The sequence below is a fragment of the Nyctibius grandis genome, assembly GCF_013368605.1.
Source record: "Nyctibius grandis isolate bNycGra1 chromosome W unlocalized genomic scaffold, bNycGra1.pri SUPER_W_unloc_1, whole genome shotgun sequence".
Lineage (NCBI taxonomy): Eukaryota > Metazoa > Chordata > Aves > Nyctibiiformes > Nyctibiidae > Nyctibius > Nyctibius grandis.
The window spans coordinates 6484544-6556632 of NW_027167472.1; the positions used below are offsets into that span (position 1 = coordinate 6484544).

The window sequence follows — 72089 nt, forward strand, 5'->3', positions numbered from 1 at the left end:
ATTCAGTAAAATCAATTTGCCAATATTCTCCAGTCAAATGGCCTTCCTTATTTGTCCCTAATAAGATTTATTGAACACTTATCAATACTTCAATGTATTTTTCTGTAGCCTCTTTTACCGAAATATCAGTTAATCTATTCCCTTTTCCTAAGCATAGGGGAAGAAGGAATCGATTCTCTAATTTGTGGATTTCTAATAATAATTAATTGCCTGAGGCCGAGTTTCTGAGACACAATAACAGTTCTCAGCAGTTTTGTGGCTTTGAATTTGTGGTCTGGAAGGCAAGGCCATATATCCTCCGGTACATCCCGTGCTTTCTCTTATCTTGCTGAACTGTTCTTCAGTCTCACGGCCAAACTGTCTTGTTAGTCATTTAAGTTTCACCGCATGACTATAGTCACCGGAAATCTCAATGATTGATAGATTCTTTAATTTGGACCTAGTCTCCCCTTTCATCCCTCACGTCAGGGACATTTTTCGAATTCAAGAGGTATGCAGAAAAAGGCATCACCATAAACCAGCCCTGTCTGTCAGTGAGAGTAGTTAACAAGGTATAGGGATTTGCCACTACAGGATGGATGTCCTGTACAATTTGATTCACATTCCCCTAACAATTTATATTTTAAGAATTTCTGAATTATGGGTACTAATCCACTCCTAGCTTTCTAATTTTAAAGGATATTGTTTAAATCTTACCGGTGTCGATTCTGGTTTAAGATGCTTAAATCCTTACTAGTTCTGCACGCTTGGATCTCCCTGGCACCTCTCCAGCCCACACAATTGGGATTACCACATCCTCTGTTTCCTGAGGAGTCCTGTTTCTCGGCATTCCTGTGTCCTGTAGTAGTAAAGCTGTAGCCTCCACATATTTGGATTCAGATATTAATATTTCCACATCTCCATTTCTAAATTTGATTTCTGTTTCTAATTTTTCCAATAAATTTCTCCCTAGAAGAGGCCTGTGTGATCCTGGCAGATAAAGAAATTGATGCATCATCCATTATTTATCTAATATAAACTTTATTGCTTTGAAAATGGCCTTTCCTCAGGTTTCCCTGTCACACCAACAATTTTTGACACATTGGTCACTAATATCTCCTTCTAAAGCATTTAAACAGAGTAGGTTGTCCCTGTATTTAACAAGAACTCAATTTCTTCCCCGCCTAGCTAAATATCCTGCTTTTTGAGATGGGCATTCGCGTTGCCAATGCCCATCCTTCTCACAGTATGCACATTGATTTTTTCCCCAAGCACGGTGGGGCTACTCCCCATCCGCAGCCTCGGCCTCGAAATCCTCCCCGAGAATTATCCCTTCCGCTTCCTTTAGGAGTTCCTTCTAATGCAGCCACTAATCTGTCATTTATCCTTTCCTTCTCTTTATCCTGCATCCATGTAACATCGAACAACTTTTCCCCTGCCACTAACATCATCTTCCTCTCCACACTATCACATTCCCTCTGCCACTCAAGGTGATTTCTTAGAGTGAAAAACATGTCTGCATACCTAGCTTCATCCCGTTTTCCTTCCCTTCTTAAAAACAACATTAATTGCAACAATGTGTTATAACCCAAAGTTCCATTCACTGGCCACTTCACTCCACCTTCCACTTTGTACAAGGGCCACCACTGATTACAATATTCATTTATCTTTTGTGACGTTCCCACCTGGGGGTCCGCCTATTTGTTTCCAATGTTTTAAAAAGCAGCCTAATGGGGATTTCTTTAAGATATCATCCTTAATATCACTCCTAAACTGTCTTGCACCCATTCTGAATATATAAAGCCAGAGGTTGAAACTCAAGTCAAAAATCAAAAGCCGTTATTCAAAATCAAAAGTCATTCAAACCAGAAGTCAAGAAAACCATCACCAAAGCTCAAAACATGAATCAAATATCACAATTCAATAAACAAAGCACATAGGTCTAAGCAATGGTCCAAGTGAAGACTTCACAGCCAAACTCAGAAATCAAACAATCCGGACCAAATCCAAATGGGGCCTCTAACCCCTTTAGGTACCTTTAGCTCAATCCTGCAAGGCTTTCGCCACGTGTCCTGGTTTGGCCTAAACCAGGCTGATTTTCCTTTCAGTGATTTTTACTTTCAGCTAAGTCTCCTCTAAGTAACTGCACTTTCTGAAACTAACTGCATGTTTTGCAGACACTGTCTGCTTCCAGGACTGATAACGCTCGAAGTTTGTAGTTATCGCTGAGGCACCGGTAGGGATGTTGTGCAGTAAGGCTCTTGCTGTACTTAGTCTTAGAGAAACCAAGGTCACTGCTGAATTCCTCACTGCTTACGAGTGAAGAGCCGAAGGGGGGTCGCAGCTGCAGGGGGGAGCAGACAGGGCAGGTGACCCAAAATTGACCAACGAGGGTATTCCATCCCATACACGTCATTCTCGGTATAAAGTGGGGGGATCATGAGGGTCTCGCTCTCTTTCTGCTATGGCCGGTGTCCAAGGAGGACTCCGTCTGTTTTCCTGCTGCCCCCGATCCCGATCTGTGCATCCCTGAATCCAGCTCTCGACCGTCACTAGGCCCAGCCTGGGCCTTCCCGGAGCCTGCCCTGCAGTGCCGGTGGTGACGTGGCTGACTTCAGGGGAGCTCAATCTTGGGGATTGAGGGATAACAGGGGGATAAAGGGGGGGGATAACAGAGAGCATCTGCCACAGGTTTAATAGCCAGCCCAGCTTTAAACCGTGACACCACGGTTTACGGGCAGGCAAGCAAGCAACCAAAAAAAAATGCCTTATAACTCACCAGGGGTCTTGCTCTGAACTCTTCGGTCTGGGGATCAGAGGTTCTCCCCGAGAATTCCTTGGTGCCGGCTGGAGGTCCAATGATCCCCAGATCCGTTGATGTCTAGAAGCAGTGTCCCATCTGGGTCGCCAAAACTGATACCGAAAAAGTCGGAAAATAAACTCTCTAAGACTTATTGTTAAGTTTTAGAAAGCAGGCATTCTTTATTGCAGCGCCGGGAGCACGGGGGATATTTCCTCCAATTGTGCTCAACCTCAGTTCCAGCAAGCACTCCTTATATTGTCATATAATCATGCATATGCATCAGATTTCCTGGAAATCTCATACATATTTAAATCATTTATCGGAACTATTTACATAAGTTAACACCCACTGGCGCACATGTAGTCTTGTACCCTGGTGGTCTTTGAGGGTCGTCAGGCCCCTCTGGTGGTCGTCACTCCTGTGTCCTTTTGGTGAACTTTAGTGATGCACGTGCGCCGTTCAGTGTATCATGCTCGGTTGCTTCACTTGTCAGTTCATTTTTCTTTTCAACCGGTTTAGATTGGTATGGTTCCTTAACCGTGGTATAGGTTTCCTCCCTATCCATTGTCTAACATCCTGTTTGTGTAATTTGGCCTTGTTTCAACAATTACAGAAGCTCCTATTCTATAAACGATTTTCTAGGGTCCCACTGTTTAAGCTATCAAACTTCTCCAACGTGAGTCCTTCCCACAGGCTGCAGTTCTTCACGAACTGCTCCAGCGTGGGCTCCCTTCCACGGGGTGCAGTCCTTCAGGAAGAGACTGCTCCAGCGCGGGCTTCCCACGGAGTCACGGCCTTCTTCGAGCGCAGCCACCTGCTCCAGCGTGGGGTCCTCCATGGGCTGCAGAGGGACAGCCTGCTGTCTTACCTCGGGCTGCAGGGGAACCTCTGCTCCGGCGCACCTCCTCCCCCTGCTTCTTCACTGACCTTGGTGTCTGCATAGGTGTTTCTCTCACATCCCACTCCTCTCTCCACTGCAGGTCTTCCAGCAGGTTCTTTTTCCCTTCTTAAATATGTTATCACAGAGGCGCTACCACCATCGCTGATTAGCTTGGCCTTGGACAGAGGCAGGTCCGACTTGGAGCCAGAATAGCAGCTTCTCACAGGAGCCACCCCCGTAGCCCCTCCCCCGCTACCAAAGCCCTGCCACACAAACCCAATACACTCCTTCACTAAGGTAAGTTAGAGCTGCCCCAGTGTGCCAGAGACTCCTGAGAGCCACTCCACCCAGCCTTCCCCTGTAGGTTTGGGAAGGGGGTCAGGGTCTGGTCCGTGGCCAAAATTGTCCCTGTCCCAATTATCATCCTTATTGTCCTGGTAGATAGTGGCCCTAACTTGGGCCATTGTACTGGGACGATCTCTCCAGGCCTCAAGGGCCTGCTGAGCCACAGAGGCTAACTTATGCTTATTCCTCTTGGCCCCTTGCTTAGCTTCTCCTGCCTGTTTGAGGGTGCCATGCAGCCCAGTAACTTCAATCTGGGCAACGTTGAGGACACAACTCAGGAGGCCAATTAAAGCTCCCTTGCCCTTTCCTTGTTTGCAATGACTGGCCTTACACCACAGTTCAAATTCATCCCTCATAGCCTGGGGATCTGTTCAATTATCTTGGACCCAATCCTCCTCCCACTGCAGGGAGCTCCAAACTTGCTCCTGTCCTAAAGCCTCCAGTAGTTGTCGGAAAGACTCTTATCCTGTTTGTGATGCCAATAATGTGGTCCAAACACTAATGGAGTCTGACAACATGTTCTAAAACAAAGCTTTACTGAGGCAGTAGGAAAGATGAGCAACAACGTGCCCATATGGCGACTCACCAATAGCAAACACAGGATCATAAGTGATGCCACGGCTCCGATGGACTGCCAGGGACACTTGGTGTCCAGGTCATCTGGGAGCAACAGCCAACCATGCAAATGCCTTTTGAATGTGGGTGAGAGTCATGCCGCCCCTTGGCTCCACCAATGGCAGACTGATTTGAGAGAATCATACCTTACATGGATAATGTGGGCTGCATCCTGCCTATGCTGCTGATGTTGGTCAGGGGGCAGGGTGTTGGCAGTCTGTCTACTCTGCCGATATTGGTAATGGGGCAGGGTGTCAATCCATTATGTGGATCTAGTTTGGATCTTAAAACCTGTGTTGAAAACTGATGTAGTCTCTGTGCAGGTGGCACAACTGACATTTGTTATCATAATCTAAATTTTTCTGGGAGAAGACACCCGCCCCCCCCCCATATGGAGTTAAACTAAGTGTCTCTAGTTTCATCCAAGTGGTGTTTTAAAAGTGTAGAGAAAGGCATCTTCAGAATCAAGGAGGGCTGAGAGAGCAGTTAAGATTCTTGAGCTTTCAGTAAACAATTAAGTTGAAATGTTACATTTAGAAATTAATGCTGTATTGAGGCAGGCATCATGCTGAGATGTCTATGGTTGCTCTTTCCCTTTGGATGCTTACATGCAGACCTTTAGCTTCACACATCATTTGTGACTTCATTCATGAACAGAGGATTGTTCTGAGACAGGAAAAGCTGGCGATTGAGTTTTCTTTTTTAATGTTGGATCCCCTCCTGCGGGGAAGATGACTAATAGCAAAGACTACCTGAATACCATGAACCCCAAAGGACAGTTTCCTGGGCTGATAATGTGGAAACTGTAAATTCAGATAAACGCTCATTGGTAGCAGCTTATGCTTTTATGCCCTTCTTTTGGCTTTATTGACAGTTCTGTGTGGCAATCAATAGACAATACCCTGCTTTTTCTCCTTCTAAAATCAGTGTTACTACCAAACTAGGTTTCTTCTTTTATATCCCTCTATCTTATCAAACAAGATATCCTGCTCTTGTGAATAGCTAGTTTCTTATATCCAGGTATGTTTTGCTATCTTCCTAAATTCAAGAATGGAATCTAATGACTTCATTTCCAGTTTTCGATTGATGCCTAACAAACATTGTGCTTTCATATAACAGACTAGAAAAGCTTATTTCAGGTCTTTCTAGAGACTGACTCATAAAGGTTATAGTACTGACTTTGAAGCTCAAGTGATAAAGGCATTGGCAAAGAATTAGCAAGCACCAGTGTTCAGCATCACAGTCTGTGAGACTGTTTCACATTCCAATTATAATTATAACAGGAAACACCTTAACTGGCAAGGCACATCAAAATGCAGGAGTTGTAAGCAAGACATACGGTAAGAGACTGAAATATTCAAGTGTGATACTATGACTGAGGTGCATGATAGGGTTGGAGATAAGTGATCTAGAATGTTGCCGCTTGTCTGCGGCAAGCTCCGTTCGGTTGCTGGCTGGCCTGAGGCTATCCGCACCCCAGGGCCATTGAGCACTGACACCAATGTGAGGATGCAACAAATGGCGTTTATTTAACTGCGCAACAGCCTTATATAGTCGTCTTGTCCCGTACGAACTCGCATGATAATGACACATCCTGCTCCTTTCGCCATGCCTACCTTCCGTTACAGCCCGAGATTTTCCGGTCGCCGTACCCTAATCTACCTACATTTCCCCCTCCCCATGCTTCAAGTCATGCGAAGTAAAGCGTATCGCTGATTCTGGAGCCTTGCATCAAAGCGTAAGCGTAGCTGGCGGATACAACAACCCGAGCCCAGGTTCTCCAGTAAGATTCCCCTGCAACTCCTGAGATGCAAAGCAAAAGCAAGCTAATCATGAGCGCATTGTTCAAAGCTTTTGTTTCACTCAGCAACGGTCGCCGTTCCTCATCTTTCTTGGCGCCCCGCCTCTTTACCAGACTCTCTGTACTGTCATGACTCCTCATGTCTGAAGGTCGAGGCTGGTGCTGTTTCGGCTTCCCCCACAGGTACTCCTGCAAAACATAAAGCTCGGACAGCGTACGTATTACTTCGGGTTAGGATTTTGTTTTAAATCAGGGCGCAAACAGCGTGTAGGGACCCACTGTATAACATCATCCCGTTTGATGGCAGCATACCCCCTCCCGTGATGTAGCAGCTCCCAACCTGTTTCCCACTCCGCTGTCCCAGGGAACCGAACCTTGACTGGGGGGCCCACTTCTGGCACCCCTGGACCCCAATGTTGCTCAATTGGGGCACGCTCTTGGTCTCCCCGGGCAAAATGATTTAAAGAATAAAGAGGGCGATGTAAAATGTGAGATTGGTAGTTGACAGGAATTACGTCTGGGAATCCTTCCCCCTCCCCAAGAATCTTAATTCTGTGTTTTTGTTTCTTACTCAAACCTGGTTCCTTGTGTCTCACAGAGCCCAGTCAGAGAATCCCAGCCTTGGTTACCCATAAATCCTGCTCTCTGTTGTTGTGCCACAAAGGTTGTATTGACCATTTGTTGCACAGTTTTCTGCAAACATGCAAACAAACAGGGTAACACAAGTAGGATAATGCCTATTATAAACATTCCCATAAGCAGACTCTATCTACAAAACATGTAGTTTACTTTAGAACATACTGTTATTCTCTATTATTCTAGCTGAAAGGAAAATTACTGAAAGGAAAGCTGATTCTGTTTAAAGGTAACACAGAGCAGGCCTTTTAGAGCCTACTCTGAGGCCTACTCTTGCTAAACCGTTGCTAAACCATCCGGTATCAATTTCCCCCTTTGGAAGTAGTTAGATTTATTATCTCACTACTTCCATATACTATTCTCAATGATTGTCTTAACACAACCCACGCAGATCCCTATGATAACTATAATCACAACTACATAAACTATTCCCTCTAATAATGTGGCTAACCATCCTTTTAGAGACAATCCACCTAATTCTTGCAGGATTTTGTTGAGCCAATTATTTCCTGCTGCATCCCTGATTGCCCTGCTGTCTTCTGCTACTCTCTGTCGGATCTCCGGATCTAAATCCCACCTCCACATATGGTTTAATACACTTGATCGGAAACCACCGTACTCCTGTGCCTGTAGAGACAGAAGCATAACCTCGACCCATTAGTAATAGGTCCCCTGGTCCCAACCACTCGTTAGTACCTGGTTCCCTATACCACACTTCGCCTTTGTTTTGCACATAGCTTGCTCCCTGTCAAACTGCCTCCCAGTGTATTACAATTGGGGGTCGCTCCTTATCTCCTGCTAAAGTTAAATGGTTAAGTACATAAACAGCTTTTGCAAGTCTCTCAGAAGGTTCAGTTTCCTCTCCCCCTTTTTGTTTTTGCAGAAGCTGTTTCAATGTACTATGAGCACGTTCCACAATCGCCTGACCCGTAGGCGAATGAGGAATCCCAGTGACATGTGTAATATCCCATAGTTGACAAAAACTGACGAAAAATCTGTGAACAGTATGCTGGTCCATTATCAGTCTTAAGTTGTTGTGGAACCCCAAGACTTGCAAAGCAAGCAAGTAAATGTCATTTGACATGACGACCTGTTTCCCCAGTTTGTGCTGTTGCCCATATTACATGTGAAAACATATCAACAGATACATGAACATATTTGAGCCTTCCAAATTCTGCAATGTGAGTAACATCCATTTGCCACAGTTGCAACGCACTCAATCCTCGAGGATTTACCCCTATTCCAATTCCCATGCCAATTTTCTGACAACTAGGACAAGCACTAACTAATTCACGTGCTTGTGCCATGGTGAGGTGAAATTGTTTCGCTAGCATTTTCGCTGATTGATGAAAGAATTGATGGGATAGGTGTATTTGTTCAAATAAATTTGGTAATATTTGAGTATAGGACACAAGTGTGTCTGTTTTATTATTTCCAATGCTCAAACCTTGATCAAATTGATGACTACGAATGTGAGTAACAAAATAAGGTACCTCTCTGAGGTTTATTGTCTGATGCAACTGTAGCAAAATGGTGTAAAGTCGCATATTCTTCACTGGTCATATAAAAGTTCTTTCAATTCGATTTACAATGCCTGCTGCATAAAGAGAGTCTGTTACAATATTTACAGGTAAGTCCTTCCATTTTACAAAGACCTGGTATATTGCAAAAAGTTCAAATGTCTGCAATGAGTCCTCAGTTTGCCCTGAGAATTTACAATGTTTCCATTGTCCATCCTCTTGCCAGGTAATAACTACTGAATGTGATCGCTTTCCTGCATCAGTAAAAACAGTTAGTCCAGTCACAGGTATCTCTGATCTGATAGGTTTTTCTTCCCAATCCTGTTTGCAAATAAACTGTAGCTTTTTATCTTTTGGTAAATGTGTTAACAATTGTCCAGTAAAGTCCTGTAAGGCTATTTGAAAAAGAGTTGACTGATTTGTTAACCACTGTAGATATTCCTTCTTGATAGGTAAATAGATAACATCTGAGTCTAATCCAGTAATGTCTAGTCCGGTAATGTCTAGTCTGGTCGAGCATTGCCTTCTGCAATAAACCCAGGCAAATTAGTATGATTTCTTACATGTAAAACATAAAACAATGCAGTTCAGATTTGAATTTCTTGCCACAGAGCTCGCAGCAATTCAAAAACACACTGATTACATGTATGCTCTATAACAGATCTATCCAATTGCTTTATAATGCCAGTTACATATGCTGAATCAGTAATCAAATTAAAGGGAATGGGAAAATTCTGAAATACTTCTAATACAGCTCGTAATTCTACCACCTGAGGTGAACCCTTTTGTTGTACTACCATAGATTCCCACTTGCCGTCAGAATACCAGACAAGGCCCGCCTTGCCTGTGTTCCCAGATCCATCCGTAAAAATGGTAATTCCATCCACGGGAGTGTCTGTACACCACACTCCCGTGGCAATTGGAAGTTCCACACTCAACAACCTGTCCTGAGAAATTCTCCATGGCTGTTTGCAAAGCAAAGCTATTAGCCATACACCACTCAAAATATTGAGCTGCAATAGGAACGGTTAGTGATGCAGGGATCTCTGGCCACAAGCTCCCGACATCGCATCCGTCCTTTGATGAATAATCTGTGCCAATAGCTCTGTAACGAATCTGACCATTCTGAATTCCATTGACCAATTATTGCATACGGAATTTGCCTATCAAACAAAGTGATAATTTGTATTTCCTGATTCAAATCAATACGATGTACAAATTTGGAATGTAGCCTGCTTTCTACTTCTGTAATCAGTTGCTGTACCTCTGCAGTAGTCTGTCATGGTGTTGTTAATTTTGTGTCCTCTGCTAATAATTGGAATAGAGACTGCAATTGTGACGACGTAAGCCCCAAGTACGGCCGCAGCCATAACTTGAGCCTTATGTTCCACAGTACCCACTTTTGCACATGCCTTTATCATAACATTCAAATCTGTTTTTCCAGGTAAAGCTTCAATGATCTTTTGACAATCAGCATTAGCATTATCCCTGTTTGCCAGAGGTCCAAGGCTTGGCAGCCGCACAGGTTAACTCCGCGTGGAAACACCAGCCCTGCGCTCTGCAGCTGGTTGTTATCAGCTGACCTTGAGCATTATACTTAGACCTGCACAGCTTCACAAAATGCCCTAGCTTCCCACAGCAATGACACATCAAAACAGAGTTATCTCTCCCACTCAGCTTCAACTTCTTAAGGCAGTTTTTCTTAAAGTGACCTTCCTGTTCGCATGTATAACAACGATGAACTACCTTAACTGCCGCCGCAAAAGTTTTTGCTAAATGCTCCATCTGAAATGTGGTGGTTCCTACTTTCTCACAAGCATCCATTAGCTCAGTTAAGGTGGCATTACTATTTGCCATCCCTGCAACAACTTTTCTGCAGTCCTCACCTGTGTTGTCCTTCGCTAACTGTAGTGGCAATGCTTCTTTTACAATTTTCCAATCTAACAGTTGCCAAATATTTCTTCCCTCAGGACCCGCACCCACAATCACCGGATATGCTTGTGGAATTATAACTCCTTCTAATAACGCATCTCGAATGACCCCTTTCCATTTCACTCCTCCCTCACCTCCCCCCTCTTCCCCTGTATACGCGGGCGGACGCTGACCCTCTCCCTCACCTCCCACATTACCAGATGGATGCAAACCTCCCCCGCCGCCCTGATCTAAAGGTGGAGTAGGGAGTTGTAAAGGAGGTTGAGGTGGCCCTAATACTTGTCCCGAACACAGAGGGGGGTTTTGGGGGAGACATAGTCACGTGTCCCGAGGCGTTGGCTGAACGATGCTGCTGCAATTCCGTCTTTAATTCTTCCAGTCGTCTACCAAGCTCTGTCATGTCAAGTTCGTGTCCATTTCGTGATGGTAACAGTCCTTTAAGTCCTTGTGATTCTGGTACTGCTGACTCCGTAAATGGCGAATCCGGTAAAGGTGGGTACAAAGCATGTTTACCCTCCTTCTTGTCCTCCTGCTCAGCCTCATCCGTAGAGAGATCAATGAGAGGGAGGGGGTTTCGGAGGGGGTTTCTGCCAAGTCTCCTGTTCAGCGTCTGAATCAATTAGTCCAAACTGAGTTCGTGTTTTAGGGCGCACTACCGGTTCTGATGGATCTGTATCTATTTTTCTCGCTCCCCGCTCCTCAGCTTTTTTCAGAGCCGTCTGTACCCACGGTGATAAAGGAGCTGCCACCGGTACAGCCACCAGGGCCGTGGGAGGTGTTGGTCCTGCAAACAGTGAGGGGGTAGTGGGCGCCTGTGGTTCTAAAGCCATAAAAGCTGTATGTGTGACTTCTCTCTCTGCTTTTATTCCTTTTAACGCTTCACTAACCAGCCTCCATGTAGCAGACAATTTAAAGGCTTCCTTATCACCACTTGACACCGCATTCCAGAGAGAGTCACCAATCTTCTCCCATAAAGGCACTTCAAAGACATCATTAAAGGTTGTAAAATGTCCTTTATCTTTTGCCCAGAACAGTAACTGCTTTAACGCAGCTTCGTCATATTTAATTCCTCTCTCAGAGAGTATATGTTGGAGGAGTTTCACCACTGCCACTTCTGTCTTGGTCAGGGTAGACCCCATGTAAACACGTCCGAGCCGCATCCCATGTCGCCCAGTCCTCCCGCGCAGCCCGTAGCAGCCACAAGATAACTCCCCATGTTTTTAATTCTTTGGCAGAACCCGCTGCCATAGCTCGCTCAGCGAGCTGCATCGAGCACCGCTCCCAGGTATTCGGCTGTAAACAATCAGCCGGTCCTGCCACCGCCCCCCCTTTAACGAGACAGTCCACACACTGGGCTACGTCTTTCGATTTCACAGAAATCTTAAATTCCCCGCCCAGTAACGAAATCACCTTTATCAAGGTTTCCATGGTTCGCGAACCCACTCCGACCGCCTGCGGTCCGCCAGTCCAGCAATCACGTCGGGGTCACCACTTGTTGCTGCTTGTCTGCGGCAAGCTCCGTTCGGTTGCTGGCTGCCCTGAAACTATCCGCACCCCAGGGCCATTGAGCACTGACACCAATGTGAGGATGCAACAAATGGCGTTTATTTAACTGCGCAACAGCCTTATATAGTTGTCTTGTCCCGTACGAACTCGCACGATAATGACACATCCTGCTCCTTTCGCCACGCCTACCTTCCGTTACAGCCCGAGATTTTCCGGTCACCGTACCCTAATCTACCTACACTAGAAGACAAAGAACATAAGTAGATGGGCATGCACCCTGCCATCACAGATGGCTTTGGTTGCTTCAGACAGCCAAGTGTGTCCTTTTTTTAAAAAAAAGCTTTTTATGAATACCCTCTCAACATGCTTTCTGTGGCTAGCAGACTGTACTGTTGTTTTTTACTAGCAAGTTGGTCTCACAGCAGGTTGGAGTATCTATTTGCAGTACTTTTCAGATGGCGATAAAACATTGGATGCTTTCTGAGCCACATGGAAAACTCTTGTCCTTCATTGGAGGGTTGCTGCAACCAGGAGCAGATTCAGCAGTGCAGTTTATTTCCTCTGATTCTTAGGCAAGTGGTAACTCATCCTCTCCAACACAGGAGAAAACTTGCACATGTTGAACTATGCATCAAATGAAACTAAGCAAACACTGCAAGTGTACTGTGCAAACTTGAATGTCAGGCACTAAAGCCACTAGCTGTTGCTTTGCTATATTTCTCAGATATGAAATAAAAGTCCTGTAATGCCTGTCACTTAGTATTGTAGGCAAAATGAAGGTGGCACATTCATGCATTGAGGTTTTGGTTGGATGGAGCAAATCAGTTAAATGGTGGTTAAAATTATTTCTAGAATTTCTGGTTCATGTTCAATCTGAGTACACCCTTAGAGCTGTTGATATATCTAGCTCCTTATTTTGAAGTGATGTAACTTACTGAAAATGCCAAAAAAAAACCCAACAAACCCAAATCACAAACCTTAAGGATCACTCTCCTCTCCCACCTGCTTGCTTATTAAAAAAAAAGAAATCCCCCAAACAATTGGAAGGATATTTTTAAATAGTGCTTTTATCACTGACTATTATCTGGATTTAACCATCCACTTCAGACTTAATGGGAACTTTTTTTTGAGCTGTGTTATTTCTAGCACAATCATTAAGGGCAGTAGAAGACTGTTCTAATATTTTTGTAAAATGTAACTTAAGCTAATAGGTCAAAAGTTAATATTGACATGTATCCAAGTACTGGCTATTTGCCAGGGATGTCTGTGGTGGGTTGACCTGCGGCGGGCGGCAAGGAAGGCACAGACTCTGAGATCGAGGATGCAAGGGCCTGAAGCCGAAAGGCCTAAGGCTTTTTATTGTTATGCTACTACCCTATTTTACTGCTACAATGCAGGAGCCAGACTAGGCAGTTCAAGATAACATCAACATTCACACGCTAAGCACTCATCACCCATTCTGGGAAGAGCCAGTGTTCTGGACTCAAAACATCAACAACCATTCCTTGTTTTCAGCTCTGTGTTCAGAACTGACCTTCCACACATGTTTACTTCTTTCATGCCTCAAAAAGCCCTGTGAACTGGTCTTGGCTCCTTTATCTTAGAAGCAAGCAAAAACTATTCTCAGTGCAGTGTTCCCAAGCAAATCTTATGCTCCCCAAGTAAAGCACAGCTGTTTGCAGACTGAGGGTCTTCCACATTGACCTTTGCTGGCTGCAAGGTGCCCACCAAGCTGTTCTATCACTCTCTCTCCATCAACAGGATGGGGAGAAAATATGACGAAAAGCTTGTGGGTACAGATAAGGACAGGGAGATCACTTCATATCACTCACCCCAGAGTTCCTTCTGGGGTGCCAAAACTGTCGCAGGATTCTTTATTGCTGACCAAGGAAGGAGATGCAGGCAGCCTTAAGTATAGAATTCCAAAGGGATTTACTGCAGTGCTCATGGGGTGCCCCAGCCTAGTTCTGAGGGACCCTAATCATAAGTAACACACAGGTTATATAGAATATACAGGTGGGCTACCGCCCAATTGCAGTCCTAGGCTTATCTGTAGTTGGCCGATACTTCACGTGGCTGTGTGATCAGAGACAGTGGTCTGGGATGTTTTTCATCCTTTGTCTGCTACGTGCTCAGAACCAGTTTCCACGGGTTTGTTATGAGGCATGGTTGTCGTAACTAGCTGAGCTTTCGTGCTTCAGTGTCTTCCCTCCTTGAGTTCTTGGAAAGCTCACTAAAACTAGGGTAAGGTTAATCCTATTAAGTGACCGAAGTTTGTACTTTTCTTCACAGTGGGCCCATTGCTCAGTGGGGCAGGGGACCTAGTGATCAAGGACATCACAAAAGTCAAGTTACTCAATGCTTTTTTTGCTTCAGTTGTGTTACAACCTGGTCGCAACTAGTTCATAAATCCCTTGGAGTAAATTAAGGTGAAACGACACCAAATAACTGGTATGAAATTAAGAACAATTTATTAATACAGGGAAAGTTGCACGGTTGTAAGTGTCTTGGGTTTCTAAAGGCATTGAGAAAAGAGAGAAAAGGGAAAAGGAAAAGAGAAAGAGGATAGAGACTATGAGAGAGAGGAAAAGAGAGATAACCACCCTTGGATCCAGCGATGTAAGTTGTCTGTAGAGTTGGTAAGTTGCTTGCAGAGTTGCTCCTCCAGTAAATCGCTTGCAGGATCGGTCCTCAGGTGGCGGGCGGGAGCGCACGCCAGCATCCCAAGTGAGAAGGTCTAAATACTTTAGGTCATTTGCATGCGAGATAGGAGAGGGTGGTAACATCCCTCTTGTCTGCCCCCCTCTGCTCGCTTCCCATGCTAATTGGGACGCCTGCGCTTTGTAGTCTTAGATTGTTCTCGAAATGAGTCGGTGGTCCCCCAAGGGGTGTCTGGTGGTCGTGATCCCCTAGTTGTGGTGTCCGCTGTATGACCCCGCTTCTGCACAAGCGTGGCTGAGGCCTTGCAAAGTTGTTGCACATGTAGGCTGGCCCCAAGGAAAAGATACCATCCCGCCTCCGCAGGACTTATCTCTTCCTCCAGCCAGAGTTGTAAATCACAACAATTAAGGCACAGCAGGGCTATTGTTCTGTTCCCAAGACCCTTATCTCTTGCCAGACTTGCAGGCCTCTGTAGCACACATACCCTCCTCCAGCCAGAGTTGTCAAACAAGTTGTTTAAGGCATACAAACTCTGTCCGTCACAAGTTGTTACTGGTAAGGTCTGTTCTCAGGTCCCTGAACCAGCTAGCACAGTTTAGGGGAGTGAAACAGTAGCACAGTACAGGAAGAAAGAGTTAGGGAACACTTAAGCCAATTGGACATATACAATATACTTTACTTACCTTCCGTCTGGGCATCCGGTGTTAGTTCACTCCAAAGTTTGGACCCTAGGTTTCCCGAAGCAGACTCTCAGGCATCGGATTTTATAAAAATAAATAATTTAACAGAGTGGTACAGCAGCAGGGTCAGATCGAGCTGGGTGCCTCTGGAGAGGGGTTGACGAGACCAATGGGGCCAACCCGAACAAAGAAATCCCTGGGCAATTATACCCTTACAGACTATTCACCCACCCCTCACACGATGGTTTGGTCCAGTAGTAATATTTGGGTCTGGGGGTCTTCTTGTTCCTCATTGGATTCCTTCACTGTCTTCAGACAAACCATTATCTCATCTAGTTGCAGCTGCTGTTGATGTTTTGTAGCCTTGAAGCCTCTGTATCTTCTGATTTATGCTGTCTCTGGAGGCCCTGTTTTGCCTAAGTAGGTACACGTTCAGTAAACCTAAGTAGAAATTTACAGCTTGTGGCCTAAGGCTTCAGCAAATCTAGCTACTCGTGCTAAGTAAGTAAAGCTGAGCAAACAGCATACTAAATCACACAACGTTATAACTCTAAGTGATTCATTCTATTGAAAACTTACTTATTTAAGCTAAACAACTAATTTCTCTCAACATTGAGAGGCGTCCCTGCTAAAGGGGAGAGTTGCCTGGTGTTCAGTCCAGTTGTCATCCAGGGAGAATTCAAATTGGGCTCATCCAGCGATCTGTCATTGGTAAAAGATCTCGTTGCTTCGAGGAGCAACCTTGAGAGGTGTCCTAGCTCAAGGGGAGATCATCGCCATGCAGCCACGCTGACTAGCAGGGCGAGCTCAAAGAAGGCTCACTTAGGCTGTCATATTTATGGGATAAAGTGGTTGGCTTGTAGTCAAATTGCATACAGTGAAAGAGGTATGCACGAGACGCCTTGTACCCACAACTTATCTGTGTTCACTGTGTCGCTCTGCTTCTTTGTGGGTTTTCTAGAGGAGTTCTTGGCCCAGCTATGGCTCAGGCCTTTACCTCCTTTGGAGCCTGTACCAAACTGCTGCTGGTTTGGTTAAGGGGGGTCGAGTGCATCCGTCACACCAACATGGCTTTAGCAAGGGCAAATCATACCTGACCAATCTCATTGCTTTCTGTAATGAGGTGACTGGCTCTGTGGAGGAGTGGAAGGCAGTGGATGTTGTATACCTTGACTTTAGCAAGGCCTTTGACACAGTCTCCTATAGTCTTTTTATCTCCAAATTGTTGGGATATGGGCTCGATAAGTGGATTATAAGGTGGATGGAAAATTAGCTGGACTGCTGAGATCAAAGAGTTGTGATCAGGGGTACAAAGCCCAGCTGGGGGCCAGTAACTAGTGGGGTCCCTCAGGGATCAGTACTGGGACCAATACTGGTATTTAATGTCTTCGTTAATGATCTGGACGGTGGGATGGAGTGCACTCTCAGCAAGTTTGTGGATGACACCAAATTGGGGGGAGTGGTCAGTATGCTGGAGGTCAGGGCTGCCATTCAGAGGGACCTGGACAGGCTGGAGAAACAGGATGACCAGAACCTCGTGAAGCTCAATACAAGCAGATCCAAAGTCCTGCATCTGGAATGAAATAACCCTATGCAACAGTACAAGCCAGAGGCCGACTGTCTGGGAAGCAGCTCCACAGAAAAGGATCTGGGGGTCCTGGTGGACAAGAAGTTGACGATGAGTCAGTAGCATGCCCTTGCAGCAAAGATGACCAACTGCATCTTGAGCTATATTAGCAAAAGTGCAGCCAGCAGGTCGCTGGGAAGTGAGCCTTCCCCTTTATTTGGTTTGGCACTCGTGAGACTGCATGTGCAGTACTGTGTCCAGTTTTGGGCCCCCCAGTACAAGAAGGGTAGTGACACACTGGAACAAGTCTAGTGGGGGGCCCCCAAGCTGGTCGGGAGCTGGAGAACATGACATCCAAGGAGAGGCTGAGAAAACTGGAGAAGAAGTTCAGCCTGGAGAAAAGAGATAAGGACAGGGAGATTACTTGCCAATTACCACCACGGGCAAAAAAGACTCAACTTGGGGAAATTTAATTTAATTTACTGTCAATTAATTGTAACAGAGAAGGATAATGAGAAATAAGAACAAATCTAAAAACACCTTCCCCCCACCCCTCCCTTCTTCCCAGGCTCAGCTTCACTCCCGACTCTTCTACCCCTTCCCCCTTGCAAGCGGCACAGGGTGATGGGGAATGGGGGTTGCAGTCAGTTCATAACATTTCGTCTCTGTGGCTCCTTCCTCCTCACGCTCTTCCCCTGCTCCAATGTGGGTCCTTCCCACGGACTGCATTTCTTCACAAACTGCTTCAACATGAGTCCTTTCCACAAGGTACAGTCCATCAGGAACAGACTGCTCCAGCATGGGTCACCCACGGGGTCACAGGTCCTACCAGAAAACCTGCTCCAGCGTGGGCTCCTCTCCACGGGCCACAGTTCCTGCCAGGAGCCTGCTCCTGCGTGGGCTCTACACGGGCTGCGGCTTCCTTCAGGGCACATCCACCTGCTCATGCATGGGGCCCTCCACGGGCTGCAGGGTGGATATCTGCTCCACCGTGGACCTCCATGGGCTGCAGGGGGACAACCTGCCTCACCATGGTCTTCACCCCGGGCTGCAGGGGAATCTCTGCTTTGGTGCCTGGAGCACCTCCTCCCCTTCCTTCTTCCCCGACCTTGGTATCTGCAGGGTTGTTTCTCTCACATTTTCTCACTCCTCTCTCTCCCAGCTGCTGTTGCGCAGTGTATTTTACCCTGATATGTATCCTTCCACAAGCACAGCTCACCAAGCATGAGGAGTATTGTGACACCCACAAAGCCCTTCTGGAGCAAGGCCGTACCCAGGCAGCTCTGTGATTAGCTGAGGAAAGGGGAGACGGGGTGGGGCTTAGTCCTCCCAGCTGCTCTTTCTCTTGGTCACGTGTAGTTGACGCGAGTCGGGTTTCTGTGCTGCACTTCCTACGTCGTCGAGAATGTGAGGTGGTGGATGCAGCGTCCAGTTTGGTCGGCGGCAGTGGCAACTTTTATCTCCAAATTGCATTTTCAGGTGGCATGGAAGACGCAACAGGTGAGTCACTGGGGAGAGGGTGTGCTGCTGCTCGCATCTCTCTCCATTGCGGCGGGGACACCCTGTGCGGCCTCTCTCTCTCGTCCCTCATTCCTGTCTCATAAGGATTTTCACCGGTGGTGAAGGTCGCGCCGGGCTGGACCGCTGCTGCCCCTGAAGCATGAGCGTCCTAGACTGTCACGGCAGCGCGGAGGGGGGCGGGGAGCACCCGGAAGCGGCAGGGGGGTGGTGGTGTACGGTAGCCGGGCTGCATCAATTCGTCCCCGCACTCTAGACTGGGGGTGGCGTCTTGGGACACGCTTCTCAGTGGAAACCGCAGGAGAGACGTTCCGCCGTGCTGCGGAGTAGGTGACGACTAGACAGGAGTAGGGAGAATAACAATAGCACGCGGCAGTCTTCTGCAAGCCGCCTGGAATCCTAGCTGCTGATCCCTTGGTCACTTTCTCTCATCCACGCAGGCGGTGAGCTCTGCGGTACCTGCTGCCGAGGAGCTGGTGGCAGTCTACACAGCAGAGCTTGAAAGTCTGATCCTGCTCAGGACGCAAACACACTCCGGATGCTTCTCTAAATCCCTGCGTTGTTCCTGATGCAGGCACCGGGAAAAGGCTGAACAAGAGAATGCAATGGCTGCCTTCCAAACTCAACAATGTGTTTAGGTGTCTTTTCTTTTGGCAGTTCCACTTCTTTACAGAGAATCTCTTCTCAGGCTAGAAGAAAGAAAAAAAAAAAAAAGAGAACCATTCGTGTTGGAAGGGACTTCTGGAGGTCTCTAGTCCAACCCCCTGCTTAAAGCAGGGTCAACACTGAATTCAGACCAGCTTGCTCAGGGTTTTCTCTAGTCAGGGCTTGAAAACCTCCAAGACTGGAGACTGCACAACTTCTCAGGGCCCCTGTTCCACTGCTTGACTGTCCTCATGGTGAAAAACAGTTTCCTTATAGCCAGCGTGAACCTTGCTTGTTTTAATTTGTGCCCATTGTGTCATCTTGCTATGCAACACTGAGAGGAGCCTGGTTCTGTCTTCTTGATAGCCTCCTCATAGGTACTGGGGGGCTGCTATTAGGTGCCCCTGCAGCCTTCCTTCCTCCAGGCTGAACAAGCACAGTTCCCTCAGCCTCTCCTCATAGTGCAAGTACTCCAGCCCCCTGACATCTTGGTGGCCCTCTGCTGAATTTGATCCACTTTATCAATTACTTTCTTGTATTGGGGTGCCCAAAATTTGACACAGCATTCTAGATGTGATCTAATGAGCACCAAGTAAAGGAGGATAATCACTTCCCTCAATCTCCTAGCTATGCTCCTGGTAATATAGCCCAGGATACTGCTAACCACCTTTGCTGCCAGGGCACACCTCTGGCTCATATTCAATTGCTGTTTTCCAAGATCCTCGGGTCCTTTTCAGCAGAGCTGCTCCCCAGCCAGTCCCCAGATGGTACTGATGCCAGGGGTTCTTCTTTCCTAGGTGCAGGGCTTGGCATTTGTCCTTGTTGAATTAAATTAAGTTCCTGTCAGCCCATTCCTCCAACCTGTCTAGGTCTCTCTGAATGGCAGCCCTGCCCTTGAGTGTATTTACTTCATCCTCCCAACTCCTGCAAACTTCACAAGAGCAAGATGCATCACCTTCTCCAGGTATTTGATAAAGATTTTAAACAGGACAGGTCCCAGGATAGACCCCTGCAGTACCCCACTTGTCACAGGCATCCCAGTAGAGTACAACCCATTAACCACCACTCTGTGAGCTCAGTCACCCAACTAGTTTTTGAATCCATCTAGTTGTCCACCCATCCAGACTATAATATCCCAACTTGGATACAATAATATTGTGGGATACAGCATTGAAAGCCCTGCTAAAGTCAAGGTAAATGATATCCAGTGCTCTCCCTTCGTCCACAAATCCTGCCACTTTATCACAGAAGGCAATTAGGTTGGTCAGGCGTGATAGCCCCTTGGTAAATGCATGCTGACTGTTCCAAATCACCTTCTCCTTCATGTGCCCAAAAATATGTTCCAAGAGGACTTTCTCTATGATTTTCTGAGGAACTGAAGTTCCCTGGGTTGAACTTTTGAGGGTTGGGTTTTTGTTTGGTTTTTTGTTTGTTTGTTTGTTTGTTTGTTTTTTAAGATGAATGCAACATTTGTCCTTCTCTAGTCACAGAATCACAGAATGGTAAGGGTTGGAAGGGACCTCTGGAGATCATCCAGTCCAACCCCCTGCCAAAGCAGGGTCACCCAGAGCACGTTGCACAGGGTCGCGTCCAGGTGGGTTTTGAATATCTCCAGAGAAGGAGACTCCCCACCCTCCCTGGCCAGCCTGTTCCAGTGCTCTGGCACCCTCAAAGCAAAGAAGTTCCTCCTCGTATTCAGATGGAACTTCCCATGTTTCAGCTTGTGCCCATTGCCCCTTGCCCTGTCGCTGGGCACCACTGAGAAGACTCTGGCCCCATCCCCTTGACACCCGCCCCTAAGGTATTTGTAAGCGTTGATAAGATCCCCCCTCAGTCTGCTCTTCTCCAGGCTAAACAGACCCAGCTCTCTCAGCCTCTCCTCGTAACAGAGATGCTCCAGTCCTCTGATCATCTTTGTAGCCCTCCGCTGGACTCTCTCCAGTAGTTCCTTGTCTTTCTTGAACTGGGGGGCCCAGAACTGGACACAGTACTCCAGGTGTGGCCTCACTAGGGCAGTGTAGAGGGGGAGGATAACCTCCCTTGACCTGCTGGCCTAATGCACCCCAGGACACCATTGGCCGCCTTGGCCCCAAGGGCACGTTGCTGTCTCATGGGGAACTTGTCCACCAGGACTCCCAGATCCTTCTCTGCAGAGCTGCTTTCCAGCAGGTCAACCCCCAACCTGTACTGGTGCATGGAGTTATTCCTCCCTAAGTGCAGGATCCTACACTTGCCCTTGTTGAACTTCATTAGGTACCTTTCTGCCTGTCTAGGTCTCGCTGAATGGCAGCACAGCCTTCTGGTGTATCGGCCACTCCTCCCAGTTTTGTATCATCAGCAAACTTGCTGAGGGTACACTCTATCCCTTCATCCAGGTCATTGATGAATAAGTTGAACAGGACTGGACCCAGTACTGATCCCTGGGGAACACCGCTAGCTACAGGCCTCCAACTAGACTGAGCACCGCTGATCACAACCCTCTGGGCTCTGCCATTCAGCCAGTTCTCGATCCACCTCACTGTCCACTCCTCTAACCCACACTTCCTGAGTCATCAGGGAATTCCCCTGATCTTCGTGACTTTTCAAAGCTGATAAGAGAATGGCCTCACTATGAGACCAGCCAGTTCTCTCAGCACCCTTGGATGCAGCCCATCTGGTCCCATGGATTTGTACAGATTAAGTTATCTGAAATAATCCCTGATTCAGTCCTCATCCACTGTTGGTAGTTTCCCTTGAACCCTGTCTCTAAGCACAGAGGCCTGGGAGACTTTGTCGGTGCAGATTGAGGCCAAGAAGGCATTGAGTACCTCATCTATATCCACTGTCACTAGATCACCCATCCCATTCAGCAATAGGCCCACCTTCTCCTTGTTCAGTCTTTTACTATTAAAGTGGTAGTAGAAGCTCTTGTTGCCCTTGATCTGTAAGAGTTCCTCAAGTTGCTTAAAGAAGGCTTTGCTTCCTCACCCTGTCTGTAACAAACTCCTGCCACAATATCATGCTTATTGGCCTCTGCTTTGATCTTGTTCAGTTCCTGTTAGTTGTAAGGGTAATCTTTGGAAATTGAGACCAATGTAAGCAAAGATATAGCTGTATCTGGGATGGAATCACTTCTTGGAAAATAAAAACAAACTGGGTAACCAAATTCATTTCCTTTACGATATTTATCTTCTGATTAAATTATATAATGAAGAAGGCAGTCAAATATCATAAACCTGTCAGCTCATGGTAACTATTAGTTGTATGAGGAGCTATCTGTGGAGAAACAAGTTAAAGAATAGTACATAATATTGCTATTTATTTTCCCCCAGATGGATATGCAGAGTTACTGGGGGGGGGAATGGGGAAGTTCACTTCAAGTTTTAGTGCCTTTTTAGTTCAAAGTAAACAGTAACTAAGCAACCATTTTGGAACTAGCAAGCCACTCATCCACTTCTGCTTTTATTTGGCCCAACTTTTTGTTTTAACACCAAAATAATTATAATGATTCTTCAGTGCATTGACTACTTGTGCAAAATACTATAGTGCAACTAATAGGTCTTACTTGACAGGCCTTCACCGGTATCTGTTAGAAGTATTAAGGGTTCCTCTATTATAATGAGCTACCAAGATTGAAGAATTTCTTACATGCATAGCTACGTCTTGAAAAGTGTCAGACTTAGAGGTTAATGCAGATAGTTAGGAACCATCTGTAGTCAAGTTTTGAAAAATATTGTATTGTTCCTGTTTTAAATTGATTGATATTAAGAATTGTCAACTCAAGAGCCAGCAGGCAGTAATTAGACACTATCCTCATGGTAAGTTATCAAATCTGAAAAATAAACAAAACCCATAAAACCTTCTACTTTAACTGTCATGCTTGTGCTTGGCATTAGGATGGGGATAAAAACTAAATAGATAGGGCCAGTGTTTCCCATATTTGGTGGTACAGGAGTACCAGTTTGCAGTACTATTCTGGTTAACTAGTTGAATAACCTGTGACCTGAAAGCCATCAGGCCTTTTTAAGCAGTACACACTCTACAGTGCTCAGTAGTTCAATCAAGATGGGAAACATCCTGATCTCTTGTTAGGGAATTGCTGAATCTGGCAGCACCACAGAGGCAAGTCTGCCACTTTTTTCTCACTCCTCTCTCTCCCAGCTGCTGTTGTGCAGCTTTTTTACCCTTTCTTAAATATGTTATCACGGAGGTGCCACCTGCATCGCTGATTGGCTCAGCTTTGGCCAGAGGTGTGTCCATCTTGAAGGTGTCTGGAACTGACTCTTTCTGACATAGGAGCAGCCCCTGGTTTCTTCTCTCAGAGGCCACCCCTGCAGCCCCCCCTTCCCACCCCTGCTACCAAAACCTTGTCACGTAAACCCAATACATGCAATAATTTAATCTGGTTTAGATGATGTGATAAAACTCATCTGCACACCCTCAAAGGAGCTGAGAGACACAATGGCAGGAGGGGGAGCCCAAATAATACTCTGCCCTGCTGTTGTGGTTTAACCCCTGTAGGCAGCTAAGCACCACACAGCTGCTAGCTCACACCCCCACCCAGTGGGATGGGGGAGTGTTAAAGAAAATTGGCAGAGTCCGGGTCTCTAGGTTTGCTGGTTTTATTAAACAACTCAGAGTTGGACCACCACCGCAGTGAATGGTACCTGACTCAAATTCACTATTGGTTTATATAGAAACTAATAAGCAATTACATCATAAACATTTCATAAGCTTCTGTTAAAATTCTACTAGCTATTTCAATTCTTCTTTTCTTCAGTTTTTAGATGTCCACAAAAGTCCATTATTCTTCATCAGTCAGCCGATTCCCCCATCTGGTTCCACTTAGGTCCAAGTCGACACCCCATCCTTGATGTTCTTGCTGTGATCAGCGTCCCGTCTTGATCCAGGTTGACCAGAGTCCGGTTCCCGCTGCCAGTGTCTCCTAAACATTCAACCTTAAAAACAACTAAAGTTATATTTAAAACCTTATCTATACTAATTTTTATTTCTAAGTGTTTTATATTATTTCAGAGTAAAAAAGGGTTGATCATATATCCCCTTTATTAAATCATCAGTAATTTAATTTTTCTGGGTCTACTCCTGTTAGCTACTCATTAACCTATGACTGATGATTTGTCCAGTCATGGGTCAGGGTTACACAAAGGGGGCTCTGAGAACATTATTCATGGGGAATGAAATCCACCTGTGTTTATTCAGATAGACTTATATTAATTATTCTATTCTCCATTCTATTTCACCCCTATTGATCCTTGTCTCCCTAACTCATAAGAACTTTTACATTAATCATGTGAAAATTTCTATAACAGGGAGAGAATCAAAAGGGTAAAAGGGAGAAAACTCATGGGTTGAGATAAGGACAGTTTAATTGGTAAAAAAGCTGAGCGCACGAGCAAAGCAAAACAAGGAATTCATTCACACTTCCCATCAGCAGGCAGGTGTTCAGCCATCTCCAGGAAAGCAGGGCTCCATCACACGTAACGGTTACTTGGGAAGACAAACACCATCACTCCAATTATCCCCCACTTCCTTCTTCTTCCCCCAGCTTTTTATTGCTGAGCATGACGTCATATGGTATGGAATATCCCTTTAGTCAGTTGGGGTCAGCTGTCCCAGCTGTGTCCCCTCCCTGCCTACTTGCTGGTGGGTTAGTGTGAGAAGCAGAAAAGGCTTTGATGCTGTGTAAGCACTGTTCAGTAATAACTAAAACATCAGTGTGTAATCAACACTATTTTCATCACAAATCCAAAACACAGCCCCGTACAAAATACTACGAAGAAAATTATCTCTATCCCAGCCAAAACCAATACACCTGGCTACTCCCAGGCCCATCACAGGGGCCATCAGCCTATCAAGAAGATAATTATCTCTATCCCAGCCAAAACCAATACACCTGGCTACTCCCAGGCCCGTCACAGGGGCCATCAGCCTATCAAAGGCCCATCTCCACAAGCCCAGAGGAGCACAGGGGCGCACTATGGCAGGCAGGAACCCAAATTAAGGACTCATGAGGAAGGGAACAACTTCTCCCAGCCCCTCACAGGGCTGTCCCAGCAGAGCCATCAGCCCCATTGTCCAGGCATGAAACCCATCACATGAATCATGATGAATCATCAGGAGCAGCTCTCCAGATCCCTTTTCAGTCTAAGTTGGTTGCTGCCTAAGGGTGGGACATATTATGGGATGCAGGGGTAAAGCAGTATGGGATCAGACAGGATTTATTATGGGATGTTTAGGGGAGGTACCAAAGGCGGGACAAGGGAGGGGTTTTGGTGATTTGGGGAAAACAAGAATAGAAAAATAGAGGGGTAAGGGGATAAAAAGGGCCAGTCTCATGTAAATAGTTTACTGGTTAGTACGCTTGTCTGGCTATGCCCTGTGCCTAATCAGCGCAGTCTGTTCTACCTGTTCTTTGCCAAGATAATACTGCGTTGAATTCACCAGTTTGATTTGTGTTTCTTCCCTTAGGGTCTCATTATATTTAAATTCTAATCTTAGATTGTTTGGAGTGTGCTTATAAATACTCATGAATTGAGTAGACTCAATTAAGTCTAGTCATCACACTGGTGAGAAATCCTTTATGTCCACTAATATATCCTGCATACTCAGCTCTGTTTTTACCTGCTCTGCTCTGGGTGCTATTCCAAGCCAAAGTTAACTGGGTTGATTTATCTTTTAGGACTATTACCCAGCACATGCTTGCCCCATATATGGTAACACATTTCCTTTCAATTTCCCAACATACCGCTACTTCAATTTTGACAGCCTTGTCTACTTGTTCATTGTTTTGATGTTCTTCAGTGGCATGGCTTTTGGGCATGTGAGCATCTACATGATGTACCTTTAGAGCCATGTTTTCTACCCAGGCAGTGATGTCCTGCCGCAATGCAGCAGCCCAGATGGGTTTACCCCTGTGCTGCCAATTGGTCTTCTTCCACTGCTGTGGCCACCCCCACAGGGCATTAGCCACCATCCAGGAATCAGTATAGGGATAGAGTACTGGCCACTTTTCTTGTTTATCAATATCTAGGGCTCGTTGGATGGCTTTCACTTCTGCAGACTGAGTTGACTCACCTTCTCCTTCAATGGCTTCAACGACTTGTCGTGTGGGACTCCACACAGCAGCTTTCCACCTTTGATGGTTTCCTACAACACGACAGGATCCATCAGTAAACAAAGCATAACACCTTTCATCTTCTGATAACTCATTATATGATGGTGCCTCTTGGGTATGAGCCACCTCCTCAGGCAATGCTCCAAAATCTCTGCCTTCTGGTCACTCCATGATCTCTTCCAGGATTCCTGGGCGGTTGGGGTTCCCCAGTCTCGTTGGGTGATCAACGCTACCCACTTACTCGATGTAGCGCTGGTCACGTGATGTGTAGAGGGGATGTTTCCTTTGACCATCCAGTGTAGCACGGGCAATCATGGTGCCAAGAGAAGCTGTGCTTCTGTACCAACAACTTCTGAAGTGGCTCAAACCCCCTCATATGCTGCTAGTATCTCTTTTTCAGTTGGGGTGTAGTGGGCTTCTGATCCTCGAAAGCCCCAGCTCCAAATCCCTAGAGGTTGACCTCAGGTTTCTCCTGATGCTTTCTGCCAAAGGCTCCAGGTGAGACCATGCTCCCTGGCTGCAGTGTAGAGCACGTTTTGCACAGCTGGTCATGTACGGACAGGCCCAAGGGCGACTGCATGAGCTACCTCCTGTTTGATCTGCTCAAAGGCCTGTTGTTGCTCGTGGCCCCACTCAAAATAGTTCTTCTTACGGGTTACTCGATAGAGAGGGCTCACAAGCTGACTATAACCTGGAATATGCATTCTCCAGAATCCCACAAGGCCTAGGAAAGCTTGTGCTTCTTTCTTGTTCACTGGTGGAGACACAGTTGCTATCTTGTTGATCACATCCATAGGGACACGACAGCATCCATCCTGCCATTTTACTCCCAAGAACTGAATCGCCTGTGCAGGTCCCTTGACCTTGCTTCTTTTTGTGGCAAAACCAGCTTTCAGAAGAACCTGAATTACTCTTTTTCCTTTCTCAAATACTTCTTCTGCCTTGTTGTCCCACACACTGATGTCATCGATGTATTGTAGATGTTGAGGGGCATCACCCTTTTCCAGTACAGTTTGGATTAGTCCATGACTGTCCTGGTTTCGGGTGGAATAAAGTTAATTTTCTTCCTAGTAGCTGGTATAGTGTTTTGGATTTAGGATGAGAATAATGTTGATAACACACTGATGTTTTGGCTGTTGCCAAACAGTCTAAACTCTTTTAGTTGTTGCTAAGCAGTGTTTATAGTAAGTCAACGACTTTTCAGCTTCTCATGCTGCCCTGCCAGTGGAGGCTGGGAGAGCAGGAGAAGCTGGGAGGGGACACAGCAAGGACAGCTAACCCAAATGAGCCAAAGTGGTATTCCATACCATATGACGTCATGCCCAGTATATAAACTGAGGGGAGTTGGCTGGGGGGTACCGTGGCTTGGGGATTGGCTGGGCATTGGTCAGCGGGTGGTGAGCAATTGTATTGTGCATCATTTGTTTTGTATATTCTATTATTATTATTGTTGTTATTATTATTATTTCCCCTTCCTTTTCTGTCTTCTTAAACTGTCTTTATCTCAACCCACCAGTTTTACTTTTTTTTTTCCAATTCTCTCCCCCATCCCACTGGAAGAGGGGAGTGAGCGAGCAGCTATGTGGTGCTTAATTGCTGGCTGGGGTTAAACCACAACAATGACAAATGGTAGGGCTGTGCTTCTACTCCTGGGGCAGTCAATTCCAGGTGTATTGGACACCATGTGAAAGCAAACTGTGGCCTGCACTCTGCTGCCAAAGGAATTGAGAAAAACACAATGGCAATATCAGCTGTAGCATACCACTTGGCTGCCTTTGACTCCAGTTCATATTGGAGCTCTAACATGTCTGGTACAGCAGCACTCAGTGGTGGCGTGACTTCATTCAGGCCATGATAGTCTACTGTTAACCTCCACCCTCCGTCAGACTTTGGCACTGGCCATATGGGACTATTTAAGGGTGAGTGAGTCTTGCTGATCACTCCTTGGCTCTCCAATTGATGAATCAGCTCATGGATGGGAACCAGGGAGTCTTGGTTGGTGCGATATTGCCGCCGGTGCACCATCCTGGTAGCAATTGGCACCTGCTGTTCTTTGATTTGCAGCAATCTCACAATGGAGGGATCTTCCAAGAGGCCAGACAAGGTAGACAGTTGTTTGATCTTCTCTGTGTTCATGGTGGCTACACCAAAAGCCCATCGGTACCCTTTTGGGTCCTTGAAGTACTTTCTCCTGAGGTAGTCTGTGCCAAGGATACAAGGGGCCTCTGGGCCAGTCACAGTGGTGTGCTTTTGCCACTTGTTCCCTGTTAAGCTCACCTCAGCCTCCAATACAGACAATTCTTGACATCCCCCCTGTCACTCCAGAGATCCAGATGGGTTCTGTGCCCCTATACACTGATGGCACCAGTGTACACTATGCACCCATGTCTAACAAAGCCTTATACTTCTGTGGGTCTGATGTGCCAGGCCATCGAATCCACACAGTCCAGTAAACCCAGTCATCCCTTTCCTCCTCCTGGTTGAAGGCAGGGACCCTCTCTATTCCTGTTCCTGGTTGGAGTATTCACTGTCTGACCCTTGCAGTGCCAAACCAGAAGTCCTCTCACCAGAATCAAGGGAGGTGATCTCAGTCCTTCTTCTATGTCTGGGAGATCGCTGACTGTCTTCTTGTGTCTCTACAGCAACTAAGCTGACAGCCTTCTTGGGTGGCCCCTTCTTAACAGCTGTCTTCCCTCTCAGTTCGCATACACAGGATTCTAGCTTAAAGGTGGGCTCACCATCCCACTTCCTCACATCCTCCCCCGGTCACGCAGGAAGAACCAGAGCGCGCCACGCAGCATGTGCCTGGGGCTTCCTTTCCCTCTGACCGGGGCAAGAGGGGACTGACTTCTTGGGGCACCCTGACAGCCAAGGTGCCGACCCATGGGGATGAGGAGGGACAGAGATTTTCTTCAAAATTTTGGAGCCAAGAAGACACTCTCTCCACAGCTGGTGTATCTATATCCAGACAATACATCACTGTCAAGCTGTTAGAATATGACAGTGGGGCACTTTGAATCACCTTCCTCCACATGGCCCGTGTGCACATGACATCCTCTGGATCTTTGAAGACTTCATTATTGTCTAGATCACTGTAGATGACTTTCAGCACCTCTAATTCTCTCAGGTACAGGATGCCTTCATCTGCGGTAGTCCACTTTCCTGGGTAGTTCACAAGATCTTCCTTGAATGAATATCTTGCCCTCACACTGGAGAGGAGCCATCTCCAGAGACTGCAAATTGCTGCCTCTTTTCCAATTCCTCTCTCAATTTCCCTGTTTCTAGCAAGAGTTCCTAGCTGTTGGGCTTCCTTACCTTCCAATTGCTGACTGTTGTCCCTGTTATCCCAGCATCGGAGCAGCCAGGCAGAAATTCACTCACCTGGCTGGTGGCTGTAATCTTTCCACGTCTCGAAGTTCTTTCAAGGTCAGGGACTGTGTAGTTTCCACTTCCTGTCTGAATTCTCTCACTCCTTCCTCCAATTTATTTGCTGAAGGACCAGCTTCTTGATCAAAACCTTCCTCTTCTTCCTCCTCCCTTACTAATCGATTATATGGAACCATTGACCTCCTTGTCCATTGTTTCTTTTTCACTACTGGGGCAATTACTGTTGTTGTTGTTGTTTGGGTCCCTACCTCAACCATGGTGTCCTCAGATGCAGTTTGGGTCCCTATCTCTACTATCATGTCCTCAGATGTAGTTTGCACCCTGGTCTCGGTCAAGGTATTCTCAGAGGTGGTTTGGGTCCCTGCCTTAACCACAGTCCTCTGATAGTACTGAACTGTGGCTCAGTAGGCACAGGCCAAGCCCCAGTACAGTGTTAGAAGCTGCTGGTTTTCATTGGGGTAGGCAAGGCACCCTTCTATGAGGTGGCACATCAGTTTGCCAGGGTTACTTTTACCTGTTTTAGGGTAAAGCCTTAGACTATGGGAGGTGATAACCACCCTAGGCACCTGCCCAAATCCTTCCACATACCCTACCACCCAGGGACTGTCCACCTCAGGGCACATTTCAGTATTGCCTCACCCAAAGGTTGTCTCCCCTTACACCAGGATGACACCAGATTCCACAAACCCCATAATATGCCAACAGTGTTAATTAGTATCTTTAAACAGCTCATGTAAGGGTGAACAAGGACCTCAGGAACCTGCATAATAAAATCACCCACATCGATCCCGGGTAGGAAGAGTGAGGTGTATTCCCTCATCCTCTCCACAAGATAGCTCCCCCAGGACAGTAAGGGCATCAATGCCAGGGCAATGCACATAGCCATTGTTTGTACTAACAAGTTCCTAAGCTCAGCAAAATAAAGAGAAAATGCAGCCATCAAACTCCATGACCCGCACAGAAGCTTGCCACTTAATAACTACTATAGCTATAGCATGCTTAATACAAAACTGCCATAGCCTTGTGCCCCATGTTGGCAACCAAAAAAGGACTGTAGTGGGTTGACCTGGCACACGCCAGGTGCCCACCAAGCTGCTCTATCACTCCCCCTCCTCAGCAGGACAGGGAGGGGAGAAAATAAGATGGAAAAGAACTTGCGGGTCAAGATAAAGACAGTTTAATAAAGCAAAAGCAAAGGCCACACAGGGAAGCAAAGGAAAACAAAAGATTTATTCTCTACTTCCCATCAGCAGATCATGTCCAGCCACTTCCTGGGAAGTAAGGCTTCAGTATGCATAGTGGTTGCTCCGGAAGACAAATGTCGTGATAACCAATGCCCCCACTTCCTCTTCCTTTATCTTAGCTTTTATTGCTGAGCATGATATTATCTGGTATGGAATATCCCTTTGGTCAGTTTGGGTCAGCAGTCCAGGCTATGTCCCCTCCCAAGATCTTACCTACCACCAGCCTACTGGCCATTGGGGGTGAGGGGGAAAATGTTGGAGAGACAGCCTTTATGCTGCATGAGCACTGCTCAGCAATAGCCAAAACATTGGTGTGTTTTCAACACTGTTCTAGCTACAAATACAAAGCACAGCACTATGAGGGCTCCTATGGGGAAAATTAACTCCATCTCAGCCAGACCCAATACAATCTGTCACAACAGGAACTTTTTAACCTTTTCTCCATCTAGTATTCTAAGAGGTCTAGCCTGGGCCAGGCCTTGTCCAGATGATGCCTGTCCTGGTTTGGACTAGGACAGACTTTTTCAGTTAAGTTTCTTTTAAGTGACTTTACTTTCTGAAGGTGACTACACATGCCTGTTGCCATGGAAACTAGGGGCCCTGTTGGGTCTCTTTGTTCCACAAAGGAAAGGACCATAAAAATGTCGCACCTGCAGGGAGGAGTGGACAGGACAGGTGACCCAAAACTGACCAATGGGGTATTCCATCCCACCCATGTGATACTCAGTTTAAAGCTGGGGAACCACGAGAGTCATGCTCTCTTTCCCTATGGCTGACATCCAGGGAGGACTCTGCCCGCACTTCTGCCTTCACTCCTGAACCTGGTTCCCGCCTGCTGCCGCATCTGGTTCGGGACTGCCCAGCGCCTGCCCTGCAGCATCAGCGGTGACGTGACCGTCATCGGGGGGAACTCAGTAGTGGTTTTGTATACAGTTCATTATTTATTATACTATTTTTCATTGTTATTGTTTATTAAACTGTTTTAACTTTCCAACCCATAAATCTCTCTCCCTTTTCTCTTTTCCCCTCTGGGGAAATAAAGGGTTAATAGAGAGCATCTGTCCCTTGCTTAACTGTCCGCCCAGTGTTAAACGGCAGCGACAGATCTATTGGCACCCAAAGTCAAAGAAATCAGCAGGTTGCAAGCTGGGTAAAAAAATGGATGGGTGGCCGGGTCCAAAGAGTTGTCGTGAATGGAGTTAAATCCAGTTGGCAGCCGGTCACAAGTGATGTTCCCCAGGGCTCAGTACTGGGGGGCCAGTTCTGTTCAATATCTTTATCAATGGTCTGAATGAGGGGATCGAGTGCACCCTCATCAAGTTCACAGACGACACCAAGTTCGTCGGGAGTGTTGATCTGCTTGAGGGTAGGAAGGCTCTGCAGAGGGATCTGGACAGGCTGAATCAATGGGCCAAGGCCAATTGTATGAGGTTCAACAAGGCCAAGTGTCGGGTCCTGCACTTGGGGCACAACAACCCCACGCACCGCTACAAGCTGGGGAAGAGTGGCTGGAAAGCTGCCTGGCGGAAAAGGACCTGGGGGTGTTGGTCGATGCCCGGCTGAATGTAAGCCAGCAGTGTGCCCAGGTGGCCAAGGCCAACAGCATCCTGGCTTGTGTCAGAAATAGTGTGGCCAGCAGGGCAAGGGAAGTGATCGTCGCTCTGTCCTCGGCACTGGTGAGGCCGCACCTCGAATCCTGTGTTCAGTTTTGGGCCCCTTATTACAAGAAAGACATTGAGGTGCTGGAGCGAATCCAGAGAAGGGCAACGAAGCTGGTGAAGGGTCTGGAGCACAAGTGTGATGAGGAGCGGCTGAAGGAACTGGGGTGTTTAGTCTGGAGAAAAGGAGGCTGAGGGGATGTCGCAGAACCTCACAAAATCGAGTCAAACTGAATAACAAACTAGAAACAGGATTTATTTTACAAAATGATAACAAAATCAAACTAAGTTTTACTCTAACCAAAACTGCTTGAGACTCCAGCAGACATTAACAATCCACAGGTTCAGAATGTTGGTTGGGAATTAATACTACACGACTGACTTAAGAATTCTTAAGGTTTTTGCAGCCGATAATCCAAAACGCACAATCACTCACCTAATAAAGGGAGGGCTCTCAACCTCGAGGAGTTTCCTTAGGCGGCGTCCTGACCTAAGGGGAGAGTCCCCGACTGCAGGCCCGCTGCTCTGAGGAGGACTGACTCAAAATGGCTCCCTTCTCCCTCTTCCTCATTGTGATTCCTGGAGCAACTTGCCAGTTGTTAGATAAGTATAGTTTTGTTTTGTCATTTATATTGACTTCTTTATTTCATTAAATCTGTTTAACTTCAACCTACAGGTCTCCCTCCTTTTCCCAATTCCCTTCCTCATTTGGGGAAGGGACACTGGGGGAGAGAAAAACTGCTATTGTTTAGCCCCGGGTGCGGGCTAAAGGAGGACAGTTTATTTGGTGCCCAACATAAATAGATCCCCTGGGAGAATCATAGACTTTTGGTTTAAGAGTCTTGGAGGGTTGAAGTTTTCACAGATTTGACTGGTTTCGGTACAAGCATTCATCATGTTGGTGGCGGTAGCAGGGCCACTGGGTGGCATTCTCTGGTGTTTGGTTTTACAGTCACTTTTGGGACGGCTAATCAAATGTGGGGTTTGGCCGTTGTTTGTTACTGGTTTTGTGCGGTTTGTCACTCCTGGGCATGGACTTAAAGGTATCAGTCTGCTATGTGGTTTGGCATTGGTTTATGGTATTATAAATTCTGTTGGAACTGGGACCGTTTCTGATTTCTATGGAATGGGAATGAGTGACCTGTATGGTCTTTTTCCCTTGAAGCGGATCTCACTGGCTTTTGAAAATTTTGAATACCCGTGGGATGTTTCGACCACCATGCTCGTATTGTCAGGCCTTTTGAGCAGTTCTTGCTCTCGCTTCAACATCGGTATAAGGGTGGATACATCACAGCTGCTGCTACCACTGTAACAGACACCGCAGCTGCCCCGGTCCCCACAACTGGAATCGCAGATACTCAGACCCTGCCAGTCCCTACAGCAGGCACCCCAGCTACCCCAGAGGCTATTCAGATTTCTGCACTGGGCACTGTGATTACTCAGCTCCAGGCAGCACTTGCTGTGATGACCCAGACCTTGGCAACAAGGGCTGTAGCTAATCAGCCCCCAGTGATGGGTGATGCAGCTGACCTAGGGACTCAACCAGTGCTGGTATCAGTCGCCCCTGTACAGAAGAGGAAAACCCCAAAAAGAGCAGGTCATGATGGGCTACCAGGGACATCACAGGAGGATGAGCCAGAGGTAACCACTTGATCCCTATCCCTGAGTGAGCTGTGAGATATACATAAAGATTACAGCCATCATGAAGGCGAGCAGCTTGTTACTTGGCTGCTCTGCTGCTGGGATAACAGAGCCGATGGTCTCAACTTAGATAGTAGCAAAGCCAAGCAGCTGGGACCGATGGCTAGAGAGGTGGGTATTGATAGGGGTCTTGCAAGTGGTGCACAGCCCCTCGCTCTCCGGCGGTGACTCCTGCAAAGCGTAAGGAGCAGGTATCCCTTTAGGGATGATGTCATATACCACCCAGGCAAGTGGACAACCATTTAGAGAGAAGTTAAGAATCTGAGGGAAATAGCTGTGCGGGAGCTGATTTTTGAGGACCTGGATGACCCACGGACACCAGTAGATCCAGATGAACTCGAAGTTACCGGATCCATGTGGCACAAGTGGGTACTGAGTGTGCCACAGTCATATGTCAACACATATGGCAACTCATTAGCGTTATTTAGCTGGGCGGATGCCGATGCACCAACAGTGGGTGACATAGATAATTGTATGTGGCAACATGCAGACAGTCTCGTTTCCTCCACCCGGGCCAGAGTCTCTGCTGTGGAAAAAACGTCTGACAAATACACAGAAATTCTTGGTGAGGTGTTGGAAAAATTGTCCCAGATGGAGGACAGACCCTGCTCCCCACCTGCACCGAAGAATGTCTCAGCCCTCAGGAGACAGCGTCCCCCTGCAAGACCTACTTGGGAGAGACGGTACACATCACGAGGCACCCTGTGGTTTTTCCTGCACAACCATGGAGAAGACATGAGGAAATGGGATGGAAAACCTACCTCGGCTTTACTGACACGTGTACATGAGTTACAAGGTGAACCGATTAGGAATGGGGCTTCTTCCAGGAAATATGTTGCTTCAGTTTCCAATGGGAAGCTCTCCAGACAGCGTAGATGGGCTTCAGATCCCTATTTACCAGATGTGAGTAATGGGGATCAAATCTATGTGAGCCGCTTGAACCGAGATGTCGATAATGAACGCTATGTTCAGGATTAGAGGGGCCCTGCCTCCAGCCAGGTGGAGGAGAGGGACAACTGTGTTTTTTGGACTGCGTAGGTTCGATGGCCTGGCACATCAGAGATACAGCAGTATAGGGCTTTAGTGGACACTGGTGCACAATGCACCATAATACCGTCGAACTATAAAGGGACTGAATCGATTTCTATCTCTGGCGTGACAGGGGGCTCCCAAGAGCTGTCTGTACTGGAAGCTGAAGCGAGTCTAACTGGGACTGAGTGGCAGATGCACCCTATTGTGACCGGCCCAGATGCCCCATGCACTCTTGGCATAGATTACCTGAGAAGAGGGTATTTCAAGGACCCGAGGGGGTACCAGTGGGCGTTTGGTGTAGCGTCTGTGGAAATGGAAGAAATTAGACAGCTGTCTCCCCTGCCCGGTCTATCAGAGGACCCTTCTATTGTGGGGCTGCTGAGGGTCGAGGAGCAAAAGGTGCCCATTTCTACTAGAATGGTCCACCGATGGCAATATCGGTCTAACAGAGACTCACTGATCCCCATCCATGATCTGATCAGTCAACTGGAGAACCAAGGTGTGATCAGCAAAACGTGCTCCCCCTTCAACAGTCCCATATGGCCAGTGTGAAAGTCCAGTGGGGAATGGAGACTAACTGTGGACTATCGTGGCCTGAATGAAGTAACACCACTGCTGAGTGCTGCTGTACCGGACATGTTAGAACTCCATTACGAACTGGAGCCAAAGGCAGCCAAGTGGTATGCCACGATTGACATCGCAAATGTGTTTTTCCCCATTCCTTTGTCAGTGGAGTGTAGGCAACAGTTTGCCTTCACCTGGAGGGGCATCCAGTTACACGTGGAATCGACTGCCCCAGGGGTGGAAACATAGCCCCACCATTTGCCATGGACTGGTCCAGACCGCACTGGAGAAGGGTGGAGCTCCGAAACACCTGTAGTACATTGATGACATCATTGTATGGGGTGATACAGCAGGAGAAGTTTTTGAGAAAGGGGAAAAAGTAATTCAAATCCTTCTAGAAGCTGGTTTTGCCATCAAATGCAGTAAGGTCAAGGGACCTGCAAAAGAGATCCAGTTTTTAGGGTTCAAGTGGCAGGATGGACGCTGTCAGATCCCAATGGATGTGATCAACAAAATAACAGCCATGTCTCTGCCAACTAACAAAAGGGAGACACAAGCTTTCCTAGGCGTAGTAGACTTCTGGAGGATGCACATTCCCCATTACAGTCAGATTGTGAGCCCTCTCTATGAAGTGACTTGACAGAAGAATGACTTTAAATGGGGCCCTGAGCAACAACAGGCTTTTGAGCAAATTAAACAAGAGATAGTCCATGCAGTGGCCCTTGGGCCAGTCTGGATGGGACCAGAAGTAAAGAACGTCCTCTATACCGCAGCTGGGGAGAACGGTCCTACCTGGAGCCTCTGGCAAAAGGCACCGGGGGAGACTTGAGGTTGACCCCTGGGGTTTTGGAGCTGGGGATACAGAGGATCAGAGGACCATTATACTCCAACAGAAAAAGAGATACTGGCAGCCTATGAAGGGGTTTGAGCTGCCTCAGAAGTAATTGGCACTGAGGCACAGCTCCTCCTGGCACCCCGATTGCCAGTGTTGAACTGGATGTTTAAAGGGCAGACCCTCTCTACACATCATGCAACTGTTGCCACGTGGAGTAAGTGGGTTGCATTGATTACTCAGTGGGCCCGCATAGGGAACGTTAATCGCCCAGGAATTCTGGAAGTAATCATGGACTGGCCGGAAGGCAAAGATTTTTGGAATGTCGCCAGAGGAGGAGGTCATGCGCGCTGAAGAGGCCCCACCATACAATAGACTATCAGAGAATGAGAAGCATCGTGCCTTGTTCACTGATGGATCTTGCCGCAATGTAGGCAAACAGCAAAGGTGGAAAGCTGCTGTGTGGAGTCCTATGTGACGAGTGGCAGTAGCAGCTGAGGGAGAAGATGAGTGGACTCAGTTTGCACAAGTAAAAGCCATCCAGCTGGCTCTAGATATTGCTGAGTGAGAAAAATGGCCAGTACTCTACCTGTATACTGACTCGTGGATGGTAGCAAATGCCCTGTGGGGATGGCTGAAGCACTGGAAGAAAAACAACTGGCAGCGCAGAGGCAAACCCATCTGGGCAGCCGAATTATGGCAGGATATTGCTACCCGATTAGAGAAGCTGTTTGTGAAGGTACGTCACGTAGATGCCCACGTACCAAAGAGCAGAGCCACTGAGGAACAGTAAAACCACCAGCAGGTGGATCAAGCTGCTAAGATTCAAGTGTCTCAAGTAGACCTGGACTGGCAGCATAAAGGTGAACTATTTTTGGCTCGATGGGCCCATAATACATCAGGCCATCAAGGCAGAGATGCCACATACAGATGGGCCCGTGACCGAGGGGTGGATTTGACCATGGACACCATCGCACAGGTCATCCACGAATGTGAAACGTGCTGCAATTAAACAAGCCAAACGGCTGAAACCCCTGTGGTATGGAGGACGATGGCTGAAATATAAGTATGGAGAGGCCTGGCAGATTGATTACATCTCGCTTCCACAAACCCCCCAAGGCAAGCGCTATGTGCTCACGATGGTGGAAGCAAGTACCGGCTGGTTGGAAACATACCCCGTGCCTCACGCCACTGCCCGTAACACCATTATGGGCCTTGAAAAGCAGATTTTGTGGCCACATGGCACTGCGGAAAGAATCGAGTCAGACAAGGGGACTCATTTCCGCAATAGCCTCATAGACACCTGGGCTAAAGAGCATGGTATTGAGTGGATATATCGCATCCCCTACCATGCACCAGCCGCCAGGAAAGTGGAACGATGTAATGGGCTGTTGAAGACAACACTGAAAGCAATGGGTGATGGGACATTCAGACACTGGGATGAACACTTAGCAAAGGCCACCTGGTTAGTTAATACCAGGGGATCTGTCAACCGGGCTGGTCCTGCTCAATCTGAGCTGTTGTGCACCGTAGAGGGGGATAAAGTCCCTGTGGTTCATAGAATCATAGAATGTTAGGGGTTGGAAGGGACCTCTGGAGATCATGGAGTCCAACCCCCCTGCCAGAGCAGGACCAATCTAGGGCAGGTTACACAGGAACGCATTCAGATGGGTCTGGAAAGTCTCCAGAGAAGGAGACTCCACAACTTCTCTGGGGAGCCTGTTCCAGTGCTCTGTAACCCTTACGGTAAAGAAGTTCTTCCTCATGTTGAGGTTGAACTTCCTGTGCTCTAGATTGCATCCATTGCCCCTTGTCCTATCGCAGGGCACAAGTGAAAAGAGGTTGCCCCTTTCCTCTTGACACCCAGCCCTCATCTATTTATACCCATTAATCAGATCCCCTCTCAGTCTTGTCTTCTCCACACTAAAAAGCCACAGGTCTCTCAACCTTTCCTCATCAGGCAGGTGTTCCAGTCCCTTCATCATCCTCGTAGCCCTCCGTTGGACTCTCTCCAGTAGATCTCTGTCCCTCTTGAACTGGGGAGCCCAGAACTGAACACAATACTCCAGGTGAGGTCTCACCAGGGTAGAGTAGAGGGGGGGGAGGACCTCCCTCAATCTGCTGGACACACTCTTCTTAATGCACCCCAGGATACCATTGGCCTTCTTGGCCACAAGAAGGCCCATTGCTGTCCCATGGATAACTTGTTGTCCACCAGGACTCCAAGGTCCTTCTCCAAGGAGCTGCTCTCTAGCAGATCGCCTCCTAACCTGTACTGGTGCATTTTATTACTCCTTCCCATGTGCAGGACTCTGCACTTATTCTTGTTGAACCTCATTAGGTTCCTCTTTGCCCAGCTCTCCAGTCTGTCCAACTCATGCTGAATGGCCGCACAGCCTTCAGGTGTATCAGCCAAACCTCCCAGCTTCATATTATCAGCAAACTTGCTGAGAAGACACTCTGTCCCTTCATCAAGGTCGTTGATGAAGATGTTGAACAGGACTGGACCCAGCACTGATCCTTGGGGGACTCCACTAGTTACAGGTCTCCAGCTGGACTTGGCACCATTGATTACCACTCTTTGGGCTCTATTGTGTAGCCAGTTCTTAATCCATCTCACTGTCTGTTCTTCTACCTCACACTTCCTGAGCTTGCTCACGAGGATGTCATGGGAAACTGTGTCAAACGCCTTGCTAAGGTCAAGGTAGACTACATCCACTGGTCTCCCTGCATCTACCTATTCAGTCATGACATCATAGAATGCTATCAGGTTAGTCAAGCATGATTTCCCCTTGGTAAATCCATGCTGACTACTCCTGATAACCTTCTTCTCTTCCATGTGCTTAGAGGTGACCTCCAGAATGAGCCGCTCCATCATTTTTCCAGGGATGGAGGTGAGGCTGACTGGTCTGTAATTTGCTGGATCTTCCTTCTTGCCTTTTTTGAAGACTGGAGTGATGTTGGCTTTCCTCCAGTCCTCAGGCACCTCTCCTGTTTGCCACGATCTTGCGAAAATGATGGAGAGTGGTAGAGCGACAACATCAGCCAGTTCTCTCAACACTCTTGGGTGCATCTCATCAGGGCCCATGGACTTGTGTGTATTCAATTTCCATAACTGATCACTAACCCAGTCTTCACTGACTAGTGGAGAGTCTTCCCTCCTCCAGGCTTCCTCTCCTACATCTAGGGTCTGGAGATCACAAGGGCTGGTCTTAGGATTAAAGACCGAAGCAAAGAAGGTATTCAGCAACTCTGCCTTCTCTGCATCCTCGGTTATCAGGGCTGCCGCCTCATTCAGCAGAGGGCCCACACTTTCCCTGTTCTTCCTTTTGCTACTGAAATATTTGAAGCAGCCCTTTTTGTTCTCTTTTACTTCCTTTGCCAGTTTTAGTTCTTAAGAGGGCTTTGGCCTTTCTTGTTGCCTTCCTACACGTCCTGACAACTTCCCTATAGTTCTCCCAAGTGACAAGACCCTTCTTCCACGAACTGTAAATTTCTTTCTTCCGCAAGATTTCCTTCAGAAGCTCCTTGCTCATCCATGCAGGTCTCTTAGCACATCTACCTGATATTTTACTCAAGGGAACGCACCTATCTTGGGCTTGGAGGAAGTGGTATTTAAAAATTGACCAACTTTCTTGGGCTCCTTTGCCCTCCAGAGTCTTAGCCCATGGGATTCCTGCAAGTAGATCTTTGAAGAGTACAAAGTTGGCCCTGCGGAAGTCCAGGGTTGTAATCCTACTTATTGTCCTACTTCTACCTTGTAAAATACTAAACTCCACCATGTCGTGATCACTGTCGCCAAGGCTGTTCCCAACCTTAATGTCCCCAACTAGTCCTTCTTTATTCGTTAATACAAGGTCCAGCAGTGCACCTCTTCTCGTTGGTTCCTCCACTACCTGCATTAAGAAGTTATCATCAATGTACTGCAAGAGCCTTTTTGACTGAACACGTCTAGCTGTGTGGGCTTCCCAACAAATATCAGGGTGATTAAAGTCACCCATGAGTACCAAGGAGTGTGTTCTAGAGGCTACCTCCAGTTTTCTGTAGAAGGCCTCATCAACATCATCTTCTTGGTTTGGTGGTCTATAGTAGACCCCCCACAACAGTTTCACTCCCCTTTGCATGTCCCTTAATTCTTACCCACAAGCTTTCAACCTGTTCTACCTCCCCCCCCGGATAGAACTCAATACATTTCAGTTGCTCTCGCACATATAGAGCAACACCACCGCCTCGCCTTGTTGGTTTGTCTTTCCTAAATAGTACATAGCCATCCATGAAAACATTCCAGTCATGGGAGCTGTCCCACCATGTTTCAGTGATCGCAACTATATCATAGTCATGCAATCTAAGGCAGATCTCCAACTCCTCCTGTTTATTTCCCATACTCCGTGCATTGGTATATAAGCACTTCAGAGAGGGAGTTAAGCCACCAGTTTTCACTCTTGCTATCTGACCATTCCTGGCCACTTCCGTGGTTACTAACTTATTAGTGAGCCCTGTGTTATTATTGCCCCATGTACCACCATCATCCACCTCGAGTAGGACAATAGTCTGAAGGCTGTCCTTAGGCTCATCTCTAGTGAACCTGGTTTTATCCCCTTCCCCCTTCGAGCCTAGTTTAAAGCCCTTTCAACGAGCCCCGCCAACTCCTGTGCAAGGATCCTTTTTCCCCTTTGAGACAAATGTACTCCATCTGTCGCCAGCAGACCAGGTGCCATATAAACTTCCCCATGATCAAAGAACCCAAAATTCCGACAGTGGCACCAGTCTCTGAGCCATGTGTTAATCAGGTGTTTCTCATGCGAGAAATATGTTGGGGAAAACAGTTTGGATTAGTCCTGCCTCGAGCAAAGGCAAACCTGTGGGTGGAATTGCTTTTACTCAAGGACCTGGGTGCTCCTGGTGGATGATGCAGGAGGATGGGGAAGTTAAATGTGTACCGCAAGGAGATTTAATTCTGGGCGAGAATAGCCAATAACTGTCTGATGCTAAGTGTCATTTATTATAGTAAGAATCACCCCAGACTCTGAACACGGGCTGCAGCAGATACATGCACTGCAAGATCAAGATGCAATACACCATCCTGCTGTGCCCAACTTCACCAGTCCATAACACCATATGGAGGCCTGGTCCCGAGCTCCTGAGTGGATCCCACACCAACGTTTTTTCCTGCCCTGAGAAATATTCTGAGAAATGGAACCCACGGATTTAGACTGAATTGATTCAATGGACTTCTTGGAGAGATGGCCCGTGGACTGGAGAGAATATCTGTGTGTATATGTGGATGTGCATTTATGTTGAGGGATGGGGAAAATAGTAGTGACTTGCTGAAAATGATATAGAATAAGGGGTGGAATCCTGTCCTGGTTTCATTGGGATTTGGTTTCAGTTTGTGGCCAGCCATGGTGATCAGGGCCCTCAGCAGTTAAATCCAGGGCAGCTGACCCAGGCTGGCCCACAGGTGGATTCTATAGCATTGACATCAAGTTCACTATAAAAGGGAGGGCTTGGTGGGAAGAGGTGGGGCTCTTCTCTCTCTTTTTTTTTTTTTTTTTTTTTTTTTTTTTTTTTTTTTTTTTTTGGTGATTCCTGGAGCAACTTGCCAGTTGTTAGATAAGTATAGTTTTCTGTTGTCATTTATATTGATTTTTTTCATTTCATTAAATCTGTTCAACTTCAACCTACAGGTCTCCCTCCTTTTCCCAGTTCCCTTCCTCATTTGGGGAAGGGACATTGGGTGATAGAAAAACTGCTTATTGTTCAGCCCTGGGTACAGGCTAAATGTGGACAAGACCCCCATTGGCTGTGGACCCTGAGCCTTTTGGCCGAAGTGCGTAGGTGGTGTTTGCCACCACGTGGGGGGTGACAAGAGCTGTGGCACAGAGTTTTTTGCGGGCTTTTGCCAGGTCCTTGTTGGGTCTTTGTTAGGGCAGGTGCATCTGCCACACAATCTACCCTGTGACCACAGTCAGAATTTGACTTGTTTCCTTGGAGTGGTGGTGCATTCACCTCTTGCCTCCAAAGTTAAAAGGCAGCGCAGTCTTGGTGAGTTTTAATGCTCACTGTGGATCATCAGCTTCAGTTCTTCTACGGTTGTACTGGGATATCAATTGCATGAACTGGTTCTAAGGGGGTATACTTCACAACCAACACAGATCTTACTATTGTGCACTTAATGCAACTTATCATAATGCAAATTGCAACTATCATAACTACAACCGTTATCAAAGATTGAAGGAGGCTGGTTAGCCACCCAGAAAGAGAAAATCCAAACACGTCAAAAACTTTTCCCAACCAGTTCATCCCTAGTCTAGTGACGATTGCTTCAGAATCTCTGGCTACTTTCCTCATTTTGTTGATTTGGTCTTGAAGTGGCACTGAATCGTTCGGGATAGGGACACAACACTCATCCATTGACAGATTCAGAACTCCACATACGCCTTTGTCCTTTAATAACATCAGGTCTAATACAGCTTGATTTTGAATGGTCATCTTACTGGTATGTTGTAATTGATCGTTTAAAAGCTTCAGACTATCAGATGTAGCATTGGCTAAAGCCGATAGTTGTAGGCCTAGTTTCAAAATGGTTTGCTGGTTTCGTACTGGGGCAATTCCTACTCCAAATAATGATTCCATCCACCACCCAATTCGTGTTGGGGCTTCTTGCCATCCCTTCCATAAATCTCTCTGTCTATGATCCCACCACTTATGTGGCATGGAACCTTCCCGGTAAATGGGGCAAAGGGAGAGCACAGCCAGTGTACAGACTAGACTAGCCCAGCCCAGGGATAGTTGGATATAATTGGGAATATAGGTGGCCATCAGAGGATGCCCATACTAAGTTGGGGGTTGCATGGACGGTGAATGTCCGGCATTGTTGGGGTCCATGCGAGGAACAGACTACAGCACACCAATATGATGCTCTAATAGTCCACTTTATTTTGGTTAACACACTCTTTTATAACATACATACTTTTCTTATCTCTCGGTCATGCCTTAAGCTATTGGCTGCAAGCACTGTGCACACTCCGTCTGCGCGCCACTTCTACTGTTCTAATTGGATACTTGCTATGAGCCTAAGCAAGCCACATCCTTATGCTTTCTTGCTGACTCATGCTCTTACATAACAGTGTACTCGTATGTTCTCTCTATAGTCCTTCCACGATCCAGGCCCCAACACGGCATGAACCTGGTATGGTAGTAGGAGGAGGACAATAGCTTTTCTTACTACAATCTAAAGCAGAGGGTTGTGAGTAGCTGGTATTACTGCACAAACAGCCCTGCATCAGAGCTTTCTTAACAGGAGGGTATAGCCATAGTAATGGCATCTTACTGATGTTTTTGCATCCAATTTCTACTTGGCAGTTCCAGAGAGGAGATTTCCTCGCTGGAGGTATCTTATCCTTTTCCCCATACCAACTAGGTTCATAGGTATGTCTAGCCCACGTGCAGTTGAGAGGCCAGTCAAACGAGTTTTGATTACATGCACTAGGACATTAATTGTTATCTCTTTCAGGGTGTTTAATGCACCATGAGGCATTTAATGGTTTTGTATATTGTAGAGAATGATCATCAGTGCTCCATCGAGTATTATATTCGGTAGCTCCCCATGGGATGTAGGCGCATGGTATAGTGCCATTCACACTCCACCCCGTGGCCTCACTAGTGGGTTGGAGGATATAATTGCATATTGCATCCCATACTGAGCTCGCATTTACCGCACTCGATGACCAACTATAGACAATAGCGGTATAACCTCTGTCCTCAGCCCTTTTGAGATACCAGCTATAATTGTTATATTGTTCCCATGTGAGCTCAAGAGCGAGCGATATGTTAATGTCTTGCACAAAAATTGGTAAGAGGTCTTCTGCTGACTTGGGGGTAGGTAGACAAATTGTTATGGAGGTTAGATTCATCATTCGAGCGAATCCCACCATCATTTTCGCTACCATGTTGTCGTCCAGGCCTGTGTTGTCTGCATTGGTCGGTGTCACTACTGTCAGCATGAGCATCAAGGTGGTCCACATTTCCATTGTCCTGTAAGAAAACACAAAGCTGGGCCTCGGTTCCTTGGAACTGGGCTTCAGGGTTAGAAGTCCGGGATTATCCACAAGGCACTGATATGATGGGTCTTTCCGTTTCCATCTAGGGCCTCCCAGGCATATAAGCCTCTTGGTTTTGCTAAGGTCATGGGTACAATGCCAATAGAATGTAGTTTCACCATGACAGGTTGACCTACACATGTCCTCAATGGGAACTGGCCCTTCTGATTGTCAGGTATGAGGGTGTCGCCCATCAGTGGTCCTGTAGGACAAAACGCTCGAATCTTTGGGCTTCCACAACTTCCCCAGCGGTTATTAACAATGAAGACTGCTTGTGGCAATCGTATGTCCCAGTTGTGGTGCGAGACATTGGCATGTCAAAACCATTGGTTTAATTTAATCAAACCATTGGTTCGCTCAACTATACCGTTAGCCTGGGGATAATATGGTGTGTGGAACACCCATTTGATACCTTCTCCCCGTGTCCAGTCTTGTACCACTGTGGCTGTAAAATGTGACCCATTGTCACTCTGAACACATTCAGGAATAGGTAAAATACCAAACTGTTCTTGCAGTGCTCGAACCGTCTGATCTCCTGTGGCTGTGCCAACAGCTGTGGCCATAGTCAGTCCCGATACCACCTCTACTCCTATCAAAATATACCTCTTCCCATGGGATGGCCTCAAGGGTCCAACATAATCAGTCTTCCAGGTGCTCCAAAGAGCTTTGCCTTGTTTGATATTTTGGGCAGGAGCTTGGTTTGGGTGGTCAACCTTGAGCCTTATTTGGCATTGTGGACAGGCCGTAAGAATTGCTTCACATATCTTCATAGACACTGGCCATCCCTGAGACTGACATTCATAATAGAGGTTTGTCTTCCCTGAGTGGCCTTGCTTAATGTGCAGCCATTCAGCCAACTTTCTCAAATCCTCCCTTTCGCTATCAACTACCTTGATTTGGGCTAAATGATCTACCTGTTTGTTCCATTTCCCAGCAGGGGTCCCATTCCTTGCATGGCTTTTTACCCATCCCACCTGTAGGGGTCGAGATCTGAGGAGAAGGAACACGCCTCCACACAATCCAATGTGAATCAAAGTGAAGACACTTTATTAAGCATAAGCTGTCCCTTTTATACATTTTGTACTTTCCCTGGCTGTAAGCATGTGCATTGCTATTCGTTAATATTACTAAACATACTCTTCTTTGATGTGTTGATTGGTCACTGCTCTGCCACTGGTCCTTCCTTAATTGGCTCCATCAGTTCTTGTTTCTTCTCCTCCGTGTTCGGCTCCCACCGGCTACTCCCTCAATTCTTGTTTGCTCAGCTACTGTTTTTCCTCATCTCTCGAAGGTCAGCTTGTTGACACTAGCTACATGAATCTTCTCACGCAGCTAGGCCTTCACTCCATACTCTCATACTTCTGGCTCATTACATGACCATTCTGCTCCAAAAACCCCTCTACAATTCCCCCTTTCTTTTCTTGAGCCAGAAAGGCCGTGTTTATTGTCCGCTGCAGGGCCCTTTGCAAGCAGGAGAATAAACACGGTAATACAAGGATGATAATACAAATCACAAACAATCCCATCAATAGCATTTTAATCAATCTGACCAGCCACCCTCCAATTCCCAAATTACCCAACCAGTCATCCAGGAACCCATGCTGTTCCCGTATTTTCTGTGTGGCATCCATGAGCTCTTTGATCTGCTTATGAATTGACCTGGAATGATCGTTCAGATCCATGCAACACATCCCATCAAACTCCTGACATCCGTGACCGTGCACTAATAATAAAAAATCTATAGCAGCTCTATTTTGTAAGGTAGCATGTCGGATACTATCTACATCATTGGCTAATGTTCCTAAAATTCTAGAAGTTTGATCAGCTCTTTTTGCAACCCAGCAAGCTAAATTTCGCAATTGTGTTAGTCCTTGTGCAGCAGCAACACCCAGTGCAAAAATAGAAGAAAGAACTACTTTGGTCCTAGACCATAGTTCTACCTCATCTTTACATTCTTTCCCTAAGGTAGTGACACTTCTTTTAATCTTGTGTAGGTTAGTGTGGTTTAATATGACCTTTCGTGTAGGCATTAGTAAGCTTAATTTACCTATGGTACACGGACCTCCCAGTTTTTGTTGTTCTGATAAATGTTTGATCCCTCTGTGTAATTGAAAAACACACAGGATTCTGCCTCTAAAGTTCCTAGGATGTCAAGTTCTTGGGGCTCTAAGGGACTGACAGGCAAGCTATCGTCCCATAAATCCCAATGTTCGCCACATTTCATTGCATTCTCACAGAGGCTCTGTTTCAGCACATTCAACCCTGCCACTATCTCCTTACTTTCAGATCTGTTTAAGGGGACCCCCACTAGAAACGTATGAAAGGGTTGTTCAGGCTGAGCTAAGGAGGCACAAAACTGCGTCTGGTTCAAGCTCCGCATCAGAGTCACCCAAACTTTGTGACTCCCCTTCCACGGTGTCGGTGGAAGGACTATCGGTTGATGACCTTTTGTCAGGTCCAGGATCCAAAGCAGGCTTAACACAGAAAAAACAACCCCTTGCTTCATCATGACTGCGCCTTTTGCTCCCTTTTCTATACCTCCCACGCAAACCTTTTTTCACACTTCCCGCAGTCAGGGCACTGGATCTCTCGAGAGGTCAGTGTTCCGAGGCAGATCCTGAGTTGGCTCCTGTAGTTCAGGTTGTTTTTGTAGCCACGGCTTCACCCACTTAGCTGGTACCCATTTGGCTCCTGTATCTGTAACGACACATGCATACCCTTGACCCAACGTTATTAATTTCATTGGACCTTCCCACACACCAGTCACCCCATTTTTTACCATCACTTTGGCTTGTTCCTGTTCTTTCTGAAAAGCCTCCATACCTCCCTTTAACCCTGCACCATGTTTTACCGCTGGAGGTACAGAGTAGTCCTGTGGCAAGCGTAAAAAGTTTAGTACATAAAGCGCTTTACACAACCTGTCATGAGGAGATAGCCCTGGCTCTCCCCCTTTTTGTTTTTGTAAAAGGTGTTTCAGAGTTTGATTCATGCGCTCCACAATAGCTTGTCCCGTTGGTGAATGTGGGACACCTGTTACATGTGTTATACCCCACAGTTGGAAAAAGTCCTGTGTGGCACGTGCCACATAGCCTGGGCCATTGTCCGTTTTAATCGTCTGTGGAATGCCCAGGGCTGCAATAGCAGAACGCCTGTGTCGTTGAACGTGTTTGCTGGATTCGCCTGTTTGTGCTGTAGCCCAGGTAGCAAGGGAGAAACAGTCAACGCTCACATGGACATATTTCAGCCGTCCAAATCTGGGAATGTGTGTTACATCCATTTGCCATATCTCCAACGGTCCAGTACCGCGGGGGTTGACACCAGGTGCTAAACCACCCCCAAGATGTTGACAGTCTGGACAGGACTGGACTATCCCACGTGCATCTGCACTGCGTAGCCCAAACTGACGTCGCAATACCTTAGCAGATTGATGGAAAAAGGCATGGGATCGTTGTGCTTGAGCGAAGCGATCAATTGAAGGCGCAGCCCAGGCAGGTGCGACAAGTTTGTCTGCCCGAGCATTGCCTTCAGCTAAGCCTTCCAGGAGTCCTGTGTGACTACGGATATGTGTGATGAAATATGGATGCAGTCGCTCTGTCAGCAAAAGCCATAATTCATGAAAAAGTTGGTATAGTTGTTCATTAGCTATCTCTTTGAGCAGAGCACGCTCCATCCTCTGGACAATCCCTACGACATATAAAGAGTCACATACCACATTAACAGGCGCTGTGTTCCATCGCCTGAAGACCTCCACCACAGCTCGCAATTCTAATTGTTGTGTAGACCCTTGAATGTCAGATAAAATTACATCATGCCACTTCCCATTGTCTAACCATGTTAGTGCTGCTTTTTGAGCTTTGCCTCCAGCATCTGTAAAAACGGTGACACCACTGACCGGACGTTCTGACCTTTTTGGTAATTCTTCCCATTGACCCAATTGCAGCACAGAGAAATATTTGTGAGGGGGTAGATGTACCTTCAACTCGCCCCTATAATCCAATAACGCAACTTGTAATGGTATGGAATTTTGTAATGCCCATTGTAGATACTCTGCAACCAGTGGAATAACCAAAAAAAGCAGGTTCGATGCCTGCTATCTCTACAACCCTCTGCCTTCCTTTCATTACAAGTTGTGCTATGGCCTCTACTTTCGTAGTGATGGTACGTTTTGGTTGCATAGACAAAAAGATCCATTCCAGCACATGTAGAGGATCCTTGTCACTCACCCACTGCATAATTAATGCCAGGGGGTGGCGATCGTGATTGATAACCAATACTCCAATACTGTAATCTGGGTCCCAACGGTGAGTGTATGCCATAGCTATTTTGGTACTCAGGTGTTTCAATGCCTGCTCAGCTTCCTGTGTCAATGTGCGGGGGGCATCTGCACCGCCTCCTCCCTTTAGCAATTGCATCAAAGGTGCCAATTCAGCATTGGTGAGACCACACAGGGTTCGCACCCAATTGAGGTCTCCCAACAGTTTTTGTACATCATTTAAAGTACTGATATTCACACGAATTTCTAGTTTTTGGGGTCTAACAGTTGTTTTGGTAATTTCCCACCCAAGGTACTTCCAATTTTCCTCCTGTTGTACCTTTTCTGGGGCTATTTGCAATCCACCTTTTGCTAGTTCAGTCTGCAGTGTATGAATCAATTGTTTTTTATCCAATTGTTTCCCTGCTATTAGAATGTCATCCATATAATGGTATATAATCAAATTTGGAAAATTCCTTCGCACAGGAGCAAGTGCCCAGGCCACATACATTTGACACATTGTCGGTGAATTTTTCATTCCCTGTGGTAACACAACCCAATGATAGCGTTTCATAGGTGCAGCTTTGTTCACTGATGGCACCGAAAAAGCAAATTTCTGATAGTCATCAGGGTGCAAAGGGATGGTGAAGAAACAATCTTTTAAGTCAATGATTAAAATGTCCCAATCTTTAGGGATCATATTGGGGGATGGGAGCCCTGGTTGTAGGGTTCCCATATCATCCATGACCTCATTGATTTTTCGAAGGTCATGTAACAAACGCCATTTGCCACTTTTTTTCGGAATAGTAAATATTGGGGTGTTCCATGGGCTTGTTGTGGGCTCAATATGACCTTTTTCCAGTTGCTCCTGTACCAAGCTTTCAAGGTGGGCAATTTTTTCTGTAGACAGCAGCCATTGATCAACCCAAACTGGGGTTTCTGTTTTCCAGGTTAGTTTTAGGATTGGTCGCCCTTCATCAATGGCCGCCTCTAAAAACCCTCACTGTTAGTTACCAAGCGTGCCCCTAATTGACTTAATGCATCTCTCCCCAGTAAACAAATGGGGACAGGCATCACATATGGTCTTACTGTACAGGTACTCCCATCCTGCAATTTGCAACAAATCACATTTGTACTGATTTTAGTGGTCTGTATTCCCCCGACCCCCAAAATGGGCGTAGGGGGGATCTCCAATGGCCACGAATGAGGCCACGCTGCTTGACTGATTATTGTAACGTCTGCTCCAGTATCAATCAGCATAATGACCACGCAAGTTTTCCCACCAGGTTCTTTTAGTGTTACCCGTTCTGTTGGTTTTGCCTTACTGATATCCATTGCCAGATAAATGTCAGCCTGGCCTGTTGATCCAAAACCCCCAGCCCCTCTTATCTGATTCCCAGCTGTGGGCACAGCTGATTTAAAGGGGACCAGTTGTCCAATTTTTTCTCCTTTGGGTATATGAATTGGTGGCAGGGGGGTCCATACCATAACAGATATGACCCCTGTAAAATCGGCATCGATTATACCGGGTAAAACGAAAAGACCTTTTCGGGTCGTAGAGGATCACCCGATAAGTAAGGCACTCAACCCGTGACCCAGTGGGCCTTTCATATCGGTGGGTATACATTGTACTTGCGGGTCTATCAGAGTCACCTCTACTGCTGTGGCAACGTCCACCCCAGCACTCCCTCTTGTGGCGGCGGCGACGCCATCCAGGCAGCCCGGGTGGAAGACCTGTTTTGTGTCATCGCGCTGGGTCTCCTCGCGCTCGCCCCCCCGTTTCCCAGCCGAGTTCCCTGCTTAGTGAATCTAGATCGGCATTCATCTGCACGGTGACCGTATTTCCGGCAGCGATTGCAGGTCCCTGCAAACTCGTGACTTTTTACTCGGCATTGAGCCTTAAGGTGTCCCGATTTGCCACAGTTGTAACATTTTGGTCCCTGATCGCCTCTCCCTGATCGTACTAGAGGTTTCACCGCAGCCGCAAAGGCTGACGCCATGTATCCTGCTGTTTCTTCCGTTGTTCCTACGCGCTCACACGCATCCATCATTTCTGCCAGGCTAGAATTTTTGGGTAATGTCTGTAAAATGCGCTTACAAGTAGGATTAGCATTGTCGACTGCCAACGACATTAGCAACGCCTCTCGAGCTACATCGGTCAGCGATGCCCTTTCCAATGCTTCACGCAATCTTTCTAAAAATGTCATATAAGGCTCAGATGGACCTTGCCTTATTTTTGTATAGGCAGGAATTACTTTCCCATCTTCTGGGAGGGTTTTAAAAGCCTCTCGGGCTAAGGTGGCAGTAAGTGCCAAGGCTTCTGGTCTAAGTCGTGCCTGTCGTTGTGGATCACTAAACTGCCCTTCTCCCACCAGTTGGTCAAATGTTATCCCTAAAAGAGGATCATTATCTCCCCTCCCCAGGTTTTCCACCGCTGCAGCCTGTGCTGCGTCATGCCACCTCGTCCGCCACAAGAGTTCCTGCATCGGGGTTAAAATCATCGCCATCAATTGCTTAAAATCAAAAGGTGTTAAAAGCGTAGACATAAAGATACTATTTATAAATGCTTGGGTATAAGGTGCATGCAACCCATTTTGTTGTACCGCTTTCCGTGCCTCCTTAACAATCTCCCACTGTAATCCTACCCAGCGCGGTGGTTCTCTCCGATTTCCCAAAATAACTGGGAAAGCTGTGGGCAGAATCTCCCCCTCCACTAGCGCATTCTGTATAACTCCTCGCCACCGTAATCGCGGATCGTCTCCTCCCCCGTCCCCCATGACAGAGTGCATACCAACATTCCCATCCATGTTTCTCATGCGGCTAGTCCCAGCCGCCTCAGCGCCCCCCCTGGCCCCCCTGGCCCCCCCGCGTAGGCGTTCCCTTTCTTCTTCTCTCCTCTGCTCCTCCTTATGTTGTCGCTCAGTTAAGGTCGTCTGTCTTTCCAGGTCTTGTAATTTTGCTAACAATTTTTCCGCCCAAGCCACCGGATCCTTAAATTTCCCTGGACCGCCGGCAGGCGATGGGGGAGACGACGGGGGCAGAGGGGGATATTCGTATTCGGCGCGATTTGCGAGATTGGCGGCTCGCGGAGACTTGAAGGGTGGGGGGGTGGGCTCGGGCTGATGCTCATCAACCTCCATTTCCTCCGGTTTAGGGGGCTCCCCTGTTGGTTTAGGGGGTATTTCAATTTTCTCCTGCTCTTCTGGTGGTGCGGAGGGGTTTGAAAAAAACGGTATTGGCGGCTGACCAAAAACACGAAGACCTCTCGCCCCAGGGTTAACCTCTGTTGGATGCAGAGCCGTAAAAGCCCCTGCTGCAACAGGCCTCTCTGCTTTCATTTCTTGAAGAGCAGTAAGAACAGCCCTCCATGCAGTTGCCAGTTCTATTGCCTCCTTTTCCCCACTGCTTATCGCGTCCCATAAACCCTTTCCAATATCTTCCCAAGTGTCCACCTTAAAAGCGCTCTGGGGGTCCGAAGGGAACCCATGCTCTCGACACCAAACTAACAGTCTCCGGAGCAAATGCTCATCATGTTTCACTCCTCTCTTAGAGAGGATATGTAGGAGAAGCCTTACTATCGCACTTTCTTCTTCAGAAATATTTTGGCCCATCTCCTTTTTCCCCCGGCTGCTCACCTCACTAAGTGTCCCGTTGCAACGTTCTTTTCTTTTCTTGCGAGTCGTCCTCCGTCTCGCCCCGGTCTTCAGACCTGCTGAGCCGTACTCCAGCCGGTGTACCTCCTTCTGGGCTATTCCCCGAACTTGCCGTCGATCAGCGTCTCATCAGGGTCACCATCTGAGGAGAAGGAACACGCCTCCACACAATGCAATGTGAATCAAAGTGAAGACGTTTATTAAGCATAAGCTGTCCCTTTTATACATTTTGTACTTTCCCTGGCTGTAAGCATGTGCATTGCTATTCGTTAATATTACTAAACATACTCTTCTTTGATGTGTTGATTGGTCACTGCTCTGCCACTGGTCCTTCCTTAATTGGCTCCATCAGTTCTTGTTTCTTCTCCTCCTGTGTTCGGTTCCCACCGGCTACTCCCTCAGTTCTTGTTTGCTCAGCTGCTGTTTTTCCTCATCTCTCCAAGGTCGGCTTGTTGACACTAGCTACATGAATCTTCTCACGCAGCTAGGCCTTCACTCCATACTCTCATACTTCTGGCTCATTACATGACCATTCTGCTCCAAAAACCCCTCTACAGAGATCTGCCTATTTCTAACAATCGTTGCCAGTCTCTAGCTCTCCAGACTTTTGTACGGCCCACTTCCCACTGATTGGATTCCCATCGGCACATCCACTCTGGGGCACCCTTATAGGTTGCATAGGAATCGGTATAAATGATGGTGGCACCATTCTCTGTGGCCAGCAGGAGAGCATGCAATTCTCCCACCTATGCACTACCTTCTCCCTCTTCTACAACTGTTTTCCCAGTACCAATTTCCAATGCTGCTGCTTTATATTGCCACTTTGATCCTATTCGGTGGGCAGATGCGTCGGTGAACCATACTCCTTGTGTATCTGAGCCTGCGAATAGTTCAGGCACCTCTTTGATCGGGGAAGGTTTGTAAGGTTGGCCTAACAAAACCGGATCTCGATTCACAGGTTGTTGGAACATAGAGACCTTAACCGGGCCCTCTTTCAAGTGCAGTAACTGACTAATTCCTTCCAGGTAGGCATACCACTTCCGTACTGGGGCCTTTTGGGCTATCCCCTCAGAATACCCCTTGAGAGATATCCCCTCAGAGACCCCCCGAGACCACCCAAGACCCCTTCCCCAATTTAGTACGCATGCACAAAGACAATTACATAATATATTAGCATATGCATACGTTTCTTGGAATAGGTGGGCTGTTCTTGGAATTATATGAATATTAATTTTTCTATAATGTATATAATGAGTGTGCTTTTGTCCCTAGGCGTGCATGCTAGGAGGAGAGATCCCCCATGCACCTAGTGCTGCAATAAACCAATGTCGGCGTTCTAAACTATAATTTGGTTTGGAGAGTTTTCTTGGTTACTATTTTTCGGTAACAGAATTTGGCGACCCAGATGGGACCAGCCCTCTGGAGTCTCGACAGACCAGAGGAATTGTGAGGACTCCAGCGCGCACCGGAGTATTTTCGGGGAAGCCTCCGATTCCCTGGTCGGGTGAGTTTCCGAGACAGCTAACAGCTATCTGGGAGATTAACGACATTGGTTGTGAGTATTGGTACCGGTATTTGAACTTGGCTGCTTACAAATAAGTCGTACCTGAATTAAGTGCGCGTTGTTAAGCTATTGGTATCGGTGTGCACAATTGCGATAATCCGTACGTTATTACGGGGATGCCCCGAGTCCGGATTTTGGTTGAGTATTGATTTTTGCATATTTATATATATTCATATATTCATTGCTGTTTAGTGAAACTGCTTTTGACTTTCGGCTTGCAAGTTTCTCTCTGTGTTCTCCATTCCTTCCCCTTCGGGGGAGGGAAGGGAGGAAAGGGGGGGGCGGTGACCGGCGTTTGCCGTTTACTGTCTGCCACCGGTTTAACAGCCAGTCCGGCTTTGAACTGTGACAGATTTATTTGTAATTGTGGTACTTGTATAACTTTGTTCGGGTATTCGTGTTAATTTTGAAACTTTGTAAAATGGGAAACAAACAGTCTACTGAAGGGGTGGGTTAGAGTCCCACTGAAAATGGTATAAGGGGGTTGAGTCCCCAGCATCTTGTTATTTTGTGTTAAGTCATTGGTTTTGTGTCTGTGTCTGTGTTAAGTCGTTGCTTTTGTGTCTCTGTGTTTTAACACTGCTTTTGTGTTCTGATATTATTTTGCAATGGGTAACAAACCCTTCGTGGAAGGGGGATTCTGAAAAATCTCCTCTAGGATGTATATTGAAACATTGGAAAAAGGTGTCGGGGGGGAGACTCTCTCACCCAGAGGCAGCTTGTAGAATATTGTAATCAGTGGTGGCCTTTGTATATCCTAGATAAGGAGAAATATCCAAAGAACGGGAGTATAAGCTACAACACAATACTGCAATTAATGTTGTTCTGTAGACGAGAGGGAAAGTGGGATGAGATGCCGTATGTGAATTTGTTTTTTGCATTACGGGATGATTGTGATGTGCGTAAGGAATGCGGTTTGATTGCAAGCGAAGGTGAAGTATTGGCGTTAGAGGCAGGGAAAAAGAAAGTGCCTAAGTGGTGTTGTTCGGCATGCAGCACTGGCAAGCGGTGCAACAAGTATAAGGAGAACGAGGAGGATGTTCAAATGTTAGTTGGACCTAGAAGGGATAATGAACAGAGTGATTTGGACAGTACCGACGGTGAAGCAGGTTTCAGTCCGGTGGCAGGTAGGACTAGGCAGAGAAATGCTGATATACAAGCCCCTCTCAGACAAGCAGTAGCACCGGAGGGGCCAGTTTGAGTAAAAGTGCCGTTTTCTGTATCGGATTTAAAATCCTGGAGAGAGATGGCAGGGGTATATAGGGAGGACCCTGAACGGGTAGCAAACTATAACTGAAAATCATGATCCTGACTGGAAAGATTTGCAAATTAGTTTGAATAACTTAGTGATTTTTGAGGAAAAATGACTTATTTTGGCCAAGGCCAGAGAGGAGGCTAAACGAGTGCATGCTCAAGATGCACAAGCAGGACGGCTAGATGAACATTTTCCTCCCAGTAACCCTAATTGGGACTCCAACGTTCCTGCTCAGAGGTTGTTATTGACCGAATACCAACGATTGATTTTGCATGGTGTTCAGAATGCTATTCCAAAGTCAAAGAACTGGTCTAAATCATATCAGGTCGTTCAGGGAAAGAATGAGGATCCCTCCTCTTTCCTTGAAAGGCTAACAGAGGCTGCAAGAAAATACACCGATTTGAATCCAGAAAATGATGTAGATGCTGTCTCTTTAATACACATTTTTATGGGACAGTCTAGTGCAGATATAAAAATAGAGGGGGCAGATGCCCGCTTGCTAGACAAAATGTTAGAGAATGCCTGGAAAGTGTATAACAACAGAGAAAACGTAGAGGAAGAAAAAAAAAGTGTGTAAAAACAACCAGCAACTGGCAGCAGCTATAGCCTCGGAAAATAATAAGGTTAGAGAACGGAATTTTCGGGGGAGGCCAAAGGGAAGAAAAATCTTCCCATGAAGTACCAGGTGCTGCAAAGCAATTAGAAAAAAATCAGTGTGCTTTCTGCAAGCAGAAAGGGCACTGGAAAAGGGAGTGTCTGCAATCAGGTCGGCGAGGCCTTGGGTAAATGCCAAGGAAAGCTGCTAACATGATAACTTTAGATTCAGACTGAGGAGGACCGGGGGAGGAATCAAAACCCTCCCCAACAGAACTCCTGGTTATAGTAAAATTGGAAAATGAGAAAGTAGAATTTTAGCAGACACGGAAACTATCTATTCAGTATTAAATACATGCAAGGGGAATTTGAGTGATCAAAGCGTGCCAATTATTGGTGCCACAGGGCAGAAAGAAGATCGGTCATTTTTCCAGCCTTTCAAATTTGGAATTGGGAAAAGGGTGTTAACCCATCAGTTTCTCTACATACCAGATTGCCCCATGCCGCTGTTAGGGTGAGATATATTACGTAAATTGAATGCACAAATTACTTTTACAAAAGGAAAAATCCAAAACCATATCCCTGAAAATAAAGCTTTGGATGCCCAAGTTTTTATATTACAGAAGGAAGCCGAGTTACAGGAGATACCAGAAGATGCTGTGTCACCTTTCGTATGGGCCTCAGGAACACCGGGATGATCCCGAGCAGCAGAGCCGGTAATCATCCAGCTGAAACCAGAGGCCCGACCGGTTACTAAGAGAATGCCAATCAGAATACAACACTCCGATACTGCCGGTTAAGAAACCTCGTTCAGAAGAATATAGATTGGTTCAGGACTTAAGAGCTATAAATCAAATCGTGCAGGATATCCACCCGGTAGTGGCAAACCCGTACACTCTTTTAACCACTCTGAAGGAAACAGATAAATGGTTTACCGTATTAGACCTAAAAGATGCGTTCTTTTGTCTCCCACTGGCAGCTGAGAGTCAGGAACTGTTTGCTTTCGAATGGGAAAGTCCCACGACTGGTAGAAAAACTCAACTGTGCTGGACAGTGTTGCCACAAGGATTTAAAAATAGTCCTACAATCTTTGGAAATCAATTGGTCAAAGAATTAGAGAACTGGCAGAGGATGCATGAAAACATCACCTTACTGCAGTATGTGGATGACATACTGGTAGCAGCAAGTAAGAGGGAGGATTCCATACAGATAACAGTACATCTTCTAAACTTTCTGGGACTGCCAGGGTACAAGGTCTCCCGGAGAAAGGCACAGATAACCCAGCAAGAAGTAACGTATTTGGGATTCACAATTTCCCAGGGTCAACGTCATCTGTGAACTGAAAGAAAAGAGGCTATCTGCCAAATCCCGGAACCCAAATCAAAGCGGGAGCTTAGAGCATTTCTAGGGATGACCGGACTGGTGTCCGCCTGTGGATAATGGATTTTGGACTCCTTGCCAAACCCTTATATGAAGCTGTACAAGGAGAGGGAAACCTCCTTGTTTGGACTCAGCAGTGCAGAGATGCATTTACAAAATTAAAACAGACCTTAATGAGTGCTCCAGCTCTGGGCCTCCTGAACTTAGAAAACCCATTTGAACTATTTATACATGAAAGACTGCATATTGCCCTAGGAGTGTTGGCCCAGAAACTAGGATCATGGAAAAGACCCGTGGGGTACTTTTCAAAACAACTAGACAATGTCAGTAAGGGATGGCCAGCATGCCTCCAAGCAGTGGCAGCTACAGTACTACTGATCCAAGAGGCCCAAAAATTGACGCTCGGGCAAAAGCTAGCTGTGTTTTTGCCCCATGCAGTTACAGCTGTTCTAGAACAAAAAGGAGGAGGACACTGGCTGTCACCGAGATGGATGCTGAAATATCAAGCTGTCCTTCTGGAACAAGATGATGTGGAGCTGAAAGTAACCAGCATCCTGAATCCAGCAACCTTTCTGACTACGGATCCTGGTAGGACAGAATTAACACATGACTGCTTGCAGACGATGGAACAGATGATGGACTCCAGCAGAGCAGACTTGAAAGACATGCCAATGGACAATGCAGACTGGGACTTGTTTGTGGATGATAGTAGCTTTATGCAGGATGGAACGCGGAAAGCAGGATACGCAGGGGTAACCACTGAGGAAATAATTGAAGCTAAAGCTCTACCATCTAACACATCAGCCTAGAAGGCAGAACTCGTAGCCCTTCTGAGAGCATTAGAGTTTTCAAAAGGCAAAACTGTTAATATATGGACAGATTCAAAGTTTGCCTTCAGAGTAGTCCATGCTCACGGAGCCATTTAGAAGGAGAGGGGACTGTTAACCTCTCAGGGATCCCCAGTCAAATATGGGCCAACAATCCAGCAATTATTACAAGCAATTAATCTACCTAGACTAGTGGCAATCATACATTGTAAGGCACATCAATTTGGAAACAGTCTAGTGCATGTAGGAAACCAGATGGCAGATAAAGCTGCAAAAGAAGCAGCCGAAAGTCAAATACTGCTAGTTTTACCAGAAAAGGTCCGGAGGTTGGGGCGTAAGAGTCTGCAGTATACACCAGAAGATGATCAATTGGCTAATCTAATGAAGGCAAATAAAAACCAAGAAGCGTGGTGGGTGACTCCTTCACATCAAGTAATAGTTAAACAGGAAATGATGCGTGAATTGGCTAATAGACAACATCAAGAAACTCACTGGGGAATTGAAGCAATGGTGGAGGCATTGAAAACACAAGTGCTAAGTGCACGAATGACTGGGATAGTCGAAAGCATAGTGAAGAAATGCGAATTATGCTTGAATAAAAATCCTCACTTACCCTGAAAACCTGTACAAGGGGTGACAAAAAAAGAGGAAACAGTCCAGGAGACTATTGGCAAGTAGATTTTTCCAAATTACCGCGGCAAAATGGGTATTGGTTTCTTTTAGTAATGACAGATACTTTTTCAGGCTGGCCGGAAGCTTTCCCTTGTCGCTCCAACAAGGCAAAAGAAGTAGCAAAAATATTGCTTAAGGAAATAATACCGAGATTTGGGGCACCTATAGGACTATCTTCAGATAGGGGCCTACACTTCATAGCAGCAGCTGTTAAAAATATGGCTAAAGTGTTAGGGGTAAAATGGGATCTCCATACACATTGGAGACCTCAATCAAGTGGGAAAGTAGAAAGAATGAATCAAAGCCTAAAGAGACAGATGAGTAAAATTTGCCAAGAGGCTCAGATAAAATGGCCAGATGCTTTACCCTAAGCTTTGCTACGAATACGCATCCAGCCTAGAACTAAAGAAAAGGTTAGTCCTTTTGAAATCATATATGGTAAACCCTATCAAGTGATAGAAACAGGAGTTGATCCTGAGATCATAGGGAAACATTATCTGAAAGAATATGTTATCTCTCTAGGAAGGGTTTTGTCCTCTCTCCACAGGTACATCACTGTGAGTGCACCACTATCCCTGGACGTGCCTGTGCATCAATACCGACCTGGAGACTGGGTATACCTGAGGACATGGCCAGACGAACCGCTAAAGGAGAAGTGGAAAGGACCTTTCCAGATTTTAGTCAACACCTACACAGCTGTCAAGCTTGAAGGAGTCACTCCGTGGATATATCACAGCAGGATCAAACCAGCCTCATCACCAGAATGGACTGTAAAACAAGAGGGACCTTTACGTTTAAGATTAACTCGGGGATCACAAGGTTCTGGGTTCTCTCTCTCGCAGAGATGTCAGGAAATGCAGAAATTGATACAGATGGAGAGGCCAATACAGACATAGATGAGAACTTAATTCTAACTCTGATACAAGGATTTGGTAGAATGCGCAATCTTACTAGTGTAACAGCATGTATCCCAATTCCTCATTCAGGCAGTCAGCCTATCCCCTGGGGTATCATACTGTCGTTATATTTGTCACAGCGGTCAAGTAAAGACAAGAGACAGAAGGATAGATCCAAGCAGACAGCAAAGGAAAAAGCAAAAGCAAAAGCAAAAAGCGCCCATGAGGAGAAGAAACTGGACTCCACACAATCCAATGTGAATCAAAGTGAAGACGCTTTATTAAGCATAAGCTGTCCCTTTTATACATTTGTACTTTCCCTGGCTGTAAGCATGTGCATTGCTATTGGTTAATATTACTGTCCACACTTCAAGCATACTCTTCTTTGATGTGTTGATTGGTTACTACTCTGCCACTGGTCCTTTTTTGATTGGCTCCACCAGTTCCTGTTTCTTCTCCTCCATGTTCGGGTCCCCTCGGCTACTCCCTCAATTCTTGTTTGCTCAACTGCTGTTTTTCCTCATTTCTTCTCTCCAAGGTCAGCTTATTGACACTAACTACATGACTCTTGTCATGCAGCTAGGCCCTCACTCCATACTCTCATACATCTGGCTCATTACATGACTATTCTGCTCCAAAAACCCCTCTACAATTCCCCCTTTCTTTTCTTGAGCTAGAAAGGCCGTGTTCATAATCCGCTGCAGGGCCCTTTGCAAGCAGGAGAATAAACACAGTAATACGAGCATGATGATACAAACTACAAACAATCCCATAAGTCCCATCTTTATCAATCCTGTCAGCCATCCCCCAAATCCTAGGTGACCCAGCCAGTCATCTAAGAAACGACCCATGACCATGCGCTAATAATAAAAAGTCTATAGCAGCTCTATTTTGTAAGGTAGCATGTCGAATACTATCTACATCATTGGCTAATGTTTCTAAAACTCTAGAAGTTTGGTTAGCTCTTTTTGCAACCCAGCAAGCTAAATTTTGCCTGGCCTTATGTAGGTTAGTATGGTTAGTATGACTTTTTGCTTAGGCATTAGTAGACATAATTTGCCTATGGTACACAGACCTCCCACCTTCTTACTGGGCAACCTTGGCCAAGCCCTATCCCCACAAATTAGGAATAGACCCTTTGGTAATTTTTGCTTTCAGATCCGTTTAAGGGGACCCCCACTAGACACGTATGAAAGGGTTGTTCAGGCTGATCTAAGGAGGCACAAAATGGCATCTGGTTCAGGCTCCGCATCAGAGTCACCCAAATGTTGTGACTCCCCTTCCACAGTGTCGGCGGAAGGACTATCAGCTGATGTCCTCTTGTCAGCTCCAGGATCCAAAGCAGGCTTAACACACCTGGTGGGAAACCACCGTGGCCCTGCACCTGTGGAGACACAAGCATACCCACATCCCCAGGTAATTAAATCCCACGGGCCTGTCCACCTTCCCGTTTGCAGGTCTCGTGCTAAAACCTTTGCCCTGACAAGAGGATCGCCTCCCTGCAAAGACAAAAAAAATGAGAGATAATTACAGGACACTCTTTCCCGGTTGGCACAGTTAAATGATTCAATGTGTACACAGTCTTCCATAGGTGAGCATGCGGGGTCTCAGAGCTCATTCCCCCTTTTTGTTTTTCGAGAAGTTGCTTCAGAATGTGGTGCACTCATTCCACAATGGCATCGCCTGTAGTATGTGTGTTATGTCCGTTTGCCACAGGTCTAAGGCTTGGCAGCCGCGCGGGTTAACCCCGCATGGAAATACCAGTCTGGGTCCTAGGCGTTGACACTCCGGACAAGGGGCGGTGATAGATTTCGCGTCTGCAAAAGAGATCTTGAATTGACGGACTAACGCCCGAGCCCCTTGGTGAAAAAACTGGTGAGACAGAAACGCTTGATGAACTAGGTCTGGCACTGGAGGGGTCCAAGCGGGGGCTGTGAGAGCGTCGGCACGCGCATTCCCTTCACATCTGAATCCTGGCAGACCAGTGTGGCTGCGAATATGCAAGATATAATACCTACGCATATGTTGGTTCACTACAGTCCATAGCATTTTTAGCAAAAAAAATAATTGTTCTGAGTTTACCTCTTTGAGCAGCGCACGATCGACACGCTGCGCAATGTCTGCTACATAAGCAGAGTCCGTAACAATGTTTACAGCACAATGGAAAATGTTTTAAAAGCAACAATGGCAGCACTAAGTTCAACCAATTGAGGTGATCCCTGTGCTAAATGCACCAATTCCTGCCATTGCCTTCCGTCATACCAGGTAACTACTGCTTTTCCCGATTTTCCAGAGCCGTCAGTAAAGACCGTGGGGCCTTGTACTGGGCTATCCGCTGCCAGCGGCTTTTGAATCACTTGTAACTCTGAATGAGCTTGTAATAATTTGTGACTGGGAAGATGATAAGATACCTGCCCTTCAAATCCTTCCAGGGCCAATTGAAATGGTAAACTGTTTGCCATACACCAGCTTACATAATCACGTTCAATGGGAATTATCAGTCGACTGGGCTCTCGGCCCGTGAGTTGAACGTATCGTGTGCGTCCTTTCATGATTGTTTTCGATATCAGCTCAATCTGAGTGCTCACTGTTTTTCGTGGTTGAATGGATAAAAACAGCCACTCTAGAGCATGTAGCGGATCCTGCCAGCACTCATTCCACTGGCCCAGTAATCCCATGGGATGATAGTTGGCAATGGCTACATATAAACTTACTGGTGTCTCTAAATCCACACGATGTACCTTTTTCTGCCGCATACCATTGACATATTGTGGGATTGTTTTTCATGCCTTGCGGTAATACCGTCCACTGATATCGTTGACAAGGCACCATGTTGTTCCTACTAGGTATTGGAAAAGCAAATTTGCATTTGTCAGTTTCATGTAAAGGGATGGTGAAAAAAAAAACCAATCTTTCAGAACAATAGCCAAAACGTATAGTCTGCATCAATAACTCCTGGTAAAACAAATAGACCTTGCAAGGTTACACTAGGACGTCCGAGTAATAGTGCACTTAACCCATTTCCAATGGGTCCCACAGCATTCATTGGTACCTTATGCACTCTGCTATTCTCTATTGTGATTGCGGTTGCTGTGGTAACGTCCAGTCTGGCGCTCCCTGCGGTTCGGGCTGCGAGTTGACTGCTTAGGCCTGGAACTGGTTGGGAAGATTCATTTGTGTCAGCACACAGTTTCCCCCCCGCCCCGCGTTCTTTCTCCAGTTTCCCTGCACTCTGCAGCTGCTTGTTATCAGCTGACCTTGAGCATTATACTTAGACCTGCACTGCTTCACAAAATGCCCCAGCTTCCCACAGCAATGACACATCAAAACAGAGTTACCTCTCCCACTCAGCTTCGACTTCTTAGGGCAGTTTTTCTTAAAGTGACCTTCTTGCCCGCATGTATAACAACGATGAACTACCTTAACTGCTGCTGCAAAAGTTTTTGCTAAATGCTCCATCTGAAATGTGGTGGTTCCTACTTTCCCGCAAGCATCCATTAGTTCGGTTAAGGTGGGGTTACGGTTTGCCATCCCTGCAATAATTTTCCTGCAGTCCTCATTTGCGTTGTCCTTCGCTAACTGTAGTAACAACGCTTCTTTAGCAGCCCCGTTTTGTATTTGTTTGTCTAAGGCATCTCTCAACCTATCTAAAAACAACATGTATCCCTCACCTGGACCTTGTTTTATTGTGGTCCAAGATTGTTGAGGAGCACCATTATCTGGGACCTGCAACAGGGCCTGGAGGGCCAGTTCTTTTCCCTGTTGCAGGATTAAAGGATGCAAACGAGCTTGCAATTGGGGAGAATTCATTGGAGGATCTCCCATCAACTGCAGTATCCCGGCCCCAAAACAGGGATCATCTTGTGGATATTCCAAATTCATCAATGCCTGTTCATTAGCCAATCGCCCCCAGTTTGCCTCAAAAAGCAACATTTGCATAGGGGTCAGTATCACTTGAGCAATCACGCAGCAGTCGTGGGCTGTCAAGTCTCCCATAAAAATACTACGCAATAACGATTGAGCATAGGGCGAGCCCAGACCATGTTGCATACATGTAGCTCTTAACTCCTTAATCACTCCCCAATTGAATGGCTCCCATTCGGGTGGGCCGCTTCCATCCCCTCGATATACCGGGCAAGCTAATACCCCGCCACCCATAGCAGCCACGGCCCCGAAATCACCGTCCGCAAGTGCGTGTTCTCTTAATTTTCTCCAGAACCTGGCCGGGTCCGGGCCAGACACAGTAACCTGGACTGGCTGCAGCGTGAATAACTCCTCCACTCTACCGCCTGAATTTCCCGACCCTCGGGCTCTGAAGCAATTGTGTCCCGCTTCCACCTCTTCAGAAAGGTCTATTAAGGGTGGCTCAGCCTCAGATTCGGGTAACGGGACAGTAGAAGGATCAATGTTCCGCTGCTGTTCCCTGGGCGGTGGGGGGGGCTCTGGCGGCGTGGAGGGCAAAGTCACTGTGAAAGGAGCTGTAGCCGCCTCAGCCGCCGCCTTTGCCTCTCTGTCCACCTTCATTTGCTCCAGTGAGTCTATAACTAATCTCCACGTCGTCAACAATGCAGTGGCGATCTTGCCCCCCCTTGAGGCAGCCTCAAAGAGAGAAGTTCCAGCGCTTTGCCACATACTAACTTCGAAAGCAGTCTGCGCCGTAGCTGGCAAATCATTCTTTTTACACCACACCAGCAATGTTCTCAGGGCATTCTCCTCGTATTTGATGCCCTTCCTTTCAAGTATGCTTATCAGTATCGTTAGTATGGATTTTTCCTCGGCTGAAATTTTAGCACCCATGTTAATCAGTCCCCAACGGCTCACCTCTCCAGGTGTCTGTTACAGTGGTCCAGACCCCAGGCTCACTCCGCCTGTCTCAGCTACGTTGGGCACCTCTGTCACCGCTCGTCGTCCACGGTCTCTTAGCACCTCTAAATGCTCCAGTCGTGCCTCACACGGGGCACCATTTGTCATTATATTTGTCACAGCAGTCAAATAAAAACAAGAGACAGAAGGATAGTTCCAAGCAGACAGCCAAAGGAAAAAGCAAAAAGCGCCCACGTTTATTTTACTCCATTTTTTTATATCTTCCCCCCTCTAGCTGACTAGCTTTATGATTGGTTGCACTCGCTGTTCACGCACCCTACCACAACCACTGATTGGCCATCACACGCCGGCCATGAGTCCATAGTTGGCAGCTGGAATGTCACTCCGTATCTTGTTTTTCTCACATCTTGTTTTCTTGCTAAATTCCTCTTTGCTCTCAGGTTTAACCGTTTCAAGGACATAGCTCCATTCCTTCAAGTTCAGGGCTGCCAGCAGCCCAGTCCAATCCCTCAACATACCAATGAATTCATCCTTGTTGGAAGCTTAAACAGGCTAACGCTTCCTATTACCTAGACAATGAGAATAGGAGTAGACAAAAAGGTAGTGATGTTTTGCAAGATGCTATTCACTGGAGATCAGGAGATAACAAGATAGTATTTGGAAGGGGTTCAGAGGAACAGTATCCCGGAGGATCACATCCCTTAAACGCTCAGTTTTTACAAACTGCCTTAGCAGCCTCCGGTGGACAAGCTGTAGGGTTACTGAGACTTTGTGTTACTGATAATGTGATACCTAATGTGACCACCGCTCCGGAACGTACTCACCTTAGAAAGAAACTCAAAACCTGGACCACACCTTTGGGAGGGCATTGAAAAATACATGGGGAAAGTAGATTGGTGCTTTAACTGGGGTATGAAGCCTATTCGTAATATTAGCAGAGCTGATTGGAGGGGCCCCAAAGTCTTAAATCATAGTAAAATATCGATCCTAAATTCTACCTTTGATACCAGACTTTTCAGTTCAGCAATGGTTTAGCAAGAGTAGGCCTCAGAGTTAGCAACAGTTTAGCAAGAGTAGGCCTCAGAGTAGGCTCTAAAAGGCCTGCTCTGTGTTACCTTTACACAGAACAAGCTTTCCTGTCAGTAATTTTCCTTTTAGCTAGACTAATAGAGAATAACAATAGGTTCTGAAGCAAATTACATGTTTTGTAGATAGAGTCTGTTTATGGGATTGATAACAATGTTCTAGTAGACAATGATTCATGCTGTTTACGCTTAGTCTTAGAAAAACAAAGGTCTCTGCTAATTATAAAAGGGCCAAAAGACAAAACAAAACTGTAAAGAACAACTTTGTGATGTCTAAATTAACTTGATTCATAAACTCTTGTGTCAGAGGAGAGATAAGTCCAAAACGATATCTTCTTCTTGAGAACACATGTACTTGTAAACAAGAAGGCCTCAACCACGCTTGCGCACAAGCACGATTAAAAGGGGATTGGGACCACCAGCGACCCCCAGAGACCACCCAAGACCCCTTCCCCAATTTAGTATGCATGCGTAAAGACATTACGTAATGCATTACATAATGTATTAGCATATTCATAAGTTTCTTGGAATAGGTAGGCTGTTCTTGGAATTATATGAATATTATTTTTTCTATAATGTATATAAGGAGCAAGCTTTTGTCCTTAGGTGTGCATGCTAGGAGGAGAGATCCCCCATGCACCCAGTGCTGCAATAAACCAATGTTGGCTTTCTAAACTATCATTTGGTTTGGAGAGTTTTCTTGGTTACTATTTTTCGGTAACATCCTGGTGCCAGAGCTTGTGAATCAAGCTAATTTAGACACTACAAAGATGTTGTTCACAGTCTTGTTCATCTCTGGCCTTTCTTTGTAATTAGTGAGGAATTTAACAGAGACCTTGGATTCTCTAAGACTAAGCACAAGCAAGAGTCAGTGACGACTATAACTCTGTTATCAGTCCTAGAAGCAGACCCTATCTACAAAACACGTAGTTAGCTTCAGAAAGTGCGGTTATTTTAGCTGAAAGGAAAATTACTGACAGGAAAGTTGATTCTGTCTAAAGGTAACACAGAATAGGCCTTTTAGGGCCTACTCTGAGGCCTACTCTTACTAAACCGCCTGTTATCACCACCGTCCATCAGGTTTACGGACTGGCCAAAATGGAGAATTATATGGCGAGTGAGTGCAACTTATGATTTGCCTTTTCTCGAGATCATTAATTACATCAGTAATACCCCGTTTTGCTGCATTTGGCTGCGGGTAATGCGAAACGTAGGTTAGTTTAGATGGTGGTAACGCAGGAGCAGGTTGCAAGCATCCTGACATGTGCGGCTTCTGCCCCTCGACTTCCAAAACTCCATATCTTGCCATTAGGTAGGCACCACCACCTGCCTGCTAGTATATAAAATTCCAGTATGTTTCCCTTGTAGGGGCTTAGAGCTACCTCCACAGCTGTCATCCTTTTCTCCCCAGGTAGCCAAAGCTGAGTCCAAGCTAAAGGACATTTTTCTGCCACACCCATTACCCCTATTATGTTTATATCTTTCCTTGAGGGTTTAATTCCCAATTCCTCAGCCTGTTGCTTATTTAAAACGCTAATTTGGGCCCCTGTATCAATTTAAAATTCCAAACTTAGCCGTTTTGGACCCACAGGAATACATATATAAGGTTCCCTGTCAGTGGACCATTAGCAGGAATGTACCATGCGGAGTGGGTGGCCCAAACCTCAAACCTCAACTTCTAGTTTTTTAAGTCCTGCAACTTCTCTCGCAGAGGTGCAAAAGGGTTAAGTCTCCCCTCCTGAGGAGTGTGGTTGCCGGTGCTTCCCTTTGATCCTTAGTTTTCTCCCCTAACAGCTCCACCACTTGTGTATATGGTTGGTGGATTGCCCATGCAACATCGCCAAAGGTATTCCCAATGCTAATGCCTTGCGCCAAAGATCATTCCATTCCGAATCCTTTGTTCGACCCTGTTCATCTCGGGAGGGTGCAGGCTCCCTGGGTGCTGTCTGCGACTGGCTCGTGAACCCTCCTGCTCCCGTCTGCTCCACGCCGGGATCAGTCCATCCCATCTCACGCCCCATAAGTTACTATATTGTGTAACGTCTCCACCCAAGTCAACATGTGTCCCGGTGGGTTCTGAGGGTTTCGCTGATTGTGTTCTATGGCCCTCTGAATTCTCTAAGTGACTGAGCATGTATTTTCAAAGCATCTGGCAGCCCTCTAATGAGAGGTCTAAGGTGGCTGGGGTCCACCGGTGCAGCCATCGGTACGCCGTGCTGCCCCCTCTCATATATTGCCTGGATGCAAGCAGCCTTTTGTACTCCTGCTAACTCCGACTTCACCTTAATAGTAACAGGCTCTCCTCGCTCTTTGGGGTCCACACCCCCATCCCAGTAAGCCACTCGAGATGTTATTGACTGGTTGCCTGCCGGCCCATCACTCAGAAACACTCCGGGGCCCCAAAACCCCCCTGCCTCATCATCACTCAGCAGGATCCGATCACCACCAGTTAAAGAGACTCTCCACAAATACTCGGTCTCCGTTTCACCTGACTTACGCGAAAACTTAGTTTGCAATTCACTGAGCTCAGGTCCTGTCCAGGGAGTTGTGCAAACTGTAGTTCCGGCGTTTCCGCCTTGCGGACCCGTATGCCTCTCTGTTTTAATAAGGGGTCGCACATCCCTTTCCTCCAACTCCTCCTCCTCTTCAGAGCTATTTTCATTAGGGTCTCCCCAGATGTCCCCATCCCAGTCCTCAGGATCTTAGGCTGCGATCAGTTTTTGGATTTGGACAATGCTGGGGGGTCTTTCCGCTTGTGCTAGCATTATTTCATTTTTTTGTTGTAATAGACGCATCCGCGCTCTTTCTCTTTTTAGTTATCCTTTTAAGCAATCTATTTCTAATTGTTTCCTTAAATTGTCCTTGCGCAACCTGTCCCAATCATTATGTTGTTCCTGCGCTTGAATCAAGCAGGCGCCTAGGATGGCACAAATAGCTCCTTTTCTTTTGCCATCACAACTCCTGCTGTGGCATTGTTCTATTCTCTCCACAACTGCTGCTGGGTCTGACCACTTCTCCTTTGCCCATTCCATGCCTGGGGGAGAAGGGCTACAGCCAGGCCTCCGTAATAATCCCTTTATAGACATCCTGCCGACTATGCCAGTTGAAATGTTGCGGAACCTCACAAAACCAAGTCAAACTGAATAACAAACTAGAAACAGGATTTATTTTACAAAATGATAACAAAATCAAACTAAGTTTTACTCTAACCAAAACTGCTTGAGACTCCAGCAGACATTAACAATCCACAGGTTCAGAATGTTGGTTGGGAATTAATACTACACGACTGACTTAAGAATTACACAGAATCACAGAATGTTAGGGATTGGAAGGGACCTCGAAAGATCATCTAGTCCAATCCCCCTGCCGGAGCAGGATTGCCTAGACCATATCACACAGGAACGCGTCCAGGCGGGTTTTGAATGTCTCCAGAGAAGGAGACTCCACAACCTCTCTGGGCAGCCTGTTCCAGTGTTCAGTTACCCTCACTGTAAAGAAGTTTTCCCTCATATTTATGTGGAACCTCCTGTGTTCCAGCTTGCACCCATTGCCCCTTGTCCTGTCAAGGGATGTCACTGAGAAGAGCCTGGCTCCATCCTCTTGACACTTGCCCTTTACATATTTATAAACATTAATGAGGTCACCCCTCAGTCTCCTCTTCTCCAAGCTAAAGAGACCCAGCTCCCTCAGCCTCTCCTCATAAGGGAGATGTTCCACCCCCTTAATCATCTTCGTGGCTCTGCGCTGGACTCTCTCTAGCAGTTCCCTGTCCTTCTTGAACTGAGGGGCCCAGAACTGGACACAATATTCCAGATGCGGCCTCACCAGGGCAGAGTAGAGGGGGAGGAGAACCTCTCTTGACCTGCTAACCACACCCCTTCTAATACACCCCAGGATGCCATTGGCCTTCTTGGCCACAAGGGCACACTGCTGGCTCATGGTCATCCTGTTGTCCACTAGGACCCCCAGGTCTCTTTCCCCTACGCTGGTCTCCAACAGGTCTGTCCCCAACTTGTACTGGTACATGGGGTTGTTCTTGCCCAGATGCAGGACTCTACACTTGCCCTTGTTATATTTCATTAAATTTCTCCCCGCCCAACTCTCCAGCCTGTCTAGGTCTCTCTGAATGGCTGCGCAGCCTTCCGGTGTGTCAGCCACTCCTCCCAGTTTGGTGTCATCAGCGAACTTGCTGACAGTGCACTCTATTCCCTCATCCAAGTCATTAATGAATATATTGAATAGAACTGGTCCCAGTACCGACCCTTGAGGGACTCTGCTAGACACAGGCCTCCAACTGGACTCTGTCCCATTGACCACCACTCTCTGGCTTCTTTCCTTCAGCCAGTTCACAATCCACCTCACTACCCGATCATCCAGACCACACTTCCTCAGTTTAGCTGCGAGGATGCTGTGGGAGACTGTGTCAAACGCTTTACTGAAATCGAGATAGACCACATCCACAGCTTTACCATCATCTATCCACCGGGTTATGTCCTCATAAAAGGCTATCAAGTTGGTTAAGCATGACTTCCCCTTGGTGAAGCCATGTTGACTGCCCCTAATGATCCCCCTATCCTTGATGTGCCTAGAGACAGCACTAAGGACAAGTTGTTCCATTACCTTTCCAGGGATGGAGGTGAGGCTGACCGGTCTATAGTTCCCCGGGTCCTCCTTCTTGCCCTTTTTGAAGACTGGAGTGACATTCGCTTTTCTCCAGTCCTCATGCACCTCTCCCGTTGCCCACGACTTAGCAAAGATGATAGAGAGTGGCCTAGCAATGACTTCCGCCAGCTCCCTCAGCACCCGCGGGTGCATCCCATCAGGGCCCATGGATTTATGGATGTCCAGGTTGCTTAATTGGTCCCTGACCCAGCCCTCATCTACCAAGACAGATTCCTCCTCTATCCTGACTTCTTCTGGGGCCTCAGGGGTCCGGGGCTCCTCAGGACAGCCTCCAGCAGTATAGACAGAGGCAAAGAAGGCATTCAGTAACTCCGCCTTCTTTTTATCCTCTGTCTCCAGGGCCCCCACCTCATTCATCAGTGGGCCTACATTGCCTCTAGTGTTTGTAGGTTCTTAGGTTTTTGCAGCCGATAATCCAAAACACACAATCACTTACCTAATAATCCTCGAGGAGTTTCCTTAGGCAGAGTCCTGACCTAAGGGGAGAGTCCCCGACTGCAGGCCCACTGCTCCCAGGAGGACTGACTCAAAATGGCCCCCCCGGCGGGGCTCCGTTTATACCCTCGTCGATTCTGATCTGTGGTCAAATATGGTCATGTAGACCCCTCATTGGCTGAGGACCCCGAGCTGTTCGGCTGAAGTGCGTAGGTGTTGTCCGCCACCACGTGGGGGGTGACAAGAGCTGTGGCACAGTTTTTTGAGGGCTTTTGCCAGGTCCTTGAAAGGAGAACAGAGCAAAAAGCCCCAGCCATCCCCAGCAGCTTTCCCATTTATAGTGAACCTGACATTAATATTATAGAATACACCTGTGGGCCAGCCAGGGTCAGCTGCCCTGGCTTTCACTGCTAATGGCCTTGATCACTATGGCTGTCCAGAAACTGAAACAAAATGTAACAGAAGATTGATTCTATAATTTTATCCCCACGAAACCAGGACAACATGTTACCATTCAAATAGGCTTTTTTCATCTTTGCCAATTCCTGTTTCCACTGTGTAAGCTAGCCCCAGAGGGCACTGGCCACCATCCAAGAATCAGTATGCAGGTATAACCTGGGCCATTTCTTCTATAATTGCTACATCAATGGCCAGTCTTATGTATCGGACCTGTGTAAACTGACTCACTTGTCCTTCACTTTCATATGTTTTTATCACCTGTTGAATAGGGTTCAAAATGGCAGCCTTCCATTTTCCCTGATTGCCAATAATTCAACAAGAACTGTCAGTGAACAGGGCATATTGTCACTCTTTTTCATAGTTTGTCTTATTCTGGGGCTTCTTGAGCACATGGTAATACCTTGGGTGGGGTCCCCAAATCACAATTTTCAGGCCATTCCATCAGCTCTTCTACCGGACTTGGATGTCCCTGTTTCCTCATCTGAGCCTGCTGGGTAATCAGGACTATCTGTTTCCTCCAGGTAGCACTTGTCACATGATTAGTTGAGGGCATTTCTCCTTTCAGCATCCAGTGAAATACCAGTAGCTGAGGGGTCAGCAGCAGTTGTGATTCCATCCTCATCACTTCAGATGCTGCCCAGATTCCCTCATAGGCAGCTAATATTTCTTTTTCTGTTGGGATATAATTTTCCTACTATCCTCAGTAGCCTCAGCTCCAGAATCCAAGGGGTTTTCCTCTGCTCTCTCCTGGTGCATTCTACCATAAACTCCCCTGTATTGATTGGTCT

The 72089-nt window shown here is 46.7% G+C and overlaps 2 long non-coding RNA genes across 2 annotated transcripts; one reads left to right on the forward strand and one right to left on the reverse strand.

Annotated features, from left to right (window-relative positions):
• Positions 1-18294: 18294 nt before the first annotated feature.
• Positions 18295-19072, forward strand: LOC137677114 (uncharacterized). Its single transcript, XR_011050215.1, has 2 exons — positions 18295-18425; positions 18884-19072. It is a non-coding gene; the product is annotated as an uncharacterized lncRNA (long non-coding RNA).
• Positions 19073-45790: 26718 nt separating this feature from the next.
• Positions 45791-52986, reverse strand: LOC137677117 (uncharacterized). The gene is made up of 3 exons (XR_011050217.1): positions 52610-52986; positions 47274-47419; positions 45791-46183 (listed from the first exon to the last, which is right to left on the reverse strand). It is a non-coding gene; the product is annotated as an uncharacterized lncRNA (long non-coding RNA).
• Positions 52987-72089: the final 19103 nt, after the last annotated feature.